Source organism: Budorcas taxicolor, chromosome 18 (assembly GCF_023091745.1).
Source record: "Budorcas taxicolor isolate Tak-1 chromosome 18, Takin1.1, whole genome shotgun sequence".
Lineage (NCBI taxonomy): Eukaryota > Metazoa > Chordata > Mammalia > Artiodactyla > Bovidae > Budorcas > Budorcas taxicolor.
The window spans coordinates 35,642,496-35,714,584 of NC_068927.1; the positions used below are offsets into that span (position 1 = coordinate 35,642,496).

The 72,089-nt window shown below is 49.9% G+C and overlaps 1 protein-coding gene across 1 annotated transcript; it reads left to right on the top strand.

Annotated features, from left to right (window-relative positions):
- The first annotated feature begins 17,167 nt into the window (after positions 1–17,167).
- CDH5 (cadherin 5) lies at positions 17,168–57,158 on the top strand. The gene is made up of 12 exons (XM_052655805.1): positions 17,168–17,273; positions 29,309–29,535; positions 36,540–36,828; positions 39,423–39,539; positions 40,407–40,571; positions 41,375–41,562; positions 42,820–43,070; positions 47,008–47,150; positions 48,679–48,803; positions 49,162–49,270; positions 51,376–51,621; positions 53,715–57,158. The coding sequence occupies exons 2-12, from the start codon at positions 29,332–29,334 to the stop codon at positions 54,227–54,229; spliced, it is 2,352 nt and encodes a 783-aa protein (XP_052511765.1). The 5' UTR covers positions 17,168–17,273; positions 29,309–29,331; the 3' UTR covers positions 54,230–57,158.
- Positions 57,159–72,089: the final 14,931 nt, after the last annotated feature.

Below are 72,089 nucleotides of genomic sequence, written 5' to 3' on the forward strand. Positions count from 1 at the left end.
TGGAAACCCTGCTACCTTCCCGCAACGTGGGCATGATGACCCAGGGAACCAGAGCGGCCAACAGCAGAAGGTGGGGAGGCTGGAGTTATGTCCAACAGAGGTCGAGGACCCTCAGCTCTAAGACTAGGATTCTGGTGATTTGAGGGGCACCCCGGAAGGTGATGATGGATCACCCTGGGGCCGCAGTGGGGCTCAGAGCAGGACCCAAACATGGTAGGAGGAGGACGGGCCCAGGACTGGAGGGTGGAGGCCCCAAAGTTCCTTGGTGCATGCTCTGGAACAGTAACTCATGGCATGTGCACAGCACCTAACGTGGTAGCAACCACGGCCAACAGGTGTCAGCACGATGGCTGTCCCTGCACCTTACACGACACCTGACCAAGTATTCCTAGTTTTCCAGGTAAAATAATAATAATAAGGCACAGAGAGGTTAATTCACCTTCCCACGGTCACACAGCTTGGGGACCAAGATTCACACTTAAGTGGCTATATACCAAGGGCAAGAGGGCTGGCCCCTCCTTGTTCTGCTGGGCTTCTCTGAGAAACCAAGTCTTAGGGAGGCCCCCCAGGCCCTCCCTCACTTCCCCAAGTCCACTACACACATCAGGCCACCCTACCACTGACAAGGGTCCTAGACCAGGAACTGAAAGAGAGGCAGGCCAGGGAGGCAGGAATCGCCACCCAGAACCCCCAGCTGTCTGCACAGATTGCCTCACAGATAATTTACCCTAATGTTTATTGCTTTTCCACTTATTTATTAGCCAGGCTTCCTCAAAATTTATGCCAAATCCATGCTGTAGCAACAGCTCAGCTGCAAGGATTGATTTCTTTTACTTAAGATGAAACTAGTTTAGCTTGAGGCCCTGAGCAAAATCCTCATGCTTGCTGAAAAGGTGGTGCTTGGCAAGGGGATTCCTGGGAAGAATCCTAGAGTTGGAACCCCTCGGGGCAAGCTGCCATCCTTCCAGGCTCGCAGGTCCCAAGGCAGTGCCATCAACGCCACGGAGGACAAAAAAGAAGGGAAGATGCGTCACTGAAGCAGGCGCCACGACACACGCCACCTCCACAAAGGGCACGCCTCCTCCCCTCCAAATCCTAAAGACAGCCACGAAGGCACAGAAATGTTGAGAAAATTGCCCAAGCCACAGAGCGAGCTAGGTTTATTTACCTCTAAATACATGAGACTTCTCTGAACCTGGGGATGGGGACAGATTTTCCCCAAAGTAAATTCGCTGAGTTTCTGTAACCACATCATAAAATGAATTGTCATGAAGCAGAACACGTTTCCCCATGGGAACTCTGCAAGGTATTCAGCCTGGGATCCTGATCAATGGCTGGGCATCCAGTACATCATAAATATGACGAGCCCTGTATCATAAATATAAATGTACAATACTATAAATGTCTTAACAATCAGCCAAAACATAAACCCTAAATGGTCATGTAAAATTTGTCACAAGTCCAAGGGACTTGGGAATGACTACAGCATGCATATCTGTCATAGCAGAAACCCTGAAGTATTATAAATAATGCATACGTACAGTGGGGGAAAAACAGAGCACTCCCATACCATAAACTTGACTTTAAAGTAATGAGTTGCTATAGAAGAAGCACAGAACTGAAGGAGAAAGAGCGGCCTTAAACTTTATTTATCCTGGCTCCCATTTGATGCTGGGATCCTCACTACAACAGCATTGCCAGGGTCTTCCAGCCTCTGCTTGAACAGCCCCCGGGGACAGGGAGCTCACTACCTCCACTACCTCCTAATCAAGCGTAGGTTAAGCTTCCTGTCACTGTTCCCCAGCATCCTACAGCTGCCTGAAAGGAGTGAGCACAGCACTCTAGGCAGGGTGTGGCCAGCAAGCCTTGCGGGGAGAGCTTGTCTTTGGTCAATGGTCTGTCCCCAGCAAGCTGTGTGATCCTAGGTAAGCGACTTCACTTCTGTGAGCCTCCATTTCCCCATCTGTTGAATGGGCATTAATAATAGTACCTACATCATACCCTGCTGTAAAGGCCAAATAAGGTAATTCCTGTTAGCTAACGTTACTTTCGAGCAGGGAATATAAAACCACTCCAGTACTCTTGCTGCGGGAACCCTATGAACGTATGGACAGGGAAGCCCGGCTGTCCATGACAGGGAAGGGCTGCAGTCTGTGGGGTCGCCAAGAGTCGGACACCACTGGGTGACTGAACAGCAACAACGTGCTTCTATTACCCTAACTAATGACGAGCGTCCTCAGTGTCTCTCCTATGTGTCTCCCTTGTCTCTGGGCAGCCGCCCCGATTTGTATTTTTAAGCCCAGGTGCTGGGTCTCGAACTCTTCCTTGTAAGATCACATATTGTTACTTTGAACCATTTCTTTACCCTGCCAAGACATCTTGGATCCCAACTCTGTCACCCAAGGCATTCTCCATCCCATCAGGGTCTGAACAGCTCATCAACTTGATTAGCAGACAATCGGTGTCTTCTTCTCAGTTACTGATGAAAAATGCCGATGGAGATGGGCCTGAGGTGGAGCCCTGTGGCATACCACTGTAGATCTTTCTCTAGGTCAGTGTTTCCCAAATTGTGCTCCATAGAACCTTTCTCTTCCATGAGATGCAAATGTGTGTTTGGGAATAAAGGAGCCAAATGAGGTTGACACACACTGATAATAACGGCATTTGCACAAAAAAGCAAAGATACAATAACATCTAATGGTAAGCTTCCAGGCTAGATGGTTTACCTTCCAATAGTATGGGAGGTGGTTTTCAAATCCCTTTTGTCCACTAAAATTTAATTTTATAAAAGAATTTCAAGCTACATGTAAAGATGCTTCATGCTACTAATCATTTCAGACATGAAAATTAAAACCACAATGAAATATCTCACTTCATATTCATAAGGATGACTACTATTTAGAACACAACAGAAAGTTGTGTTCTACTAGACAGGAAGTAGAACAAGGTTGCCAGGGGCTGAGTGAGGAGGGAATGGGAGCAGCTGTTTAATGGGCATAGAGTTTTGTTTTGCAAGATGGGCAGATAGAGAAAAGTGGTGGTGATGGTTATACTTCATGCCACTGAACTCTACATTTTAAAATGGTTGAGATGGTAAATCTTCCGTTAAGTGAGTGCTTTCCCATGGCCAATCACTCCTTCCTTCCTCAGACACTTTGTTTTTTTCAGTGCCCCTGCCCTGGGTGAGAACCCCAGCCACATCAGCATTTGAGAGCTTCTTGTTTGCTTCTTTGGTTCTCTAGCAGCCAGCATTGTGGGCAGCAGCCATCAATTCTGACTCATCCCCGTGGGCTCCTGTTCAAACCCTGGGTGTCAGCTTCAAGAAGTGAAGTTAAAGTCCCTCAGTCGTGTCCAACTCTTTGGGACCCCATGGGCTATACAGTCCATGGAATTCTCCAGGCCAGAATACTGGAGTGGGTAGCCTTTCCCTCCTCCAGGGGATCTTCCCAACCCAGGGAGCGAACCAAGGTCTCCCAGATTGCAGGCGGATCCTTTACTAGCTGAGCCACAGGGCTGCCCCCAACTACAGCCACCTCAGATGCCCCAAACTAGGGCACTACGCCCTTCCCACCTCACCAGCCTCCCCTGGAGGCCCTCCCAGGACCGAGAATAGACCTGATGAGACCACAGCAGATTGAATACCCCAAATAGTCTATGCTTATCTCCTTGATGTCTGAGAGTCAGCACCTACCTGCCTCAGATCCGACCCACAGTGGCTGTTTGTTGAATGAATGAATGCCCCCACGGAGGCGAGCTGAGTTTTCCTGTACAAATGAGTATCCACCCTTTCGACTACTCTCTCCCTCCCTTTCCAGCTCAGCCTGGGACTGAGCCTCCCCAGTGTTAAAGGAAAAAATGTATTTCTAGAACTTGTTAAAGATGGCAAGGCAGGCTCTACTCAGGACCATCACCAAAGGTGTGGGGATCACTGCAATATGACTTGCAGGGAGGGAGACTGGCAAGTGGGAATTTATAACCAAGGATCAGGATGAGTGGGAGTCAGTGGAGAGAAAATTACTAAGACAAAACACCAAGGGTAGAGGGAACTCCAGTTAAACTGACTGAGCTCTTGGTGAATTATGAACTAACCAGGATTCTTGCTGAAGGCAGGCCAGGGAGCTCAGACATCACCTGGAGGGTACTACAGGATGAGGAACCTGATCAGATTTCAAGGTTCTAGTTAAACTGACTTGGTAGTTCAGTTCAGTTCAGCCACTCAGTCGTGTCCGACTCTTTGCAACCCCATGAATCACAGCACGCCAGGCCTCCCTGTCCATCACCAACTCCCGGAGTTCACTCAGACTCACGTCCATAGTCAGTGATACCATCCAGCCATCTCATCCTCTGTCGTCCCCTTCTCCTCCTGCCCCCAATCCTTCCCAGCATCAGAGTCTTTTCCAATGAGTCAACTCATCGCATGAGGTGGCTGAAGAGTTCTGACTAAAACTAGATTTTACAGGAAGTGCTCAGATGGGCCCAGGAGAAAGTTAGGAAACCTGACTCAAGTCTGATCAAGAGACTCTGTCTCAGTAACATGGAAACTTACATGACCATATGTTAAACAGATAGGCAATGGGAATTTGCTGCATGACTCAGGGAACTCAAACAGGGTCTCTATCAACCAAAAGGGGGGAGGGATGGGGAGGGAGATGGGAGAAAAGTTCAAGAGGGAGGGGACATATGTATACCTATGGCTGACTCATGGTGAAATTTGGCAGAAAACAACAAAATTCTGTAAAGCAATTATCCTTCAATTAAAAAATAATTTAATTTAGCAGGGGAAAAGACTATCTCTAGCCTCTCCTGGGGTTTGTGAATGAAATCTAATCAGCAGTGCTTACACATGAAACCTGCTATCAGGCCACTCTCTTTTTCACACACACACACACAAACCCCTTTGGAAATATAGGCCCACATCCCCTCAAAACTTCTGTCTAAGCAATGTGAATGGTCACCTCTCCACCCACGTGTGTCCCCTGAGAACAGTCACTGAAGTCCTGAAGATACGCGTCAGTTCTCACTAATGGCCACTAGATGGCGATATGGTGCAACTGTAGAAACAACACAGGCGCTCTATATGAAACAAAAAGTCGCCAAGAGCCAGACAGGACTGAAGCGACTGAGCACACAGAGGACAGGAGGAAGGAGAGGAAGTGAAAAGGTAGGGACTTTGAGCTCCAGCCCCGCTCCCGCGATGTGGCTACATAATCGTGAACATGGCCTTTGATCTCCCGAGCTTCTGCACCTATAAAATGGAGCCAGTGGTGGTAGCAGCCCCCAAGGCAGTGATTAGAGTCCAGGGGTGCACATTAGGGTCTCCTGGGGAGCTCTAAAACATAGTGAAGTCCAGCCCCCATCCTGATCAATTGAATCAGAGTGTCCCCAAACTAGCACTCAGGACAGAAACAAGACAGAAGCTCCCCAGGTAACTGCGGTGTGCAGCCTGCGGAGAAGCACAGCTCGAGGGTGGCAGTTCTCAAGCTTGAGTGCATCAGGATCACTTGACGCTCTTAAATAACACAGGTCGCAGGGCCCCACCCCCAGAGTCTCTGATCTAGCAAATCTGCCTGCGGCCAGAGAATCAGCTGATGCTGCGGGGCAGAGCCGAACTTTGTGAGAGCCTCTGCCGGGAAGAGAGAGTCAGCCACTGCATCGGCAGCACTGAGCAGCGCGCCTGGCACAAAGCAGGCCCTCGATGAGTGTCGGTTACTCTTCTCCTTAACCCACTGCCGTGCTCCAGGCTAGCTGTGGGCCACCCTGGCACCAATCTGGGCCCAGATTCCAAGCTGACATCCTGCCATCTACTCGCTCTATGCCCAGGAAGGAACTGAGCCTCAACTTCACATCTGTAAAATGGGAATAAAAGTTCCTGCCTTGCCAGGATGTGATGAGGAAAGAGAATACATCCGTGGCACACGAAATCTCAAGATGGTGGCTAATCTTCATGACCTTGGGTGAGGCAATGGTTTCTTCGGTTTGATGCCAAAAGCACAATAAATAAAAGGAGAATATATATATTAATATAAACTGGACTTCATGAAAACTAAAAGCTATTGTATTTCAAAGGACACTATTAAGAAAGTGAGGGACTTCCCTGATGATCCAGTGACTCCACACTCCCAACGCAAGGGACACAGGTTCAAACCCTGGTTGGGAAACTAAGATCCTGCATACGACACAGCACAGCCCTCCCCCCCACCCCCAAAAAAAAGAGTGTAAAAACAACCCGGAGAATGGGAGAATACGCTTGTCAACCACATATCTGATATGTGGGACATATTTGATAAGGAACTTACATTTGGACATACAAAAAACTTGCAACACAAAGAAAAAAAGGGCAAATAACCCAATTAAAAACCGGCAGATGATTTAAACCAACATTTGTCCAAAGAAAATACACAAATAGCCAATAAACATGAAAAGAGGCTCACAAATACTAGTCATTTAGGAAATACAAATCAAAACCAGAAGGAGACACCACTTCACACTCACTAAAATGACTAGACTCAAAAGGACAAATATTAACAAGTGTTGGTGAGCATGTGGTGAAATTAGAGCCCTTCTGCATTGCTGGTGGAAATGTGGAAGGGTAGACCTGCTCTGGAGAGCAGAGGGACAATTCCTCAAAGATTAAATCTAGAGTTACCATGTGTGTACACGTGTGCTTAGTTGCTCAGTCACGTCTGACTCTTTGTGACCTTCGGACTGTAGCCCACCAGGCTCCTCTAACCATGGGATTTTTCAGGCAGAAATACTGTAGTGGGTTGTCACTTGCTCTTCCAGGGTATGTTCGCAACCCAGGGATCAAATCCGTGTCTCCTGCATTGCAGGCGGATTCTTTACCTGCTGGGCCATCGCAGAAGACCAAAGTTACCATATGACCCAGAAACTCTATTCCCAAATACATACCCCATGAGAATTCAAAACATTTTCACACAAGGACGTAATCAAACTCACAAGCTATCGCACAGCAAAGAAAACTATAAACCAAAAAAGAGACAGCCCACAGACTGGGAGATCTGCAAACAATGCAACTACCAAGGGATTAATCTCCAAAATAAACAAACAGCGCATACAGCACAGTATCAAAACGCAAACAACCTAATAAGAACAATGGGCAGAAGACCTAAACAGACATTTCTCCAAAGAAGGCACACAGACGGCCCCAGGCACATGAAAAGATGTCCAACACCGCTGTTGGAGAAATACAGTCAAAACTACTACGAGGCGCCACCTCATACATGCCAGAATGGCGAGCATCGAAAAGTCGACGGTAATGCTGGAGAAAAGGGAATCCTGCTTTACTGTCGGAGAGAATTACTGCAAATTGGCACTATGGAAAACAGTAGGGAGGTTCCTCAAAAAACTAAAAGTAGAGTTATAATATCAGTTAGCAATCCCACACCTGGACATATATCCAGAAAAGATAAAACTTTCCATTCTAAAAGATATATGCACCTCTACGTTCAGAGCAGCACTATTAACAATAGCCCAGATGTGGGAGCAACCTAAGTGTCCATCAAGAGATGGACAAAGAAGATGTGGTATATATACACAATGGAATACGACTCAGCCATAAAAGAGAACGCCATCTACAGCAACATGAATGGCCCTAGAGACTGTCATATTGAGTCAGACAGAGAAGGACAAAACATTATTGCATTTATATGTGGAATCTAAAAAAAATGGTACAAATGAATTTATTTACAAAACAGAAACAGACTCAGAGATATAGAAGATAAATTTCTGGTTATCAAAGGGGAAGAGGGAGGATAAATTAGAAGTAAAAGATTAACAGGTTAAGTATCTATATGTGTGTGTGTGCTTAGTCGCTGAGTCATATCCGACTCTTTGTGACCTCATAGACAGTAGCCCGCCAGGTTTCTCTGCCCATGGGGATTCTCCAGGCAAGAATACTGGAGTGGGTTGCCATGCCCTCCTCCGGGGAGTCTTCCCAACCCGGTGGAAGGCAACAGGGATTAAACCCAGGTCTCCTGCATTGCTGGTGGATTCTTTACTGTCTGAGCCACCAGGGAAGCCCATGAACACTCAAGTGGGTAGCCTGTCCCTCCTCCAGGGGATCTTCCCGACCCAAGGATCAAACCAGGTCTCTTGCACTGCAGGCAGATTCTTTACCAGCTGAGCTACCAGGGAAGCCCATATCTGTGTGTGTATATATATATCCAAATCACTTTGCTATACACCTGAAACTTACACATTATTGTAAATCAACTGTACTTCATTGTTTTCAAATCTTTACACAAAAGCTTATGCACAAGTGTTCACAGAAGTCTTATTCATAGTGCCCAAAAAAGCAAAAACAACCCAAATGTCCATCAACTGATGAATGGATAAACAAATGCGGATATCTACATACTGGAATATTACTCAGTCATAAAAAAATAACAAAGTACTGATACATACTACAACATGGATGAACACTAAAAACATGAAGCTACGTGAAAGAATTCAGCCATGAAAAGACCACGTGTCGTGCAATTCCATTTACATAGCATGTCCAGGAAGGGCAAGCCCACAGAGATAGAAACTAGATTCTTGGGCTAGGGGAAAGGGGAACTGGGAGTGACTGCTAATGGGGTACTGGATTTCCTCTGGGGTGATGCAAATGTTCTCGGAATAGATAATGGTGACTGATAACACAACTTTGTGAATATATCAATACTAAAAAAAAGAACCCCCACTGAATGAAGGTTCTTATATATATCAAGTGTCCTAGAAAAACACCAACAAATCTAAACCATCAGAATCCAAATCAAACAGGTGTCTGAGGAGAGGAGACAAGCAGGGAGTGTGAAAGGGCCTAAGACAAGCTTCAGGAGCGATAAACATGCTCAATACTCTGACTGTGGGGCTGTTTCCACCATCGCATACATATGTCAAATACTGCCAGACTGTATACCTAAAATGTATGCAATTTACTGTGCATTAATTGCTCCTCAATAAAACTTTTAAAAAATAAACAAAGCTCAATAAAGCTGTTTTGATTTTTCAAAGAAAAGGAAATTCTATTCTTTATTGTTGTTTGTCATGGAGAAGATGAAGTTCGGATTGAGTTTCAGGGGCCTGGAAGATCTAGAGGTGCTTTGGGAGGTGGAATTCCACAGGCCTGGCACGTGCCAAGGTCTTGTGGCCTGACAGAGCACTGTGCTTGTAGAGGGCCAGAGCTGCAGGGTGAGGAGCAGGGCAGGAGGGGGCAGCAGGGCCTTAAATACCAGGCTGAGGAGCTTGGACCTGGTCCCAAAGAGCAGAAGCTGGTGGTCATCAGCAGGAACCAGCACCAAACAGCAGACTTGTGGGAACGGAGGTGCGATGTGGCAAGGCTGTGTGGCCCTCCCCGTCACAGTGAGGGACGGCCCTCCCCCATCACAGTGAGGGACGGCCAGTGCGACCGGCCCAGAGCCGAGCCCGGAAGCGCTGGCCTGCGCGGTGGGCAGCGGCAGCAGACAACCCCCACCCAGCCTCCCCTGTCACCAGGAGTCTGAACCCCTCCCCAAACCGCACCACCCTGACTCCAGTCTTCCTTCTCTCCAGCCATATGTTTCCTGTGAGTGACCCCGGCCGGGACTCACAAGCGGAAGGAAACTTTTCCAGAAGTACAAATAGACTGGGAGGAGCTGTTCTCAGAGGTGGTTCCTCAGCCCAGGGCAGGGGAACCCCTGACGATGGCCAGATACTCAGACACAGGGGGCTACAGAAACAGCCTGAGCCTTTGAAGTCATCCACACAGACCAACAGATCCCCAGTTTGCTCCTCTCCACTGGCAGGATTGCCACAGCACCGCCCTGCCTTTCCCGCCAGCATCCTCGTTAGAATTGTATGTAAACTGAGCACTACCAGGCTCAGAGATACCCCTGTGGGGGCCAGCTTGAGCCCAGGAGCCGGGGAGGGTTGCTTTGGGCTGGTAGAGCTTTTCTTGGTTCTCTCCTGGTTCAGTGGCATGGCAGGTGGGTGAGGCTGTGGGACCCCCAAGACACCCACCAGCTGCCTCAGTTTCACCCAATCTGCCTTGAGCTCTTCCTGGCAGGCTCCTTCCCCAGGGCCAGCCCAGACGCCTCATCCCCTGGCTGGACTGGGGCCACAAGGGCCGCCTCAAGCCACAAGCGGTGGGGTCTGGAGATGGCTGAGGGGCCTAGAGACGGGCCAGGCCAGCGCAGGCAGGAGGCAGACATCCCAGGCTGGCTGGGTTCTGGTCCTGCCACCACACTGCCTGAGACTGTGGCCTGAGCCGGGTCTGTTTACCCCATCAAGAGGCAGCCCCTGACCCACCTTCCTGCCCCACAGAAGGCAAATCCTCTGACCCATTGTTCTCCCGGACAGTTGATGGAGGGCGCAAGGAATGTGGGGCCCAGAGGCAGGAAGTCCTGGCTTCCGCGTGGGCGAGCTCTCTGCCAGACTCAGACCTGCCCTCCAATCAAGGAGGAAGGGCCCTTGGTCCCATCCTGCCACTCCCAGCTCGCTGGGCCACCCTGGAGCAAAGCCTTGAGCTCTCTGGGCCTCTGCAGGAGACAAGGGTGCAGAAGGCTTGGTCAACAGGGTCATAGAAGCAGCTGATTTCCAGTTAACAGAGGAGGAAGGGGCTGGCCCCAGGAATGGCCCTCCTTTGGCCCAGCTGTACCCCTTGGCCCACTTGTGCACATAAACACACATGTCACATTGATGTGGATGCCTAACACTGTCCACAGGAGCTCTGGCATGCACACATGTAGCCACACAGCTGCCAAACCAATGCTGTGCACATGCGCACACCCTCACCCATGCGCACACCCTCACCCATGCGCATGTGCAGTTCACCATCAACCTCTCTGCAGCATCACTGTCATACTAACACTTATTGAACACCTACTGTATGCCAGAGGCAGCTTTACTCAAATCTTCTTAATGACTCCTTCCAGCAACCCCACAAGGAAGGCATGTGGTCGCTCCCATTTTACAGAAGGGGAAACTGAGGCACCGAAGGCTTGCCCAGGATCAGTGGGACAGTAAGTAGCAGGTATGCCTGGGACATGACCACAGGCATCACTCTGAACCCTCACGTTGAGGGGGGCTGCTGCTCCTGGGTACCCTTCAGCCCCAAGTGTGAACACAGCTTCCTAACAGCCTGCCCGGATATGGTGGAAGAAAAGTGAGAAACAGCTGGGAAAGTGCTGTGCGGATACCCATTGTTCTCACTGTCGGGAATTCAGTGCCTGCTCCAGTGGTCCCTTCCTAGCCAAGGAAAGGCCTCACTTGGTCCAGCTCTAGCGACTGTACACATAGCGGCCACGGCTCATGGCTCACCAGCCAGGCCACAGACCTTCAGACTGGATGGGCGATTTGCCTGGCACTCAGTTTCTCAGAGGCCCTGCCTGAGGTCCCCCATGCAGCTCGTGAGGCTTCGGCCGCCTGGCTTCACCCCAGGCAGTCCTTGAATCCCCCTCCCAACAGTTCAACCCTTCCCCCTGGGGAATGGCTTCTCCTTCCCAAACAGGCAGGAGACACCGGTTGGATTCCTGGGTCAGAAAGATCCTCTGGAGAAGTGATAGGCTACCCACTCCAGTATTCCTGGGCTTCCCTGGTGGCTCAGAGGGCAAAGAATCTGCCTGCAATGTGGAAGACCTGGGTTCAGTCCATGGGTTAGGAAGAACCCCTGGAGAAGGGAATGGCTACCCAGTCCTGTATTCTGGCCTAGAGAATCCCATGGACTATACAGTCCATGGGGTCACAGAGTTGGACATAACTGAGCAACTTTCACTTTTCACTTCCCAAACAGGCCTCCCTGCTTGGACCTTGCCCTTCTCTGTGGCTGCTCAGTCTTTCCTCTTGCCTGCCCCTCCTTTCAGAGCAGCCTGGGCACCCTGTCCTCTGGCAGCTCCCCAGGCTACCTCCTCCAGGCACCCCCAGCATGGGGCACACACCTCTGTCACCAACCTGACCCCACCCAGTGCTGCTCACTCTGGCCTGACACGTCAAAAGCAGGGAACCCAGCCTGGGTGACGTCTGCATCCTCACCCCCTCACCCCTGGTCCCCCACCCCCGGCTTACAGCAAGGCAAAGCCTGCATATCATTAAGTGTATTTTTAAAATAATATATAAGCACAAAACATTGTCAAACAATGACATGTTGCCCAGATGCAGAGTGAACACTCAACTGGGAACCAGAAGACGAGGGCTGGAATCCTGGCCCTGCTACTCAGGAGCTGTGTGACCTTGAGCAAGTTACTCAGCCTCTCTGTGGCTCGGCTCCCTCCTCAGGGAAAGAGGAATATGAATAGTATCTACACTTCTCAGGGTTGTAGTGAGGAATCATTATGTAAGAGGGGAGGAGCCTGGCAGGCTTTGGAACTGAATGAATGGGGTGCAGGCGGGATGGGAGCTTCCACATGGAAAGACACTTTCCAGAATGGGAATCTGGAAGGGCTGGGTGGAGGGGTGGTGCGCTGGAGCTGGGAGTGCAGGAGGATTGGGCTGGCGGAGGTAGGAAGGAAGAGCACCCTGGGTGCAAGGACAGCACAGGGAAAGGCCTGGAGGCAGGCAGGCGGCTGCAGCAGCCCAGCCTGAGCTGCCCTGGGATGTCCAGTGGAGCTCAGCACACTCACGGGAGCCCTGGCTTCTGGTGGGCAGCACACTGGGTTAGTACTCAGCGCTGTCAGAGGGACGGAGTCACATGACCTTTCAAGGTCACCCCAAGTATTAAAAATAAGGCACAGAGCCTGGGACAGGGAAGACATGTACTGGGTTGCTGGCTGTAACCCAGGCCACCCAGTCTCAGCATCTATCCAGGGACCGTCTCTTCCACTTCCGAGGTCCTCACCTGCAGCTGGCACAGAGCTGGGCACCCAGCAGGCTGAGAGGCCGCCTGGCTGACTGTGCCCTACGTGCTAGAAGGTACCGTGGACCCCAGGTACACAGGCCCCACGCCCGTGTCTGCCTCCACGCGCCAGGGACTCATGCCCACACTCGTCCATGCATTCTTTCATTCAATGACCCAGCTCTGTGCCCACCCTGAACTCTGCTCTGAGCACCAAGGTCAGCCTAGCCCAGTCCCTGCTGGAAGTGGCTCTCCCTGCTCCTTGTGGAGCCACAGCTGAGGGTGAGACCCCTCCCCTGTTCCTGAGCCCCTGCAGCCTACCCTATGCTGACCCTTTGTTTCTGTGAAGGTTGTGTTCACTCCCCTTTCCACAGCCAGGGTGCCAAAGGCCATAATGCTTTCCTTTCATCCAAACCTCTCAGCAGGCGGCTCACATTGCACCCTGCGCTCCATTCTGGTTAACACAGCCCCCTCCCGTCCACTCCACCCCGCCCCATCGGGCAGCCTGGGAGCCCCATGAACTCAACTGTCCCCTCTGACTGCCCCCTCAGCCCAGAGAAAGTCTGAGCCTCGGGTCCCCACACTCTTCATCAGCCACAGATTTCAAGCAATTATCTAGAGAAAAAAGGAAGGGATTGAAAAATATTTCAGCAGACAAATCAAGCTACAGACAGAATCTTGGCATACATCCCAGGAACTTTCTCTCAAGAGCATGCTAACTTCATCCCTCCCTCATGCTCTGTGATTACGCGCACTGTGCTCACACGCTCACTCAGGGCTTTGCCTACTGGTCCGGGGCCACCACGCACTCCCAAAGGCCCTGAAGAAGTCACAGGTCTGATCCGCAGCGGGCTGACTGCCCTTCCACGAGTCCACAGTTTCAACTCCATGTGAGCAAAGTGCTCACCCTGTGCTGGGCGCCCACCAGGAACTGACAGGCACAGGAGACACCATCACAGTGCAGGGGGGCGGGAGGGGCAGATGGGCGGGGCAGCGGGCGGTGAAGGCGGGCCATGTAAAAGGTCTCGGGAGCCCAGAGGAGGCAGAGGAGAGAGGAGAGGGCAGAGGAGACAGCTCCAGACGGAGCAGGGGGTTGGATGTGGCTGGGGGGGTCGTCCATAGGCAGGCAGGTGAGGAGGCAGTCCAATGAGCAGATCTGAGCATGGGCAAAGGCCCAGTGGTCTGGCTTCCCTGTCCCTTCCTTGGGTCTCCCACACTGTGGGGAAGAACGAACAGGACTGCCTCTTGATAAGCCCCTTTAGTGCACCAGACCCAGACGGGCAGGAAAGCTTGGTGGGCGAGGAGACAGCCTCTGGAAAGACAGGCTTGGCTGGGAATTTCCCATGTGCCACTAACGGGCTCTGTGATCCTGGGAGCACTCAGTTCCCAGGCTCTGTTTCTCCATCTGTGTAGTGGGAATAACAATAGAAGCCCCCCACCTGCCCCCTCCCCAGCCCCCGCCCCCCCTCCACCGCTGCAATCCTCGCAGTTGTCCTGAGGATGAAGAGGGAACTCTACGGAGGGAGAGCTCCTAGGGCATGGCCCTCCAGTGTGAGTGTGCAAACCCAGGGCCTGGAAGCCACGAACGCGTAGGTCTCGGGGTTCCATCGGCAGCCATTCTGCCTCCACTGCCCTGGGGTGGGGCCCAGAAGCAGGTGCATTTTCAGTACATGCTTTTCCGGTGATTCTGAGACAGGTGGCCACACTCGGAGAAATATCTGTTCAACGAATGTGTGCTATTACCATCATTTATTTTCATTGTCTCATCTGCTGCTCAGACAGCCCTGCAAAGTCTGAACTGGTAACTCAGATCACAGGTAAGGAAAGAGATTCAGAGAGGCAAGTCTGCTGGCCCAGGTCACACAGCCAGCAAGGGGCCCGCTCAGGATCTGAACCAGGTCTGTGTGCCCCCAAGCCTGAAACTCTCACAGCAGGATGTCACGGGGCCACCTCCCTGGTCAGCATTTGTCCTGGCAGAGGCAGGGGGCGGGGGGGTGTCCCCAGCCCAGCCACACCACCTCCATTGTTGCTTCCCTCCCCAGATACTAATCAGGCCTCGCAGACCATCTTGTTTCCTGCAGGTCGACTGGCTGCCTCCTTTGTCCTGATGGTACCTTCCTGGCCTGTGCCTTCCCGTCACCTCCTCTGCCTCCAGAGGGGATTGGAATCGGGGTTTGGCAGTGGCAGAAATCAGGCAGAAGATCCTCAGAGGCACCGGCCTCCCTCCCATGGCCTGGACCACCTCTGTGTGGAGGCCCCAGGCCCGCCCTGGGGGCATATGCCCGGTCAGCCCTTCCCTTGTTTACAGACAGCAGGAACAGTGGGCTTCAGGGCAGAGTCAACATCCCCATGGACTGAGAGTACAAGGGGTCCTGGTGGGTGGAGTCAGGACAGACACCATCTCCATCTGCCCCCAGGGTCGAGTCTGAGACCCAGCAGGAAGTGGACACCAGGACCTGGCCCGACCTCACAGGCACGTCGACCACAAGGGCAGGCAGCAGGCACGGGCGGGGGTGAGGAGCACTCGGGCTGGGGCACCAGGGGCGGAGCCCTGGCCGGCCCTGGCTCCTCTATGGCCACCCCACCCCCAGCAGGAGAAGGCAGAGTTAATCCTGTTGGAAAAGGAAGTGCAGAGCCTTTGTCTGTGATCCCACAAACAGGGAGCGAATGGGCTGCATCCTCGCACAGAGGCCTGCCTCGGACCAGCCTCTCTCCAGCAACGTCTGCCTTCCTTTCCCTGCTGCTGAAGTCCCCTCAGCGCACAAACAGGCCAGCAGAGCTTTAAAACCAAACCTAAAAGCCCCTCATCTCTCTGTGCCATTCACTGCAAGTCTCAGGGAAGGAGCGGTGACCACACGTCCCCACTTCCTGGTCCCCCACACCAGTCCCCTCGGTCCATCATGCCTACTCCTTTCCCTGGGCCTGCTCTGGTCACATCCATCAATGACCTCAAATGTCCAGTGGTCAAGTCTCAGGCCTCACCTTTCCCAGGCTGACCCAGCCGACACCATCCTTCTTCCCTCCTGGCTTCGGACACACCTCTTGGCTTCCCTCCTCCTTCCCTGGGCTCTCTCCTAACGAACCTACAGATCTCAGAGGCCGCGGCCTCCCTCCCTGTAAGCTCGTCCACCACCTCGGCCTCCGGTGCCAGCCATAATAAGCTCAGGGCTTCCAGACCTCTCTTCAGGGCGGACTGCGTCCACCTGTATCCAACTACTCACCTCTCTCTCCAACTGCCAATCTGACCTGGGCACTTGTGGGTCTAAAAGCCATCTCAAACAGGCCTGGAACAGAGAAATCTTTATCTCCCCCTCCCCTATCTCCATACCAGTGGCCGCTGACTTAGTGCCCCTGGGCAAAGCTCTCTCCCTCTGAGGTCTCATGTTTGTCCAGCTGTATAAGGGATCCCGTGCGGGACTTCCCAGCCATTCATCCATCCATGGAAAAATAGGGGCAAGTATTCACAGATTCCCACTACCTGCCCTGGGAAATTCTGAAGTCAGCTACACTGGCGTAGGGCCCCGGTCTCTGCAGTTGGTAAAATCTCCCCCTATGACTCTCATGACTGGCAGAATCTGAGCACCTCCTGCCCCCAGCTTCCTGGTTCTAATAGTCCCTGGTCCTGCCTTCAGCTTCCCTTGTCTTCCACATTATCTTGGACTCAACAGCCATGTGAGGCTGAATTTCTGATTATCCCCATTTTACAGCAGAGAAAACTGAGGCTGGGGTGGAGGTGCATGACTGGCCCATGGTCAGCTCAAAAGTGGAGTCAAGGAACTTGACTCCACTCGGTATTCCTAAACTCAAACAGGCTGGCACCTCACAGCTGGAAGCCAGGTCCACCCTCACCAGAAAAAGCCGATCCAGTGCACACAGACAAGGGTTGCGGTCTGTCTCCTTTCTCCCACCACCCCACGGCCCCACCTCTGGGGCTCCCCCCGGGCCTCCCTAGCACCTTTGCAGTCGGCCCTCACCCAACATGTCATGGGGTCACCTGGGAAAATCTGGTCTGTGTCCTGAGCTATAAAAGGCAGGTGATGGCACCAGCCCTTGGGGTTACAAGGAGCATGAATGAAGGCCCTTGGCAGGTGCTGGGCTCAAAGCCCCAGGGATGAGGCCTAGGGTTGGGGTCCGAGTTACATATCCGAGGCCAAATCTGAAACTAGGCCTCCGTGGGGGCAGCCCGCCTGGGCAGGCCCATTGCAGGGTTTGCCTCCCTGCAGCCAGCTCGGCCCTCACAAATGAACAATAACAGGAAACCATCCTGATGGGGGCGGGGAGTGGCGGGGGGGGACATGGGCTGGGGCCAGTTGGAAAACCTGCAGGGGCAGCGTCCAGGCCTCCCTCGCTGCTGGGTGGGGCTACCCTCCAGAGGCTGTCGGCTGAGCTCCACAGCGCTCCACGGTGCCCTCAGCCCCAGCCAGACAGCCAGACGGAACAGACACGCTGTGAGCCCACGGACACGGTGAGTGAGGGGCCTCGGCCTCCCCCCTGTAGAATGGTCATCAGCGACTCCCCCAGGAAGAGCCGCTCCTGAGGTGGCCTGCGTCTGCTGGTTAAGAGCGGGGCGGGGAAGGGGTGCCTGGTGGTGGGCACAGACGGATGTTCTCGGGGAGGGGAAGCTCGGCTCTCCCACAGGTAGACCCCCAGACTTGAGGGCCCAGAGGCATCCGTGGGTGCCGAGCTCTGATGCTCAGAGGACAGGATTCCACCTGAGTCTGCCGGCACACCAGAGGCAACAGGCTGGCACCCAGGCGGCGCCCCTACTCCCGTTGAGAGAGGGCTTATCCAGGCTGACATCCCCTCTCCTGAAGGCTCTGTGCTAGGAGTGGGTGAGGAGCCCTGAAAGGGGAGCTCAGAGCCTCGGCTCCCTCCCGGCCAGCCCCTGCCCCCATTTTCAGTACAGGCATGCTGAGGCTGGCTCTGGGTACTTGAGGCCCTGCCTGTGGAATCCTGTCTCCTCCCTCCCCAGACCGCAGGAGCTGTGGATTCTGCCCCCAACACCCAGGAACACCCAGGTACCCGTATATCGGTTGCCAAGAGACCTGGAAGCCCTCATATTTTAGAGAAGTTCTCCCAAAAGACTTGAAGGCAGGTGGTCTAGGGTGAGAGCCTGGCTTGGAGACCGTCTTCCTGGGTACAAGTCCCAGCTCGACCATACGCTTCTGTGATTTTGGTTAAGTTACTCAGCATCTCCCAAACTCAGTTTGCGTGTCGGAACAATGGAGATGGTGGTTCTTTCAGGAGAATTCATTGTAAGGGCTGGAGATGAGGGCCACAGAAGGCTCTGAGGCACTGGAGCCCATTACTGTATACCACACCAGCAAGCTGATGAGTTAGACACAGCCCTTCTCCATTTCTCAGTCAAGGCAACTGAGATATGAAGTGAGATCTCGTACCCCAAAGCCCAGGTTCTTCCCAAAACCACACAGCTTCTCACGTGCCAGCCTCCTCATCTATAAGCTGGAAGAAAGGGTCTTTTCATGAGTCAAGGGAGGTGATATATCCACTGGCACTGGGAATGAATTGTAGGAGAGGAGCTTTGAGAAATCACAGCTGAATTTACCTGCCACCTGGAACTGACCGTGGCTAGAATGTCATTAAGGTTATGACCCCTGGGGTTGGTCAGTCCCCAGCAGGTGAGGGATGCGTCAGCTCATCTTCCAGCGGACACTCTGGGCAGCGACTCCGCACCAAGCACTATGTCTTTTCCCCACCCCCCACCCCATGGATGTTTCTGTCATGGGTTGGGGGCAGATAGGATCCTAACAGGAGATGAAGGGCATTCCAGGGGAGGCAGGGAGCCTGGGCAGCTTGATGGACCTGGACAAGCCAATGTGGCCAGAAGGTTTTAGAGTAGGGAGTGGTGGGAGGGCAAACGATGCTGAGGACCAGGGGTAAGTACCAGGACTGAGAGCCCTGGTTCACCTTCAGGCATTGGAGAGCAGTAGGACCCTCCCGACTGACCTGAGTCCAGCCACGTGTGGGTCCCAGCCTGGAGGGCAGCAGGAGATCAAGGGAACCAGGAGCTGCTGTGCCCCCAGGCAGCCCCGCTAATTCTGGCTTACCCCGCTAATTACCCCACTAATTGTGGTGAGGGGGTAGGCGAGGCGCCCACTGGCCTGGCAGGGGTTAAGCTGCCCGCCCCACAGTCTGGACCTGAGCGATTGTACTGCTGAACAAGGGCCGGACACGGGGGCAGGAAGCCGGAGGGGCCATGCTTTTCTTCTCCCAAAGCTGGATGACTCACAGCTCTGCTGCTACCCCGAGGACACACAATGGACACAATGGCCACTAGCTCAGGGAAAAAAAATCTTTGAGCCCCCTTGCCGATGGAATCCATCCCTGCTACTTCCATCACCTCTCTGCACCTCCGTGGTGTCTGTGAAGCTACTAAAAGAATTGCCAGTTGAGAGACAGAACCACAGAGGCTGAGAGAAACTGAGCAGCCAGTCCAAGGTCACACGATTACTGTGAAGTGAAAGCAGGATATGAATGAGGCCAGCCCCTTCTGACCCCATTGCCCTGCCACACTCCATAGGGAAGCCTGGAGGGGGAGAAGCCGGGGTGGGGATTGAACCGGACAGTTCAAACCACAGAATCAGGCACCAGACTGAGCCAGGAGCCCAGCGATCCTGGAAGGAGAATGTTCTAGGAGACAAGTGCTGCCCTGAGTAACCGGCTTCTTGCTGGAGAGATACTGGCAAACCCATCCTAATCCAGCTCCAAGCTGATGTTGGGTGGAGAAATCACAGAAGAGTTCCTGGAGGAAGAGCAGGAGCCCCAGAAGGTGCTGGAAGGTCTTGGGTGTGCTCTCTGAGCTTCGGTCTTCTCATTTCTCTAGGGCTGCATGGTCCCTAAGCTCACATGAGGACCACTAGGCCAAGCACCGCAGCATAAAGGTCAGATTCTGGCAGGTGCCGACACTGGGAGGAGGGGGCAGTAGGGCCCACAGCGCTGGGCCAGGAAGGCGGCGAATGAGATTCCCTTGCACAGGCAAACAGAAAGGAGCAGCAGATGAGCCCAGGGCAGAACCAGGAAATGAGGTCAGGCGTGAAGGCCCAGGGCAGAGCCAGGATATGAGGTCACACCCACAGCTGCCAGGCCAGGCTGAGTGGGTAAGGTGAGAGTTGGGACACCCACACACTAAGCACCTACTGTGTGCTGAGCTCGGCACCCGTGATCTCATCAACTCTCCATCAGAGATGAGGAGGCTAGAGTTCAGAGAAGACAAGGAGTGGGCCTAAGGCTACAGAACCCAGGAGCAAAGAGGCAAGTGTGTAATGCTTGTTGCCCCCACTGACTGCCTCAGAGCCCCAGGCAAAGTCAGAAATCCCAGAGGAGGCTGGAAAAGGCTCTCCCAAGGGTGGGTTTTCTCTCCTTGAAGCTTGGAGCTGCCCCTTTAGGATATATCGGGGTGACCCAGAGACCCTAGCATGCATTTGTTTCAAACCACAAACTAGTCCTGATGAACTGGTAGTCTGTGGCAACCCACTCCAGTACTCTTGCCTGGAAAATCCCATGGGCGGAGGAACCAGGTAGGCTGCAGTCCACGGGGTCGCGAAGAGTCGGACACGACTGAGCGACTTCCCTTTCACTTTTCACTTTCATGCATTGGAGAAGGAAATGGCAACCCACTCCAGTGTTCTTGCCTGGAGAAACCCAGGGACGGGGGAGCCTGGTGGGCTGCCGTCTATGGGGTCGCACAGAGTCGGACATGACTGAAGCGACTTAGCAGCAGCAGCTCAAAGATTGTACTGAGGATTCAGGAGCTGAGTTCGAGTTCAGCAGGAATGAACACTGTGATTTATCACCGATGTCTGCCATGAGTATGAAAAAGGCTGAGTGGCAACCCAGGACTTCTGTTTTGTCAGTCCTGCCTTCAGAGTGCCCTGCACACGGGTATATGGTCATCAGAACCCATCAGAAGGATAATCTGATTGTCCTCAAAGGGCTCTGTGTCTGACAAAGTGGTGGGCTATCAGAGATGCTATTTGGGGACAGGGAGGAGCTTCTCTGAGTTGTTTCAACTATTGTACCTGCTCTGAGCACCCAAGGTGTTATCTGCAGATGCGCAGATCTGTTTGAAATTCTGTGAGGGAGGAGGGAAGGAGACCAAGGCGGGCTTACAGTCAGTGATGGGGACACTGGCTCCTCAAGGTCCTCTGGGCCTCGAGTTCACACAGCTGGATGCTGGGATGAAGGGGACACTGGCCCAGGCCCTGCCTGATCAGAGACACTCGGGAGTCCGTCAAAAGATGTCGTGGAGGACACGAACTGGGGCTTGAAAAGAAGCAGAGCGTTCACCCTGGGGCCACAGCAAGGAAAGGCATTCCGGGCAGAGGGAACAGCCTGGGCAAAAAGCCTGTTAAAGAGAGGAAGAGCACTGTGTACTGCAGAAACATCCAGTCCTCCTCTTGGCTGGGAGGGGCGGGAGGGGAAGGAGAGGACAGCCAGAGGGTGGGCAGGGATGCTCAGGAGCAGGGCCTCGTCCTGTAGGCGGTGGGGAGCCAGGGAGGAGCAGTCAGCAGGGCAGCGGCGTGGGCAGCTCTGAGGGGAGCTGAGACAGGCGGCTGTTGGCAGAATCCCGATGGGAGGGGATCAGGTCTGGTACCCTCAGGAGCCGGTCATGGGGCTGAACAGAGCCCCAGTTCAGGATGAAGCCCCAAGGGGCCAGCTCACAGCTGCCCAGCCCCACCCCCAACACTTCCCATCCCTGTGGCTCCCGGGGCCTCACCCTTCATCCTCCCAGTGTGGGTGACTGCCAAGGCCCAGCTGTAAATGCTGGGGCTCAAGGAGACAATTTGGGAATCCCTGAATGAGTTTGGGGATCACTGGCTCCGCCCTAGACTGAGGCTTGAGGTGGTGAGAGGGCAGTGGGGAGGGTGGTCCAGGGCCACACAGGGAGCAGGGGCTCCAGCGCCCCACCCTGCAAGCTCTGGGCCTCTCCTCCCACCTCCCAGCCCCTCACCCTTGACCCAGGGTCCCTGGGCAGGAGCCCATAGCCTGCAGGAGGCTGGGCTAGGGTGGAGTGTCCACTGCACCCTCTGAGGCTTTGCCTGCGGCTGGGCTCTGCTGTCAGGTCTTGTCCCAGCTCACAGCAGGTGTGAGGACAGGAGAAGGGCCAGCCCCACAGAGAGAAGACTCTTCGGGGGACACAAGTGTGTGCTTGCGTAGGCAGCACATATCTGTGTCCGTGTGGCCTGAGGATGCCGTGTGTGTTATCCTTGACCTGGTGTCTTTCTCTACCCCACACCCAAGGGCCCTGCGGTCTGCTCAATAACCCCCTAAACCCAGACCCAACCCCTGAAACCTAAGGCTTGAACAGGTCAGGGCAGAACTAGCCCAGGCCTTGGCCAGGCTATCTGCTGAGCAGCTCCCAGCTGGTCCAGGCTTCCTAGGGTCCATTCAGCTATATAAAGCACAGCCTCTGCCCGCCCCATCTCCTCCTATATCCCCCCTTGTAAAGAGCACAGAGCTGAGCAGACCTCACAGCCCCTCCAAAGCCAAACCCTAGTGACAGATGGAGGCCACAAAGAGAAAGGGACCAAAAGGAGTTCTGCCTGCTGTCCCACAGCGGGTCAGAGAGAGGCGGGGTCTCTCCTGGGCTGAGACCCTCCGAGGAGTCAGGGGCGCCCACCTCCACCCTCTCACAGCCCCCTCTCCTCCTGCGTCACACCACACACCACAACCTGAAACTGGGTTTCTCATCACATGGTCAGTGTCTCTACATAAGGGTGCAGCCTGTGTTTGCTGTCCACATGTAGGTCAGTGCCTGGCATGTAGCAGATGCTTGAGAAACGTTTGCTGAATGACTGTATAACCCCTGGGCTCTACAGAGGGCTTCAGAGAGGTGGTGACATGTGACCCACATCCAGGCAGAGGCAAGAGAACATCGAGGGCAAAGGCTGGAGACTGTGACTAAGCCTGAGGGGCGTCACTGTCCTCCAGGCTGGGGCTACTCTTGGAGGCTCACCAAGCACCCTCAAGACCCAGACAGGGAACTGGAGAGGGGCAGAGGCACCCCGCCACCCCGCCACCCCCGAGCCCAACCTGCACCAACACGGCTCAGCCCTCAGAGCCACACCTCTGTCCTCAGGCCGAGACATCCAGGTTCTGAGCTCAGTGGCCCCACACACTGTGGACACACACCCAGACCTGGGAATTCTCCAAGGCCGTGACCTCCCACCCGCGCATGCCTGAGCCCAGCTGGCCCCCACGTGCTCCAGGGTTCCCCTACCCCTTCTCCTGGGCTCCATATACCCGCTACCAGGGGGCCCCCTGGACCTTCCCAGACTGACTGAGGGCCCTGTCTTCGCCCATCAGTCCATTGGAAGCTGCCCCTAAAGCCTCTGTCAGAGCTCCAGGGATGAAGCATCGTCACAGATCCTGGATTAACAGGGAGAGGCCGGCCCCTGACCCCTGGGTGCCCAGCAGGCACCTCTGAGTAGCCGAGCAAATCCCCCATCCCCAAGGCTGTTGTCAGGCAAGCTCCCTGGCTGCTCGGTAGGCATTTCTCAGTACAGACATCACTTCCAAACTCCTCAGTCCCTCTGCATATCTGTGGTACCCAAACCCAGCCAGCAGCAGCCTGATCTCTCCAAAAACTTGTGAGAAACACCAAGAGACATGGCTTCTGCTTACAGGAAAGGAAAGGGCTAAAATAAGCCTGACCCCAGCTGTGCGCTGACCGCACCTCCAGAGGTACAGCCAAGGGCAATTTTGTTTCCAGCTGTGGGTCCAACAAATCCTGCCGGCTGACTTCCTCTCCAACTGTAGGACGAGGAGGAACAATTTCTTGACAAACCCTTCCCCTCAGGAACCCATTTAGGTAAATTTCTAACCGAAAAGACAAAAGACAGAAATACAGGGGCTTTTTAGAAGGAAAAGTCCCTCGGGGCCCTCTGAGACTGGGTGTAAGAGAAGCCCAGGATTTAGAAAAAAAGACAGATCTGCATGAGGGTTCCAGATGTATGACTTACAAGTTGTTATCTGAGCCTCACTTTCTGCCTCTGTGAAGTGGGGGTGATAATTCCTGCATGCTGGGGATAGTGTGAAGACATCTATGAAAGCCAGCATGGAGAACAGCTGCTTCTTATTATCACTATTGTTATTACTACTATTATGATGATGATGACTATTACATGATAGAGACAGAGTGCCATGAGGGAAAATCACTACTTGGGGTGAAAGGTAGCCTAAGTTCATATCTTGGCTCCACCGCTTGCTGCTGTGTGACCCAGGAGGACTGACTCCCTCTACCTCTCTGAGCTTACCTGCAAAACGGGATTACTGACAACTGTCTCACAGTTTGCAGGGTTTAAGTGAGACGAAGTTTCAGCATGCCACTGAGGAGGCATTCAGGAATGATGTCCCCGGCAAAAAGGGCAGACCTGGGCAAGCACACCAGGGTCCAGCAGGGGAGTGAGATGGGGCACGTGGTCCTCCTCTCCCAAAGGCCCCACCTCCAGAGTCCTGGCCCCTCACTCACTGCTCAGAGAGCTGAGCATGCAGAGCACAGCAAGGGACACTCCAGTGACATGAGGTGACTCTACAGGAGCAAGCACCAGTCCTGGGTGCCAAGGGATTTCTCTCCAGGGCTCACAGCAGAGAGAGATTCCTCTTCTAGACACACAATAGGATCCAAGGGGCTTTTCTGCACATTCAGAGGACATTCCGGGGCTGGGGGTCAGCCAAAGCCACCGAGAGGATGATGTCTCCCGTGAGCCACGCGGCCGTAGCCTGTGACTAGCGGCCTCTGCTGTACTGAAGGCCAATGTGGTTATTTGTTTGTTTGGCTGTTGCCTGCTGGTAGCCCCAGGACCACTGTCCTATCCAAGAGGCTGCAACAAAGAAAAAGCCGCATCCTCTTCACTGTATCAGATGGAGTCCCAGATGAAAACATCAGTTACCCCTGGCATTCCAAAGAAGAGATTTTATGAAGGAAAGATAGAGCTGTGAGCTTAATCATGGGAACAAATGGGATGTTGAGGCCTGTAGAAGCAGGAAGCAGGCCATCCCAGGACCAAGGGGACTAAGAAGAGGGGAGGGTGTTTCCAGAACCCAGTGAGGGACTGATGGGAGTAACACAGGCCAGCAGGATGGAGAGATGCAGCCACAGGAGGAAATAGGAACCAGAGCAGAGAGAAGTGGGGAAGAAGTTCCTGACTTCTCTCCTCCTATCCTCAAGACGCCCGCTGCAGACCCTACTGGCCAGATATCTGAAGCTCAAGCCAGAAAGCCCAGGGTCAGTCCCCTTGACACAGAGCAGAGGTCAGGGGAGGGACGGGGGGAGTGGATCCAGCAGGGTGGGAACATGCCCCCAGCCAAATGGCTGAGTAATAAGGAACAAAAGTGGCAAGCTGACTACTCAGTGGAGCAGAACAGAGCATCAGCAAGGATTCATATACATTTAGTTTCATTCTTACCTACTGTTTTTAAAAAATTCAGGCCTGAAAACAACCCTGAGAGGCAGACACTAGTGTTCCCATTGTACAGATAATGAGACTGAGGCTCAGAGAGGTGAAGTGTCATGTGTACGGTCATGCAATGACAAAGCAGCACAACTGACGTTCTCTGAACCATAGAGCCTGCAGTCACAACCATCACCCTGCTCCACGTCACCCCACAGAGGAGAGAGCCATGTGCCATGTGTGACTGGGCCTTGGGGAGCAGGAAGGATGGGCACAGGGCAGGTGGAAAGCTCTTCTCCAAGAAGGGAAGGAAGCTGTGATTTGAGCCCAGCAGTGGGAACTGGTCCCCAGCCCTGGGACCAACCCCAGGCGATGATGTCATGGAAGATGCCCACAGATGCGGGAGGTGCAAGGTGGAGACCAGAGATGGCTCCCCAGAGGAGTCTGGGCTCAAAATTCCGGATGAGAAGCGCACCAGACAGAGAAAAGAGGGAAGACCTGTGGGGCTGTCCTGGGCCACTTCTCCTCCCTGGTCTCCTTCACGTTCCAGCCTCCCAGTCTGAGCACCAGCCACACGACACGACCGTCTGCAGCTGCTCCAGCCCCGACTTCTCTCCCACTTCAGATCAGGTCTCTGGCGGCTCCCGGCCACAGCCACAGAGACGTCTCATAGCAACTCCAACCTGACACAGCCCACACAGACCTGGTGGCGCCACCACCCACCCATCCTCCAAATCTCAGCAAAAGCCCTGACCTGCAACTGCTCAGGCCAAAGACTGGGGGGCCGGCCTCGATTCCGCACGCCTTGGCCTGGGGCCCCGTATCTCTTCAAGCTCTGTTTCCATCATCACATCTCCTTTTTTCTCGTTCTGATCTTCCTGCCTCCATCTTCTTAAGGACGCTGTGATTGTACTGGGTCTATCCACATAATCCAGGATAACCTCCCTATCTCAAGACCCTTAACTTGACCCTATCTGCTACAAGTCCTCGGCCATGGAAGGCGGCTAGGGAGGGGGTACACGGACATCTTTGAGGAGCCATCATTCAGCCTACCACCCTGACCTGGTCCCCTCTCTGAAGCCCCACAGACTGCTCATTTCTCTCTGACCCAAACGCCTTCTCTTTTGTTTCTTCAGACAAATGAACCGTTTTCTTCTACCTCGGGGCCTTTGCACTTGCTGGTCCTTCTGCCAGGGATTCCCTCCCTTCCCCTGGTATTCCAAGGGCTGACACTCCAGTAGTCATCTCTTTTGAGAGGCCTTCCCTGGCCTTGGGAGTCTCAGCCAGCTGCCCTCTCGCCCTCTGCTGTGACCCTCAGCATAATTCCCTGAGGGCCTCTGATCAGCAGCCGATGCTTTTCCTCATGTCCTTATTTTCCTGGAGTTCCCCCGACAGCGCGCACTCCCCAAGGACACATCCTGTCTGTCCTGCTCACTGCTGCAACTAACGCCAAACACACAGTAGAGGCTCCATTCACGTTCGCTCAGGGCTCGGCCTCAGGAGTCAGTCCTGCCAGGGGCCTGAGAATTCTCTCTTCCCCTTTCTCAGTTTCACTTCTGTTTGCTTCACTTTTTTATTTTTTTTAAACTTTTGATTTTATATTGGAGTATGGCTGGTTAACAATGTTGTGATAGTTTCAAGTGGACAGCAGAGCGACTCAGCCATACATATACATGTATTCATTTTCCCCCAAACTCCCCTCCCATCCAGGCTGCCACCTAGCATTGAACAGAGTTCCCTGTGCTGTACAGCAGGGCCTTGTTGGTAACCCATCTTATTTATTTTTGATGTTATGTATTTATTAGGCTGTGCTGGGTCTTTGTCACTGCCCAGGTTTTTCTCCACTGCAGTGCACAGGCTTCTCACTGCGGCGGCTTCTCCTGTTGCTGAACACGGGCTCTGGGGCGCGGGCTTCAGCGGTTCTGCTTCCTGGGCTCTGGAGCACAGGCTCAGCAGTTGTGGCACATGGGCTTAGTTGCTCCGCCACATGTGGGATCCTCCCAGATCAGGGATTGAACCCATGTCTCCTGCCTTGGCAGGCTGATTCTTTACCACTGAGCCACCAGGAGAGCCCGGTAATCCATTTTAAACATAGCAATGTGTATATGTCAATCCCAAACTCCCTAACTATCCCTTCCCCTCACCCTTTCCTACTTTTTCATTCGTGAGTCACTTCTCACTTGAGGGATACAGAAAGCAGCAAGACATGCAGGTCATTTCCAGGCAAAGAAGGAAATGACCTCCCGGGCCTGAACCCCGTGAGGCTGGCCAGGGGTCACAGCTGCGCTGCCTCTGAGTTAGGACGGCTTCCTGGCAGGACTCTCAGCTCCTCGTGCCTTTGTTCACTGCCTTCCTCCTGCCCGGAGCAGCTGCCCTTTTCACAGCCCACCTCGAAGGGCATCGGGTCTCTTTCGGTTCAACCGCCTCATTTAGGACTGAGGAAATGGACCCGAAAGCCTTCCCAGGCACACGGCACTTGCTCTCCAGGCACTGCCCTACCCCAACCCTGCAAGCCCTCTTCCTCCTGGGCCGGCAGCAGGGGCCACAGGGATGCTGGGTGCTAAGATCAGCAGGCCCAGGAGCCAGTCTACAGACACCCTCAGCCCTCACTGAGGACAGTCTGGCGCCACCGTCTCAGAGAAAATGTTACTAGAGTTTAGAAACTTCCTGTGCTGTGCCCCTCCCTCCAGCCAAGGCGGGGGACGGCCAGGGTGGCAGCCTCCCACCCAGCACCCAGTGGGCCCCTCCTTCTCTTCAGATGGGAGCCCTGGTTCTCCCACACAGCACCCCTCTTCCTCTGAACCCTCCCAGGAGCCACAGGTCAGTGACATGGGGCCCAGCATGGGTATAGGCTGAGGGGTCAGGGCTGAGAGGGCACAGTGACACTCCTTGTGGGGCAGTGAGAAAATCCCCCTTCCTTCTGGAACTCAGGGTGAAGCCAGGCCCTCTCACTGCGTGACCCCAGATTCCCCACCAGGGTAATCCCACACCCCAAGGGTTGCCTTCAATGGGATCTTGTGCTTAAAAGGACCTCGTGCTGGGTTTCATGTTCTTCTGTCTCCGTCCCTCGATTCTTTATAACTTTTGTAAAAAGGACCCCATGTTTCCACTATGTACTGGACCCCACAAACTATGAAGCTGGTCCTGTGAGCCCAGCCTCTCAACACTCCCACCCCACCCCACCCCTGCTCTCGTGACAGCTCCTAAGCTGATCACCAACTGTGAGCTCGGGGTCTGGTGAGGGCCTGACCCTCTGGGTTAAGACATCCAGCTTTCTTAAGAGCCTTCTGAGCCTTCTGAAGACAGCATCAAAGTAGCGCTGCTACAGGGGTTCTTGGGCCAGCCAGGGGGCATATTTGCTCAGACAAGCCTTTAAATCCCATCCCACAGCAGGTGCTAGGACAAGAGAGGGCAGAAAGAAAAAGCAGAAACTCTGGGGCCAGGCCAATTCAGTTTGAGTTTGACTCTGCAGCTTAGAGTCTGGGTGAGCTGGGAAATGTTACTAAACCTCTCTTTTCCTCAGCTCATCTATAAAGTGAGGGCTACACACACCCACCTCCAGGGTTATTGGGAGGATTAAGTGAGATAACACATATAAAGTTGATATTTATTATTCTGGTGACATTTTTACTTTTTTACGACAGTTATTGATAAGTGTCGGCTGCTGAGGCCAGACAACGGTGCTCTAGCCTCAGGCCCACCATTTGCTCCAGCGTGAACGTCTCACGTCTGTGCCTCAGGTTTCCCACATGTAAAGCGAGGATAAGCTGGGCGTCCCCTGCACAAGGCTCTGGGAGCTCTCGCTCACGTCAGCATCACCCTCTCCTCCAGCAAATCTCTCCTACAGCTCTCCTTTGGGCTCCCCGTCACGCTTGCTTGCTTCCCCGCCAGCACATGCAAACCTTAAGAAGGAGTTGTTTCCACGTCCTTCATCCCCTCTTGGACTTGGAGCTTTGTGGGGGCAGGAACAGGCCCTGGTTCTGCTGGGCTGAGCAGAGAGTGGAGGATGAAGGGTTAAATGGGTCAGTGCTCCCTGGGAGATGCTCGCACCGCAAGTGGCCTGATGGTGTGTCCCCTCTTCCCTCAGAGCTGGGCCTCCCTCCTGGGAAGATGCAGGCACTTGTGATGCTGCTGGCCGCAGGGGGCACCTGCTACCTGGGCCTGCTGGCACCAGCTGCAGCGGCCGCCAACCCTGGCCGACCCAACGCCCTCGGCTCGCTGCCGGCTCACCGGCGCCAGAAGAGAGACTGGATCTGGAATCAGATGCACATTGACGAAGAGAGAAATGACTCGCTGCCCCATTACGTGGGCAAGGTAAGCCTCAGGACCCGGAGCAAGAGAGGGCTCAGCGGCAGGCGGCCCGCAGTGTTGGTGGTGATGGGCAAGACTCTGATGGGGGTGGTGGGGTGGCTGTAGGGTTAGAGATGATGGCTGTGAGGGTGATGGTCATAGTGGGAGAGACAGTGGAGGTGGCGGTGGCGGTGACTAGGAGAAAGCAGACAAGGAGAAAGTGGTGGTGGTGGTGACTGGGAAGGGGAAGGTGGTGGGGGCAATAATGACGATCTTGGAGGTGATGGTGGTGGTGGAAGTAATGCTGCGCACAAGGGTGCATTTTTCTCCCAGACTTTGGTCTGTGGCCTGAATATCACTGGCAGAAGGACCACCCCATGCACAGTTAAGGAGGCCAGTATAGTCTGAGGGTTCAGGACTTAGGGTGGGACCAGTCAGTTCAGTTCAGTTTAGTCGCTCAGTCGTGTCCGACTCTGCGACCCCATGAATGGCAGCACTCCAGGCCTCCCTGTCCATCACCATCTCCCGGAGTTCACTCAAACTCGTGTCCATTGAGTCGGTGATGCCATCCAGCCATCTCATCCTCGGTCGTCCCCTTCTCCTCCTGCCCCCAATCCCTCCCAGCATCAGGGTCTTTTCCAATGAGTCAACTCTTCGCATGAGGTGGCCAAAGTACTGGAGTTTCAGCTTTAGCATCATTCCTTCCAAAGAACACCCAGGGCTGATCTCCTTTAGAATGGACTGGTTGGATCTCCTTGCAGTCCAAGGGACTCTCAAGAGTCTTCTCCAAAACCCCAGTTCAAAAGCATCAATTCTTCGGCGCTCAGCTTTCTTCACAGTCCAACTCTCACATCCATACATGAGCACTGGAAAAACCATAGCCTTGACTAGATGGACCTTTGTTGGCAAAGTAATGTCTCTGCTTTTGAATATGCTGTCTAGCTTGGTCATAACTTTCCTTCCAAGGAGTAAGCGTCTTTTAATTTCATGGCTGCAAGCACCATCTGCAGTGATTTTGGAGCCCCCCAAAATAGAGTCTGACACTGTTTCCACTGTTTCCCCATCTATTTCCCATGAAGTGAAGGCTGCTGTAAATCTGCCCATCTGAGAGGTCTTCAGGTCCTGAGCAGATGTCTACAGAATTGTGCTGGTAACAAAGTTCATCATCCAGGCCACAGTTTGCCATCTCTAGTCAAGGCCTTTGGACTTCCTCAAAAACCCCTTTCTCTCAGACCACCCACTCAACCAGATTCTAAGACAGCCATAACAAGGTGCCTGACCCAAGCCTGCCCTCCAGGGCAGTGTCTATGACTCTAACCCTCATTTCATCCCTTTGCAAACACGTCCATCCTCAGTCACCTTCCTAGGGTTTGGAGCTACACTGAGTGACTAATGAATGATCTTCCTGTGTCAAAGGACTGCTGATGTCAAAATCACTCTATTGAAAGGAGAGGCTCTAGTGGTGGAATTTCACACATGACAACAGGAAAATGGGTTAGGCTTTCCAAGAGTTTTCATTGAGGAGGAAAACTCCATTCAAGTGCTTTAAAATCTCGCCATGTCAAATTCCTAGAAGCTAAACAGGGTCAGCTAAAGAACAATCAATGCCCTGGTGAGAGGAGGGGTGGTCCCAAGCACAGACTGGGCTCTAGAAGATAACTGGGGGCAAAGACAGACGTGGTGCCCACTATCACGGAGCTTGTGATCTAAAACAAGGGTTGACCACATGTCAACCAATGAAGTTAGGACACTCCTTCACACCACACTCAAAATGACTTATTACAGACTTAAATATAAGACATGACACCATAAAACTCAGAGAAGAGAACATAGGCAAAACATTCTCTGACACAAATCACACAAATGTTTTCTTAGGTCAGTCTCCCAAGGCAAAAGAAATAAAAGCAAAAATAAACAAAAGGGACCTAATCAAACTTACAAGCTTTTGCATAGCAAAGGAAACCATAAATAAACAAAAAGACAACATATAGACTGGGAGAAAATATCTGCAAAAGATGTGACAGACAGGGGCTTAATTTCCCAAATACATAAGCAGCTCATATAACGCAATATAAAACAAAAAAAGCCAATCAAAAAACAGGCAGATGACCTAAGTAGACACTTCTCCAAAGAAGACATACAGATAGCCAACAGGTACATGAAAAGATACTCAACATCGCTAATTATTAGAGAAATACAAATCAATACTACAATGAGGTACCACCTCACACCAGTCAGAATGGTCATCAGCAAAAAGTCTACAAACAATAAATGCTGGAGATGGTGGGGTGAAAAGTGAACCTTCCTATACTGTTTCTGGGAACGTAAAATGGTGCAACCAGTATGGAGAACAGCATGGAGGTTCCCTGAAAAGCTCAAAACAGAGTTACTGTATGAGCCAACAATCCCACTTTTGGGCATATATCCATAAAATATGACAACTCTATTTCAAAAAGATACATCCAACCCAAAGTTCACAGCAGCACTGTTTACAATAGCCAAGACATGGAAGCAACCTAACTGTCCATCAACGGATGGATAAAGATGTGGAGATATGCATATATATAGGGGTGTGTGTGTGTGTGTGTGTGTGTGTGTGTATGCCATACAAAGAATGAAACTATCTGCAGCAACATGGATAGACCCAGAGGTCAGCATACTAAGTGAAGTCAGACAGAGCAAGACAAATATCATATGATATCTCATATGTTAAATCTAAAAACATGATATAAATGAACTTAATTACAAAACAGAAACAAACTTATGATTACATAGAAAACAAACTTATGATTACCAAAGGGGAAAGGGGAGGAATAAATTAGGAGTTTGGGGTGAGCAGATACAAGCTATCATATATGAAACAGACAAACAAAAACATCCTACTGTACAGCACAAGGAACTATATTCAGTAGTTTGTAATAACCTATAATGGAAAAGAATTTCAAAAAGTGTGTGTGTGTGTGTGTGTATACATATATACATGTGTGTGTGTCACTGCTGTACACTAGAAACTAACACAACATTGTAAATCAGCTATATTTCAATTAAACAAATACATGCATAAATAGGGACTGAGAGAACTGCCCCACCACGCGGTTTTGAAAGTGAAGGTGTGGTTGCCTTCATGCTACAATGGCAGATTTGAGTAACTGTCCAAAGACCATATGACCCACAAAGTCAAAAATTTTTACTATCTGGCCCTTCACAGGACCAGTTTGCCCACCCTGGTCTAGAAGGGCAGCATGTATTAGACAAAGAGCCCCACACATGGCAGATGGGGGCTCCCCGTGATTATAGAGCAACAGGCCAGAAAGGACCCTTAAATGGGGGAGGGTTCAGTCTGGCCCTGGTACCAGAAACGCCACTGAAGGTGGCAGTGGGGGCCAGCTGGGGAATCTCCACTCACAGCCCTGCCCAAGGCCAGCTCCCTGGGCCCAGGCCTCCTCTGGCCACAAAGAATGGCTGGGAATTTTAGATCTTTCAGTCTGCCTTCAGAGGGGAAGAAGCTTGCCGCAGGGTCACACAGGGAAACCAAAAGAGCCCCAGGAAAGCGTAGGGCTCCTGACTCCCCACACTAGAGGAAAATGTCATCAGACCACCTACTCCTCTGCAGTGGGATGACTGGCCATGAATCAACTTCCAAAGAGAATGGCTGCCCCCAAGGAATACCACTGAGCTGAGTGAGGAACAGTCAGCAGAAAGCGGGGCTACGAGCAGCCCTAACAGACTCTGAACAGCTCGCCTGAGATTCTTTGCCCAACAGGAAGAGCGTCAGGCCTGCTAGTCACTTGCCACCAGCACGCACTTGGCACCTGGCATGGGGCAGGGGGTGGGGAGGGAGCCCCGTGCAATCCCCATTCTGAGAAGCAGCAAGGCTGCCTGGAAAAGGCAAGGACAGGGCTCCATGGCTCACCTCCTCACTCCAAAGACGTCATCTGAAGGAAGGAAGTCCCTGTTTATCAAGATCAGAGCCACAGAGCCTTTGTTTACAGCGCTGTTTGCTGGACAATGGGAATGAGACCTGAGCAGCCTTCTGAATCCACAAATATGGGTCAGCATAGCTTTTGGCATTGAGATGTTACATCCAAACACAGGGATAATTTAAAAAAGGGGAGGACCCCCCTAAAACCTATAACCTCAGTCTGTTTAATCATGAGCAAAACAGACTCTAGTAGGGGGGAATCTGACAAAACACCCGAGCAGCAGTCCTCAGAACTCTCAAGGTCATCAAAAACAAGGAGAGTATCATAGAGAAAACAAGCTTTTGTTACCAAAGAAGAAAGTGGGGTAGGTGTGGGGGAGATTCCTTAGGAGTTTGGAATTAATATCTACACACCAATATATATAAAACAGGTAAACAACAGAGACCCACTGGATAGCAACAGGGAACCATACTCAACCTCTTGTAAAAAACCTACAATGGTTTGAAAATAATCTGAAATAATCTGAAAAAGAACATGTATGTATGTACAACTGAATCACTTTGTTGTACACTTGAAACTAACACAATATTGTAAATTAACTATGCTTCAATTAAAAAAAAAAGGACAGTCTGAGAAACTATCCCAGCCTAGAGGAATTTAAAGAAATATAACAACCATTAATAGATGTAATGTGGTATCCTAGGTGGGATCGTAAAACAGAAAAGCACACTAGGTAAAAGCTAAGGAAATCTGCACAAACTACAGGCTTTAGTTAATAATAATATATAAACACTGGTCCATTAATTACAACAAACGTACCATACTAATGTAATTTGTTAACAACAGGGAAACTGGGAGCAGGACGGATGGGAACCCTCTGTACTATCATCTCAGTTTTTCTATAAATCTAGAACTGTTCTAATATATAAAGTCTACCTAAGAGAAGGTGGAGGGAAGGAAAACAGAAACCTTCACAGGATATCTTTTTTAACGCTATTGATTTGATAATATTGAGAAATTTTTACCAAAGTTGTTTAAGTATGAGTCAGATACAACTGTCAACTGGGAAAAAAAAAAAAAGCACAATCTAAAAGTTGAGAGTCCTGTTTTATTTGGTAGACATTCTGAGGAATTCAAGCCTGGGAGACAGGACTCTCACGTCCCTCTGAGGGACTTCTGCAAAGAGGCAAGGTGGGGAGCCAGGATATACAGGAGGTTTTGCAACAAATATCAGGTCGTTGGAACTTCAAAAGATTACTGTTAATTAAAGAAAAACAGACATCTCACAGAACTTAGCCCTTTTTCAGTGTATGAGAAGATGCCAAGGTCAGGGTTCACTGAAATCATTCCTTTGATGCACAGCTCAGCTCTCTGGGGTCAGTATCCTGTGCTTTCTCATCCTGAGTCTCCTCGGGTGCACCATCTGCTAGGAGGTGGGGCGGGGGTGCTGTAATATGATGGCTTGATGGCTGTAACATCCCTTGTTTACTAATATGGCAGCCAACATTTTTTCCATTGCCACAATCTTAGAATTTCAATGACTATCCAAGCAGATTCCTGCTCCCCTGGCTACCTTTCCCTACCTGGGTCCTAATGCACCCACGCAGCCAGGTGTGGAACGACCATCCTATCCTAGCCTGGAGTAACTCACAGGGCCCACACTGTCCCTCCTCCTTGATCCCCACTGTCCCTTGCCCAGGCCACAGGCTCCAGAGCAGGCGTACCACTTCCTGCCTCCAGTCCATCCACTCATCACATGTCCTGGCTGCTGGGTTTGGGGCCTCCCCACGAACCACTTGCCCCCTGCACACTGTGCTTAAAGATGTTTCACCACCTCTAGCTACAGCCTCACTTCTCCGTCTCTCCAGCCCCCAAAGGGGAGGAGCCTCACTCCCAGTTCCCCCTTCCTCACTCTGAGACTCTTCTCTAAAAGCCTTGTCATCCAGCTTCTCAGTCCACCTCCCTAATGCTGCTCTCCCCAAGGGCTCTGATGACTGCATCGTTGCTAAGCCTAAGGATGCTTTCCAGATGTCATGGGACTTGACCAGGCCCATCTTCATGCCACCTCTTCTGTTCTGAGACCCCTCTCTCTCTCCAGTCCTCCACCAGCCTTTCTGATGTAACACCTTCACTCAAGGCTCTCATTCCAACTGACCCTTAAATGCTGCCCATCCTCAAAATCTCCTCTGCAGCTTCAAATCAGGCTCTGAGAACAAGAGCACAGTCTGCGCTATCTCTGTGATCCCAGGCTGGCACTTCGTAGGGAGTTGATGATTTTGTTTTCTTTTATTAAACTGAACTTTGTTTTTTGAACATCCTAACCATCCATTAGAGAAGCACTCAACATATATCATTTGTTTATGCTCCTAAGAATTTCTGTTTCTAAGATTCTATAAATGAAATGTTCAGCAATTCTAACCTTCTAATATCCTTTAACATATGGCTCTAGCATGAGTAACAACTAGCATTTATTGACAGCCTGAGCAAATTCCTTTACACATGTTATTTGCCAAACCTTATTCCTAAGGACACTAACAACACGTGTTACAAAGGAAAAGGATTCAGTGGTCTAATGAGTATGGGAAATCCTGAGTTAAACAAAGCTTGCTGGAGTTCTTTTCTGCAGGACTAAATATTGAAAATATCCAAGAGGAGAACATTTTTTTTTTTTCAAGAAGAGAACATCTTATGTATCGCTCCAAATCTAAATGGCTGGGGCCCAGTGATGTGCTGATAAACAGTTGACAACTAGCTTTTGAAGGGAAAAGCCCTGTTTATAGCCTTTGCCAATTTCCTTGGGGTAAATACTTTCCCCGTATCTGTTTCAAGCTACCAGCTTAAAGGCAGAGCGGGAGAGAGATGTGCACCAACACACCGTCAGCCAGGATTTCCATGATTAGACAGGACCAACATAAAAACTCAAGAACATAGTGAAATGTGGTAAAATTATTAGGAAGCAATAAGTTTTGAGGTAATCACCTTCATTTTCAATACAATTCATTTAACTGTATGCTTATAGAAGTGATTTTCAACAGTCCCATAGACTCACACAGGCACACAGCCAGCACTTGCCGTCTCCAGCTCACGGTGCCTCGCCTCCTACAGATTAAATCGAGTGTGGACCGCAAGAAAACCGAGTACCAGCTCAGAGGAGAGTCTGCCGGCAAGGTCTTCCGGGTCGACAAGAACACAGGCGATGTGTACGCCTTAGAGAGGCTGGACAGGGAGAAGATCTCCGAGTACCACCTCACTGCCCTCGTGGTGGACAAGGACACCAAGAGGAACCTGGAGTCTCCTTCCAGCTTCACCATCAAAGTTCACGATGTCAACGATAACTGGCCTGTGTTCACCCACCGGGTGTTCAACGCCTCCGTGCCCGAGATGTCAGGGATAGGTATGTGCTTGGTCTTTCCCTCTCCCTCTCCCCTCACACATCCCTGATCCAGAGGCACCTCTCCCATCAGCAGCTGCACTGCCTGGATTCAGTGAGGTCCAAGCAGCGATGGGGAGGCATGCAGTGCCACTTGCCGGGACTTGAAAGGAACTCTGGTCCCAGACAGAGCCCTGATGGTCTCTCTCACACACACACACACCACACATACCACACACACACACACACACACACCACACACCACACACCATACATACACAGACACCACACACACACACACACACACACACCACACACATCACACACTACACACACACACACCACACACACACACCACACACACACACCACACACACACACACCATACACACACAGACACCACACACACACACCACACATATACACACCACACACACACACCACACACACACCACACACACACACCACACACACACACCATACACACACAGACACCACACACACACACACCCCCCATACCCCCCACACACACACCACACACACACCACACAGATACCACACACACACACACACACACACCACACACACACACATCACACACACACCCCATACCCCCACACACACACCACACACACACATCACACCACACACACACACACACCACACACACACCACACACACACCACACACACACACACACCATACACACACAGACACCACACACACACACCCCCCCATACCCCCCCCACACACACCACACACACACCACACAGATACCACACACACACACACACCACACACACACATCACACACACACACCACACACACACACACACCACACACATACACACCACACACACACACCATACACACACACCCCATACCCCCCACACACACACACCACACACACACACACACACCACACACACACCACACACACACCACACACATACCACACATACACACCACACATACACACACCATACACACACAGACACCACACACACACACACCCCATACCCCCCACACACACACACCACACACACACACACATCACACACACATACCACACCACACACACACACCACACACACACACACACCACACCACACACACACACACCCCATACCCCCACACACACACCACACACACACACACACACCCCATACCCCACACACACCACACACACACACACCACACACACACACACCACACACACACCCCATACCCCACACACACACACCACACACACACACACATCACACACACACCACACACACACACCACACACACACCACACACACACACACACCATACACACACAGACACCACACACACACACACCCCCCATACCCCCCCACACACACCACACACACACCACACAGATACCACACACACACACACACACCACACACACACATCACACACACACACCACACACACACACACACACCACACACACACACATCACACCACACACACACACACACACCACACAGACACCACACACACACCATACACACACGGACACCACATACACACACATCCCATACCACACACACACACACACATCACACACACACATACCACACCCCCCACACCCCCACACACACACCGCACACACACCGCACACACACCCGCACACACACACCACACACACACCACACACCACACACACACACACACCTGCACACACACACACTCCCACACACACACACACACCACACACACACCACAAACACACCACACACACACCACACACACACCATACACACACACACCCCACCCCACACCCCACCCCACACACACACACACACCACACACACACACACAAACACCAGACACACACACACCCCCACACCCCACACACACACACCTCACACACACACACACACCACACATACCCACACACACACCTTGTTACTCTTTGAAGCCAACCCCACCCACTGCTCTGACTCGCAGGGCTGGCATGCCGAGAACATAGACTTCACACATGAAGGAGGCCAACTCTGCCACCAAGATAAGGGGTTACCTTTAGGGTCCATTCAGGAGTTGCAGGGGAAGCGGTGGAGAGGGACACACCTCATCCCCAGGTATGTCACCAGCCTGGACCCTAGGCCCCCAGAGGAGACTATTTTTTCCTCAATTCTACTCCCAGCCTCCAGGGGATGCAAGAAAAGAGCTCCCATCCCCACCCCTTCGTCCAGGCTCTCTGGTTAGGGCTCAAGACCAGACCTTCTTGTTAAGCCTGGGGAGCCTGGAGTTCAAGGGGAAAGACATGCGACACCCAGTCTTTTGGGACCCTTCCTATTCTCTTGTTCCCATGCTTCCAGGAGCAAAAATAGAGCAGCTCTTCCTCTGTTTCTCTCCATGACTGCAGACACTCACCCCTCCCCTCATTTCCCCCATAAAAGAAAACCACTGCTCTCTTCACCCTTCATGTTTGACTGGCTGGGCCTCCGCCACTGTCAGCACTTCAGCGCCAGGCAGGCTCCTCAGAAAACAGGACCCGGGAGAGGGGGTTCAGGGGACAGCCTGAGCCCCATCTGCCCTCATCTGGGAATGGGGTGAGGGGCTGGTGGTCACAAGGCAGTAACCCTGGATTCTCTCCCGGCAGGGACCTCGGTCATCCAGGTAACAGCAGTGGATGCAGATGACCCCACAGTGGCAGACCACGCTTCTGTCGTGTACCAGCTCACAAAGGGAAAAGACAGTTTCGACATCCGTGGCCCTGGTCCGTGTGACTGACCCCCCTGGGCAGCACTGGCTTGGAGTGGGTGGAGGTGTAGGCACAGAGGGAAGCCCAGTCTGACAGGTGTCACCAAACACTGACTCGCACTGTCCTGTGGAGGCGGTCGGTACCACGCGTCAAGACAAGGGGGCTGGTGAGGGCAGGAGGAGGCAGACAGGTGCCCAGGATGTGAACTCAAGTCCAGGGGACAAAAATCCACCCAAGCAGTGACACGAGAGGCAGACGAGAAGGCTGGTTAGCAGCTCTGGCTATGGAACCACACAGATCTGGTTTCCAACCCCATCTCTGCTGCTCACCACTTCTAAAGACCTTGCGCAAATCAACCAACCTCTGAGCACTGGCGAGTCCTCATGGTGAAAATGGGGAAGGTTATATGCACGCACCCCATACAGGAGCTGTGAAGTCTGAATTAGATGACGTATAAAGAGCATGTGGCTCGTTGTCATTAGCCATCACATGTGACCTAAAAAAACTGTAAGGACTGAGTCTTTGGAGAAAGACAAAAGTCCAAGTGGTCAGGCCTGGGGCATGCCACCATTCAGAACAATGGCGAATACACAACCTATGCTGCACTGAGGCATAACCCATCACAGCACTTTGCTCACTCTGAGCCTAGATGTGGCCTCAGGCTCTTTCTCGGCCCACAGTGGACAAAAGTGTTTGTGTGGCTTTGGCCTGACAGTGCAGGGCGTGGAGATGGGTGGTGGATCTCCCCTGGCTCTTGGCCCTGGCTGCACAGGGACGTCACCCAGGAGCTCTGAAGTCAAGGCTCTCTGGGTAGCGTCTGGGCATTCATATTTTTTAAAAGTTCCTCAGGTGACATGGTTCCTGACAGGACACATTTTGCAGGACTCATTGTCACCATGAACAAACACCTGGACCGAGAGACGCAGGATAAGTACGAGGTTGTGGTGGAAGCAGAAGACGCCCAGGGCCGCCGGGGGGAGTCAGGCACAGCCACCGTGTTCATCACTCTGCAGGATGTCAACGACAACTTCCCCATCTTCACCCAGTGTGAGCCCCTCTCCCTGGGCCCTGGTGGGGGCGGTGCTCTCAGGGAGGAGCCTGGCATCCATCCATCTCTCCCTCCACCCCAGAGTGAGCCTACATCAGAGATGGCTTCCCGGCGCTCCCCGTCTCTGCACACACTCCCAAGGCTGCACACCTGGCCTGCCAGGGCACCCTCTTGAGCCAGCAGCAGATCACACTCTCTGTTGTGTCCCACATGCCCAGAGTCCCACTACCAGACAGGACCAGTTTCACCCAGTTTCCATGAGCTCGGGAAAACCCACGAGCTGGGGAGCCAGGGTTCAGCAGAGCGCCAGAGCCAGGGCTGGGCCCTGACCCACCCACAGACAGATTCTCCCCACAGGAAAATGTCCAACAAGAGCTCTTCACATGCGCTGGGTGGGCTGGGGAGGAAGGTCAGATAGGCTCATCACCTGCACCTCCAAGGCTGATGTCACTCAGAGGCTCAGCCACTGCAAGGACAGGCCAGTGTACCCTTTCACTATATATGGTGAAAGCTCCTCAAAGGCAGGGCTTCTCTCTCTTGGCAGTTGACAGATCCCCCAGCAAAGTGCCTGACATACAGGGGGTGCTTGATAACTACTTGTCAGATGGATGAAGGGATGAAAGGACAGATGAGTGGAACCTCTGTGCCTTGAGACCCAAAATTCCAGAGGAATTACTACTACTGCTGCTGCTACTTTATTGTGCCTGTTGCTTGTATCAGAACATACTGGGATAGTATATGCGACAATTACCTTGTCTATCTCATTAACCCCATGCCCTTTGGGGCGCCCCTTCTGCATCAGCCAGGTACACATTTTCTGTGCCAGAAGACATCCGTGTGGGCAGCCCCTTGGGCTCTCTGTTTGTTGAGGACCCAGATGAGCCCCAAAACCGGAAGACCAAGTACAGCTTCGTGCAGGGCGAGTACAGGGACACCTTCACCATCGAGACGGACCCCACGCACAACGAGGGCATCATCAAGCCCATAAAGGTTCGCAGGCCTGCGGCAGTGGCATCAGATGGGGGGCTGGGGGCTCCTGGCATGCTCAGGACTCAGCCAGGGGCTGCTCCTGGGTCAGAGGCCACCAAAGGTCCACGTTGGGGGCAGCGTGGAGCAGGCCATGTGCTCGTGGATCCTGTGACCCTGGAGCTGGGACGTGGAACCACAAGAGAAGGGTCAGTCCCTTGGGCTGGGCTACCCCAGAACCAGACCTTGAGGCAAGGACTTAGGTGTATACAGCTCATTTGGGGGGTGATCTCAGGAAGCCCCCAGGAGCAGTGAGATGTAAAAGGGAGGAGAGTTAAGACAGGCTCCTTAGTGAGCAGGTGATCACTATGGGTGAGTGGGAAACGGTCCCACTGGGGACATCTAGGCAACTATGTGGAACATGCTTCTGAGTCGCAGCAGTTGTGGGCTGCCTGAGGGCTCCTGGGGGCTCACTTCCTGGCACTTTCTGATCTGCCCTGGGCGCTGGAGAGGAGAGCCCTGGTAGAGTACAGGTGCTTGCAGCCAAAAGCTGTCAGTGTGTAAGGACACAGTGACCACCATGGGGATGGGGTGCCCACTGGCAGTGGCTGCTGCAGAGAGAGCAGTCAAACCAGCTGAATCTAGAAGAGGAGAGAAGGTCTGCCAGGGGCACAAACTGCCTCCAGAATGGCCATGCCGAGGACTAGGGGGCCCAGGCCAGGGATCTCCTCCTCAGAGGGGACACTCAAACCCGTGTACCTGAGCCAGACCACTCCTCCAGCAGACCTCTCTGGAGTCCTTCTCTGATCCAGCCCTGTGCTGGGAACTGGATATACCCAGGGGCGTCGAACAGCCCCCATGGTACCAAGGCTCTCGGCCAGTAGGGAGGACACACACACGCACCAAAGGGGACCCAGGCAGGAACAAAACTATTGTCAGGAGGGGCAGGAACAGGCTCAGAGAGCACATCTGGTTACGTTTGGACAGGCTCCTTGATGGGGTGAGGAGGAGTGTGGCAAGCAGGCAAGAGACTTGAGCAAAGGCACACAGAAAAGGCATGGCTTTGAGGAGCTGTGGGAAGAACCACTAGTCTGTGCTCCCCTTATAGCAAGAGTATGGCTGATCTGCTTGGTGTCCCCAGTTCTCAGAATAGAGCCAAGGTCAGGACGAAGCTGACGACAGCCAGGCCACAGGCCCCTCCCCTGTGCAACAGGTGTCGTCCCAGCACTACCGTGCAGGGCCTGGTTCAGAGCAGGAGCTCACCACACTTTCCTCCCACAGCCCCTGGACTATGAACGCATCCCGCAATACAGCTTCACCATCGAGGCCACGGACCCCACCATTGACCTCCGCTACCTGGGCAGCACCTCCCCCAAGAACATCGCCCGTGTCATTATCAACATCACAGACGTGGACGAGCCCCCCATCTTCCAGCAGCCTTTCTACCACTTCCAGCTGCAGGAGAACCAGAAGAAGCCTCTGATTGGCTCAGTGCTGGCCAAGGACCCTGACGCTGCTCAGCGGGACATCAGGTAAGGGGGTGGAGGTCGTGAGGACGGGGATGATCACGGCCACACCCTGGCACCGAGGCTCTTACATCAGCTGGGCTGAGCCCAGGATGCCAAGGGGGAAACTGGCTGCTCCCAGCATGGACACTGGGCTTGGGCCGGGGCAGGACAAGAAGCCCGAGCTCTTCCACTAACACACGTGGCCAGGTATAATCTTGTCCTGCCCAGGTACCCACCTAGCATGGTCCTGGCCATTACATCTGCCCACTGTCTGCTCTAGCTTGAAGGGGAGGTACAGGTTCCCACAGGTCCCATCTAGGGAGATCTGATGGTCAACAGCACAACCAACTTGACATATGTGAAATCCCTTCACTAAATATGTTTAATTCATGTGTCTTCCCAAAACCACAAAAGGGAAAAGTTTATTTCACACACTGAAACAACACAAAGACCTACAAAGAAGGCGTCAGTAACCCTGACTTCCAGACAACTCACGTTCATGGTGTGCTGTGATCCTACCACGCCTTTCTTCATGACCACACAAACACCTACAGACATTTATGGTGGATTTGTCATTTGTTTCAGGGATCTGATGGTTTTAAATTTTTTCTGGATCATAGTATGCCCATTTTAACTTCCCTAGTTTCTCAGGGGTAAAGAATCCGTCTCCTAATGCAGGAGACAGAAGTTCAAACCCTGGGTTGGGAAGATCCCCTGGAGAAGGAAACAGCAGCCCACTCCAGTATTCTTGCCTGGGGAATCCATGGACAGAGGAGTTTGGTGGGCTATAGTCCATAGTGCCAAGAGTTGGATGTGAATTAGCAACTAAACAACAGTCATGACCATTTCATCACTACTTGTTCCTCCATCTCAACTAGGCACCTCTACCCTCAGTGACAAAAGATATACTTCCAGCCCATGCTTTCTAGGGCCACATAACATTTGAGAGTATGAAGTTCACACAGTCTCGTTTTATTCCAGAGCTGGTACCCAACTGCGCCAGCAGCATTAATCAAATAAGTCATCATTTTCTACCTTTGTTACAGACTGAGTTCCTGTATATCCCTGAATCTATTTTTGAATCCTTTGTTCTGTAGCAAAGCCATTCTGTTTTATTGTAGCAGCTTTATACTAAAACTTGGTATGTATAAGGCAAGTCCCTCCCCCAAGTATTTTTTCACTTTATATAACTTTAATGCATTCTCAAACATCCGTTCTTTCTTGTGAACCATAAAACTCTTGAGTTTTATAAAAAGCATTAGCATTCTAATGAGAACTGTGTTTGCATATCAGTTTGGGGAGAGTTAACGCTCTATTAAGGACAAATGTGTCCCTCCTTTTTGACCACATCTCATAAGTCTGGGGACGACTGTTTTCATAGCCATTCTATTTTAAATAGTCTGTAATCATCATTTTTATTTCTTCACTGATCCAGTGGTTTATTTAAGAGACTTTTTTTTCATTTACAAGTGGTAGGGCGTGTTTTGGTTTTATCGCGTTCTATGGTGTAACACAACTGTCCTTTTGTCCACTTTCCTCTGTGATATCTAAGCTTTTGCTTTATGTATTTTAAATTTTTCTATTCCGTTAACAACGGTTTATAATTCTTTTACCTTCATTATGACTTGTCTCTTTCATCCTTATGGCACTACCCGGTTTGTCCTGCTTAAATATTCTGTCCTCCACTCCATGTTGCCTGATGCAGGGCTGGTCAGTCCAGCTTTCATGTCACTGATGTTCGCCTGAAATGTTCCGACCTTTGCTCTTTTCACAGGTAATTTTATTATTTATTTGGCTGTGCTGCGTGCTCGCTGCCGCACAGGCTTTTCTCTAGTTGCGGCAAGCAGGGGCTTCTCTCTGGCTGCTGTGTGTGGGCCTCTCAGTGCAGTGGTTTCCCTGGCTGCGTGCAGAGCACCAGCTCTAGAGCTTGCGGGGTCAGCAGTCACAGTTCGCAGGCCCTAGAGCACAGGCTCAGAGCTGTGGCACATGGGCTTAGCTGTTTTGCAGCATGTGGGGTCTTCCCAGACCAGGGATCAAACCCACATCTCTTACATTGGCAGGCAGATTCTCTACCACTGAGCCATCAAGCCCAATCTTTACTTTTAATATTTCTAGGTCATTCGGCATTTAAGCTGTCTCCTGAAACTGGAATGCAGATGGCTTTGCTTTCCAATCAAAACTGAGAGGTGTCATGTTTAACCTATTTACATTTTTCATCATAAATGATGCTGCTGCTGCTGCTAAGTCGCTTCAGTCGTGTCCGACTCTGTGCGACTCCATAGACGGCAGCCCACCAGGCTCCCCCGTCCCTGGGATTCTCCAGGCAAGAATACTGGAGTGGGTTGCTATTTCCAGATGAGTTTGATCTTATTTCTTTTAGCCTGTTTTACACTGGCTATTTCTCAAAACTAATGACTTTTTTCTCTTCCCCATCTTTGTTGTAAGTCTATTTTTTTCATATTTATTCTCCTAGGTATTTGGATGGAATATATGCATTTTTACTTCTGCCAGTGATATTTATTTCTGTCTGTAAAACTTAACCTGGTTTCCTGGACCAATATTTTCTACTTATAAATCTCTCTCTCATATACACACACCACCACCATCTCCACTGCTTTCCTATATATGATAAAGAAATCAACAATTTCCATTTAATTCCTCCCAAGCCAGATTTTTTACTTTGTTTTGAGACATTTCTTAGATGAAGTGAGTTTTCACAAAAAGTTTTTCAGGACCTATCTTGTGGGTGATATACTTCCTGAGTTCTTTCATATTTACAGATCAAAAATATTATCAATGTGTTCTAGCACTTAACATTGTGTGAATGTCTAGGATTAAGTCTGATTTCTCTTTCTTTATAAGGATGTATTTTTCCTGTGTGGACTCTCTTCATTTCTTTACATACCCCCGAAATTCCAATGTATCATCAGAATATAGCTAAATATTTATCTTTTTTCCACTATGCCTGATATCAATGACCTCTTTTAATATATAAACTTGGGTCTTTCTTCAGATGAAGACGGTTTCTTTTATTACATCGTTTGTTATTTCTTCTGTTCTCTTTGTTCTGGAGTTTTCTTTGGTATTCAGTTGAGTTCAGTTCAGTCGCTCAGTCGTGTCCGACTCTTTGCGACCCCATGAATCGCAGCACGCCAGGTCTCCCTGTCCATCACCAACTCCCGGAGTTCACTCGGACTCACATCCATCGAGTCAGTGATGCCATCCAGCCATCTCATCCTCTGTCCTCCCCTTCTCCTCTTGCCCACAATCCCTCCCAGCATCAGAGTCTTTTCCAATGAGTCAACTCTTCGCATGAGGTGGCCAAAGTACTGGAGTTTCAACTTCAGCATCATTCCCTCCAAAGAAATCCCAGGGCTGATCTCCTTCAGAATGGACTGGTTGGATCTCCTTGCAGTCCAAGGGACTCTCAAGAGTCTTCTCCAACACCACAGTTCAAAAGCATCAATTCTCCTGGGTATTAGAAAAAATGTATCTGGAACATTATGGATTTTTTTCATCTCTTCTTTTCATGCCTTTTTTTCTTAAGAACTTTTTAATTTTTACTTCACAAATTTAATTTCCTTTCTATCACTTCTTACCTCTTCTGGTTCCTTTTTTTATTTCTTCCTGGCTCTTACTCAACTGCCTTTTCATTAATCACAAAATCCAATTCAAGCTGAAGTAAAGCTGGCTACAGTGCCACCTGCCTCGACTCTGAAGATACTGCTGATGGAGTCCCAGGGTCCACCCTCATCCCAGTGATCACAACAGTGCCCAGATCAAAGAGATTATCTCACTACTCTGACTCTCTCTGTATGGTCAGGTGCAATGAGCAGTGAGAGAAGGGTGGGGGATGATGCAAGGGACAGATCCTAAAGGATCTGTCTGTCCTGGGCAGTCTGGACTCCACAAAGAACAATGGAAAGCCATGAAATCCCTGGAAACTCTTTCCCCTGGACAGGTACTCCATCCGCAGGACCAGTGACAAGGGCCAGTTCTTCGGAATAACCAAGAAAGGGGGTATTTACAACGACAAAGAACTGGACAGAGAAGTGTACCCTTGGTACAACCTGACAGTGGAGGCAAAAGAGGTGGATCCTAGTGGTGAGTGGCCCCTTTTGCCAGAGGACCTGGGCTCTTCTCTTTTCCTCATTCTTTTAAAATTGGCATAGGCTGTCATTTGAGGCCTCCAGAGGTACTAGAAGCACTGCTGATGCACCACTTGGCTGGGATGCTACAGTGCCTCCATCCCCAAGTGTAGATGGGCCAGCTGTATCCACGTCACCAGAGACTGTGTTACAAGGCAAAACGGCAGGCCCCAACCCCATACTGAGTCAGAATCTCATGCACACTACAATTTAAGAAGCACTGTTCCAAAACAGGCTGCCATATGTCCCTGTGATGGGCATCACATGAGTCACCTCTTAAACACAGAGCTTCTCAGATGCCTCTCTGGAGGTCCTAGTCCAGAGAGTCAGAAACAGCAGGGAATGTGCACTGAACAAGTGCCGTGTGATTTTTATTATCATGGACATTTGGGAAAGGCTGCTTTGGAGACTGTTTATGTGCCAGTTAGTGGGCTGAATTCAAAATCTGAAGCACTTGCCAACTCTAAGATTGTTAGAGTCTCCAGAAAGTAGGGTAACTGTTGCCAGAGGGAAAGGCAGGTGTTGGAGCTTTGCATTCTTATACTATATGAGAAAAACACAACTGCTCTCCAGGAGAAGGATCAACATTCCCCACCCTTCCCAGAGACCAATGGGGCCCAGAAAAAGGGTGACTTGGCCAAAGTCCCACTGGTAGCTACCCAGGAGGGTCCCTGCCTCCTGCAGGCAGCATGTCCCCCACATGGCAGCCAGGCCAACTTCAATAGATTTCTGAGTGTTTTCCAGATCAATCTTTGCCCCTTTCTTCCCCATCACTCGTACAATTTTTAAATCTTATAGTAATAGCTTACTGTGCATTTTAAAATACAAAAAAGAAGAAGCAAAGTATCCCCCCGCCATAACCCCACCATACAGCAATAATTACCGTTAGCACTCTAGTGTGTTTCCTCTGGTCTTTTTTCTATCTGTCATTTTATACAAGTGAAATCATAATACCCTGAATTTTTACTTAACCTTATTCCAGAATTATTTTCTCATGGTACTAAAATGTCTTTATTAAAAAGATTACAACTTTTAAAATGTAATTTACATGGGCATTGCAAACAGCCACATGGTCCATTCTTTTAAACTGGCCCGGTTTATTAAAGCAATTTCACACAGACTGTTTACCTTTTCAATTATTCCATAGTTAATTTATTTAAATTGGTTTGATTACTTAAATTACTGCATTGACTTAATAATTACTTAATTGATTTAATTAAAACCTTTAAAAATACATTTATGTTGTTTCTCTTTTTGATTCTTACAAGTAATTCTCTAGCAAATATCCTTATGCATGAGGCTTTACCCCGCTTCCTCTTCTGCTCCTTTCATCCAGAACACCATCCCTGGCCTTCCTTCTAAATGTCCACAGCCCCCTCTTCCAGAAAAAAGAGCACCCCTCCAGGACTCCCACCAATACCCCTTCTCATCTCAGGGCTGACGTCTGCTAAGTCCACTGTAGTGACAAGGCCTTTCTCCTGCAGGGACTCCCACGGGCAAAGAATCCATCGTGCAGGTCTACGTTGAAGTTATGGATGAGAATGACAACGCCCCAGAGTTCGCCAAGCCCTATGAGCCCAAAGTGTGTGAGAACGCCCCCCAGGGCAAGGTGAGTCTGGCTCAGGCGGGAGGGCGAGGCAGCGCCTGCCTGGGTCAGACCAAAGGGGCAGCACCTCCCGCTCACAGTCAGCAGGCGCTTCATGAGCTTAATGTAACCTGTACAACAGCCTTGAGGAAAGATGACATTCCCCCTACAGATAGTGAAACTGAGGCTCAGAGACAATGTGTAGTGAGCAGATTGGTGGGGAGGCGGGTGGTAGAAAGAGTGACTTTTTGGAGACGATTGAGATTAGTGTTACAGGTGAGAGGCAGCCACAGTCAGATCTAAATCCAAAGTCCCTCACCATCACTGAAACCCCAGCCAGCTCAACACCACCACTGACCATCCCCCATCTTCCACCCTCCAGCTGGTCGTGCAAATCTCAGCAACAGACAAGGATATAACACCACGAGATGTGAAGTTCAAGTTCTCCCTGAGCACTGAGGACAGCAACTTCACCCTCATTGATAATCACGGTGCGCCTTGAAGCAGTCAGCCTGGCTCTTGGAGTGGGCGGGGTTGGGGGGAGGTGGCGGTCAGGGATGGAGTTATTTGAGTCTTGAGATGCCAGGGTCAAGGACTAAGCCAATGAATCAGGTGCCCTCCCTGGGGCTATCAAGTTCCAAGATATTGTATACAATTCCCACCACATACCTTATTGATCCATGCAATCGTCAGAGCCACTCTGGCCACACTGCCAACTCCACATGGCCTTGCTTTTCCCTTAAGATGCCCAGGTCACTGAATAGGCACAGAATAGACATGGGGTGTAGAGAGCCTGGTTCACAAACTAAGGGACTCCTTCCCATGGGACCTCTGTGGTCAATACAACTGCAAATTACTCTATGACATGGAACCTTGAGGTTGCTCCCAAAAAGCCAAAATGCGACATTTGAAACCAAAATGCCAAGAATACAGTGTTTTGATTTGGCCACAATGATCACTTAACACCAGGTGTCCTCAGGACGGGATCTGGTCCACCAGTCACATCCCAGAGTCCTGCGATGTCAGCAGTGGCCAATCAGAGCTTCTGATGAGTATGTGCTCCCTGGAGTGATGAGGCTGAGTTGGCTGGATTCCAGCCAAAAACAGACAGGCTTCCATGCTCTCTGCACCTTCCTCAGAAAAAAAAAACCTAGAGAATCCCCCTTGGGTCTAAAGAGAGCAATCCTTTCTCCAGAATGGGGAGGAATCCCTGCCCATCCCTAACCGGCAACATGGTGATTGGTGAGGCTCCCACCATAGACACAGCCACTGCCACCTCTGAGGAAGGTCAGGGACTGGGATTCCTGAAAGTGAGGGGGAGACCCACGGGGCCAGTCACACACTCCTCCTTGAGGGATGGGGATGGTGGCCAGGACATGCTGACAGTCAGTGCCACACCATTCAACACTCCGCTGTCTTCGGTAGTAAATAATGTGGGGAAAATACCTGTCACAACCATCCCCAGTGCCCGCTTCAAACCTACCTCACAGGAGGTCAGCAATGGAGTAAAAAGCTTAACCCAAAGACCCCCCCCAATATGTGATCAGGAGATAAGCTCGTTGGCCTCAGACTCACTTATAACATGAATGTCCTGCTACAATATTAAATGAGTATAGCGAGAAATCTCTCATTTCTCTCATACAGTCTCAGTGGCCATACTGTTATTGTTTTCTATTACAATAGATATGGCTACTTAATAATGAAACATAATTGGCTTCCATTTAAAATCTATAAGACAGCCTCCTTTGCTTTTGGCTTCCTGAGTGTGCCAACCCCGCCCATGTAGCTACATAAAACCTGGAGTAGGGAGTCCCTGCAACTTTGACCATCACAACCTCCCAGAAGCCAGTAAAAGACACATTTTTCTGGCCTCTGCCCAGAGCCACTGAAACAGAAATTCAGGAAAGAAGAGGGGGGAAAAAAAGGAAGGAGGAGTAGAGGGGAGGTGGGTAGGGGTGGGGTCTGAAAAGCAACATGTTCAAAAATCTCCCTGGGGAATTCTGTACATGGACCGACTTGAGCTGAGAGGGAGAGCCAATATTTGGACCAAAGCACAGTCCCAATTCCAACCTGCCCAGGGAATCCTCAATTACACTGTAATCATTCCCTCAGTGCCCCAGGGACCTGTGCATTGTTCTTAATTTCTAATGCATTTTCAGGGACAGCAAAAACAGCCTTAGAAGTTAGCCTGATGCTAAGAGACTTTTTAAATTTTGTTTTCCCCCGATTGTTCATAAAAGCGTGAAACAATGCATTAATTAACTGAGAGTTCCCTCTTACTGAAGTAGGGTTAGGGGTCAGGTATTTCAGTTACCCATAGAAACAAAAAAGCAATGATTTTAAGTACTGGCCAAACCCTTCTTAGAGGCCAAATCGAAGCAGCTGCCCAAAACATTCCCTCTCTGGAGGAACAGACCTGCCCACAATGGCTAAAAGACGAGGCAGGGGTATAAAGGGCAGACACATGGCCCAGGCAGCATATGAGCTGGTACAGTTACAAGGGCTTCCTGGAAGAGGTGGGCACCACTGTCGGTGGTGACGAGAGAATGGGCACTCCAGACAGCAGCGCCTGACTCCGAGGACTTGGTGTTTCCAGATAACACAGCCAACATCATAGTCAAGTACGGGTATTTTGACCGGGAGCGCGCCAAGGTCCACCACCTGCCCGTGCTCATCTCAGACAACGGGAGGCCAAGCCTCACGGGCACCAGCATGCTGCACGTGACCGTGTGCAAGTGCAACGAGCATGGCGAGTTCACCCTGTGCGAGGAGGTGGCCGCCCAGGTGGGCATCAGCATCCAGGCGCTGGTGGCCATCTTCCTCTGCATCCTCACCATCACAGGTCAGTGCCCAGAAGGACGGGAGGGGATGGCAAGGGGACTGCAGGGGAGGAGGAGGCGGCCGGGAATCCAGGCCCAGCCCCGCTGCTTTCAGCCCAAAGTGCGGCCCCGTGCTGGGGTAAGGTCCACCTCCCTGGGTGCCGAAGGGTGGAAGTGGATGACAGGGGAGGAGGAGGCGCAGCTCAAGACCCCTTCCCCAGTTTAAAATACTTTATATAACATTCATTCATTCAACTGACATATTTTGAGCACTAACTGTGTGCCAGGCACTGTTCCAGGCACTTATTTATATAAAATCTCTTTTGAAAAAAAGAGGATCCAGTCTCTCTTTTGGAGAGAAATGGAAAGTATAAATTTTCTTGTTTAAATTATCACCAGGGGGCGCTTTCTTTCTTTTTTTAGGATTCCTCCAGCCTTGATCTCTCTTTTTCTTTTTTTTCCCCCTTGTTTGGGCCTCAGAAATTTTACAGGCATTTTAGACCTAGCCTCAGTGTAGGGTCTCCAGGAAGTAGACCCTGGGAAAAGGATTGGGGTATACATGATTTATTTGAGAAGTGGTCCCAGGAAGGCCCAGAAGGAAGAGTGGGAGTTTTGACAGGGAAAGGAGGCAGTTGGTAAAGGGCAAGTCGTCACACAAGTTGCCACCACGGGCCACTGGAGCTTCTCCTCCCCGGGGACTGGGCGGCAGCGCTCAGTCACGTTCATCCACCAACGCCCACCAGCAGATGGCCGGGGCTCCTCCTGCTCTTTACGTGGGGCAGGAGCCAGCCGTCCAGAGGAAGCCCATGGGTGGTCAGAGGTCACCCTGCGCACTACAGTGACAGGACCGGGGACACAGTGAGGCTCCAGGCCTTTCCTGCCAGTGGCTCCTCTGAGAGGCCCCCTGGCAGAGCCCCCCTGCTGTGGCCAAGAGTCCAGACTGAGATTCCCCTCTCAATACAAATCTGTAACAGTGATGATACTGGCATCCCCACCACTCATAGAATTGCACTTAACCTCGCACCTTATCAGATGTAAACGGCAGAGGAGTCATCACTTCCACTTTACAGACAAGGAAGCAGACTCAGAGGGCCACCCTGGCTTGCCTATTAACAGTCGGTTAAGTAACTCCAGGCTAGAAGGACAGAGTCTAGGGAAGTTCTGGGCCTGCTTCCAGGAGCTCTCTGCCCCACGTGGGCCACCCCTCCTAGGGCTGGCAACCCTTATGCAGTCACACCCCTCAGAGCTCTGGGCAGGGCCAACATCACACCACTGCCTGATCATGGGACTCTGGGCAAGGGACTCAGCTTCTCTGAGATCAGTCTACTTACGTAAAATACCGGGGTAAAATTACGGGATAATAATACCGGATGAGATGGTTGGATGGCACCATCGACTCGATGGACATGGGTTTGGGTGGACTCCCGGAGTTGGTGATAGACAGGGAGGCCTGGTGTGCTGCGGTTCATGGGGTCACAGAGTCGGACACGACTGAGCGACTGAACTGAACTGAGTAAAAGAACATGAAAACGTGCCACAACTATGCCAGAATGTACACAGTAGGTGTGCTCAAGAGTGGCTGCTGCTACCGCAATGGGAGCCATGTCCACCAGCACCGTCACGACCCACCATCGTCATCATGGCTCAGAATCTTTGCACCCCAAATTCCAACTCCATCTTTTCCCCTCTTCTGCCCCAACCTATGGCCTCCTGGCCTTTGCAGATGACAGAGAATTCATCACAGAGCTACGAGGTGGGAGGAATTGAGGATGCAGTTAGATGGGAAGGAGCGTGGCAGGAGAAAATGACCTTGAGAGAAGGCCCACTGCGTTCCTCTCCTCCCAACCCTACTGTGGCCAGTGACACCAACAAGGATCATGCCCTGGGGTGGGGCTGGGATGGACATGACTCTGGGCTGGGAGTGAGGGTGCTGAGGGTGGACCCACCATGAGACCAGATGGAACCAAAGCTTCTGTGTTGGCCCACGTGCCACCGGGAGCTGGGCTCACCCAGGGATGCCCAGGGAGGAGGGGAGGGAGCAGGTGGGCCTGGGGGAGGTGGAAGGGAGGGCATAAGCCTCCGCCCCGCCTGACCAGCTCTGGCTCACTGACCGCAGTGATCACCCTCCTCATCATTCTGCGGAGGCGGCTCCGGAAGCAGGCCCGCGCCCACGGCAAAAGCGTGCCAGAGATCCACGAGCAGCTGGTCACCTACGATGAGGAGGGCGGCGGCGAGATGGACACCACCAGCTACGACGTGTCAGTACTCAACTCAGTGCGCCACGGAGGGGCCAAGCCCCCGCGCCCGGCGCTGGACGCGCGGCCGTCCCTCTACGCTCAGGTGCAGAAGCCACCCCGGCAAGCGCCCGGAGCGCACGCGCCCGGGGAGATGGCCGCAATGATCGGGGTGAAGAAGGACGAGGCGGACCACGACGGCGGCGGCCCGCCCTATGACACGCTGCACATCTACGGCTACGAGGGCGCCGAGTCCATTGCCGAGTCCCTCAGCTCCCTGGGCACGGATTCATCGGACTCGGACATTGATTATGACTTTCTCAATGACTGGGGACCCAGGTTCAAGATGCTGGCCGAGCTGTATGGCTCAGACCCCCAGGAGGAGCTGGTGTATTAGGGGGGCACGGGCCTCTGGGCCTGGGAGCCAGACCACTTGCAGCTCAGGCTAGCTGGACACAAGGCACTGAGGCCTCCAACTGTAGCACTGTCCCAGCCTAACAGCCCTTCCTCGCAGATCACAGAGACTTCACCACCTTGGTTGGCAAAAGCCAAGTTCCTGAAATGTCCAGGAACATATTTCAGCCATGGCTACTCCCCAAATGCTGGGAAATCAAGGCTGGTATGCTGTCTGGGTTGAGACATCCATATAACCCTGTCACCTGGAATCACGGGTCCAACTCAAAGATTCTCTCTGGCTCTTCAAAACCATTTATGCTCAGTTGCTGCAGGAGTTGGGGTGGGGGTCTTCCCTTGAGGTCCCTGAACCCCTTGGGGAGGCTGGGGAGGCCCTGGTGCCTGTCAGCCTGGAGGCAAAAGGCTGGGCAGCATTACCGTGGGGCAAGACTCTCTGAAGCCCTGTCCTACCAGAAACTGGGACCACCCATCACGCTTGTCCCACCTCACCCTCCTCACACGCTCCCAAGTGCCCCTGCATTCCTCAGCCTCTCCCCGGGCCTGTCAAGAGAGGAAAGGCCCCTGGACATCTCCCAGCCTTGGGTCCCGAGGTGAACTCGCTGGCCCGCCGTGCCTGCAACTATGCTGTACTGTGTATTGAAAGTCCAGCCAAGGTCAGGGAAGTGGCTTGTTGAACTCTGAAGCAACTGTGAATTCTCCCTGGAGGAGCAGTGGGGAGCAAGTGTGACACCATATCATAGGGTGAGGGCCACCTTCACACCCACTCCCTCCGGAAGGGGCTGGGGGTCACTGTGACCCCAATTTGAGACATGACACCCCTCCAGTTTTGCCTGGGAAGCTGGGCAGGTGTTCCCAGAGCAAAAGACCCCTCCCCACCTCTCCTGGTCACTCGGTCATGCTCTTTTTTTCTTTCTTTCCATCTACTCTTGACCTCTTGGCATGGTGGCACTTCAGGTGTGACCCATGACTGCACAACAGAGCCGTGTCGTTTGTCTTCACGCCTCACTGCTGCCACATCTCAGGGAACCCCAGCAGGGCCCCCTCCCTGCAGAAGGCAAGGCCCCTGCTCAAGTCCTGTAGTCACCTGTGTCTCTTCCACTTTCAGCCACATATGGAACTTTCCACTGCAGACACGGCTTGGGGAAAGGGCATCACTCAACAGGAGAGGGGAGAGAAAAAAGGAGGCAAATTCTCCAATTCACCCTCTGTCATGGACCAAGGTTCCTGCTGTGGGCAAGGCCCCTCAATTCAGGGGATTGTAGATAACACTGACTTTTAATCTTTAACTAATAACTAGGTTTTTTATATTTTTTATACTAATAATACTTAACACATTTCTAGCTCTCACAGACATAAGAATAAGGGTATTTGCATAATTAGCAGGTTACTATTTAGGTTAACAATTTTATTTCGGGTATTTTAGTTGGATCAAGAAATTCCTGTAACCGTCTGTTTCTTATCATTGTAGTAATTGCTCTACTAATGACTATATATATACATATATACAGGCTACACTGGTGCATGGAACATGCTGTATTTTTTTAAATAACTAAATAAAGAAAAATCTTGAAATACGTCTCTTTCTAGAGCTAAGTGAGCTCATGAGAAATAGAAGCACATACATGCCACCACCAGCACCACCACCACCGTCAGAGGAACCCAGAGTGCAAGGTGACACTTGCGGTCAGGACTTCAGACACACACTGTAGGAAAGTGACTGCAGCAGAAATTAACAAGGGACACCTCGTCCATCCTGGTCTCCTCCCAGAGGCCCGTGCCTTCCCTCAGCCTGCACATGCCCCCCAGTCCCACCCTGACTCTACACAACAGGCAGGGCCTCTGGCAGCTGAGCTGCCGCACCTTTTCCAAGTGGCAAATGGACCAGGTGGGTGAGATAAATCAGCAGTGAGGGAGGAAATCAATCTCTAATTAGCTGGCTAACAACACTGACTGAGCAGCTGGCACTTCACCCGGGTGTGTGAACCCCAACATTGACGTCCTGCCTGGAAATCAAAAATGAGAATAGGAAGCAATCAAAAATGAGAATAGGAGGCCTCCCTGACAGACTTAGGGCTTGAATTGTGGAGGTGAGAGATGAAACTCACTTCAGCAAGGCCCCTGGCTCCTTTACCCGTGCCAGCAGCGTTTTCTGGGCAGTGTATCTCTCAGGGATGGCATTTTGCAATCTGTGCTCTGGATAAACACTACTTCTTGAAGCTCTCAGGGGGTCAGTATGTCTTAATTCCAATTTTGCTCTAATTTCCCTTTTGATTTCTTGATCCATCGGTTATTTGAAATGTATTGTTTAATTTCCAAATATTAGGGAATTTTCCAATGTCCTTCCATTATTGATTTCTAATTTCATTCCACTGTGGTCAGAGAATTTTTATGATTTAAATCCTTGTAAAGTTTATGATTTAAAACTAGTAAATTTATACTAGTTTTATACCCTAACATATAGTTTATCCTGGAGAATGTTCCGCGTGCTCTGGAGAGGGGTGTGTATGCTACTGCTGTGATGGAGTGTTCTATAGTGGTATGTTAGGGCTGTTCAAGTCTTTCGTTTCCGCACTGATCTTCTTGCTCGCTAGTATTTAGATTTTATTGAAAGTTTAGTGCTAAAATCTCCAACTAGTACTGTTGAATTGTATATGTCTCCCTTCAGTTCTGTCACTTTTGCTTCATGTATTTTGGGTCTCTGTTGTTAGAGGCACATAGGCTTATAACTGTTATATCTTCTTCTTGATGGGCTGACCCTTTTAGCATTATAAAATGTACCTCTTTGTATGTAGTCACAATTTTTATTTTAAAATCTGATTTGTCTGGTATTAGTACAGTCACTGCAGCTGTCTTTTGGTTACTGTTTACATGGTATATCTTTCCTATCCTTTCCTTTTCAACCTATTTGTGTCTTTTAATATAAAGTATCTTCTGTGAATAAAACATAGTTGGATCGTGGCAGTTTATCCATCCTACCAGTCTCTGAAATGTTGTCTTTTAATATAAAGTGTGTCTTCTGTGAACAAAACATAGTTGGATCATGGCAGTTTATCCATCCCTACCAGTCTGTGCTATTGAAGTATTTAATCCCTTTACATTTAATGTGATGACTAGCAAGGCGGGATTTATGTCTGCCATTTTCCTATTTGTTTTCTGTCTTGTCTTTTTTGTTCCTCTGTTACCCCGTTATTGCCTCTTTTATGTTAATCAGACATCCCTTAGTGTCCTATTTTAATTCGCCTGAGATTTCCTTCGCTGTATTTTTTGTTATTTTCTTAGTGGTTCTCCTAATGATTATACTTAAAATCTTAACTCTTAACTTAGAATAATCCAGGTAAAATTTGTACCAACTCGATTTAAGTTGTGTACAAAGCCTTGCCCCTACTATCTCCGCTTCCTCCCCGCCTCCTCTGTGGCATCACTGTTGCGCGGATTACAGTTATGCATCGTATGCCAACACAGCTGTGTATTTATTGCTTTCTGTAGTTGTCTCTTAAATCATATAGGAGGGGAAAAAAGAATTACAAGCTACATATATACTGTCTTTTGTATCTACCTATAGAGTGACTTTTATCACTGATCTTTATCTCTTCATGTGAATTCAAGTTACTGTCTACTGTCTATCGCTTCAGCCTGAATGAGCCCTGTAGTATTTTCTGTAGGGAGAGTCTTCTAGTGAGGAATCTCTCCATTTTATCTGGGAAGACTTGATTTCACATTTACTTTTTTTGTAGGGTAGTTTTGCTAGATACAGAATTAATAGTTGATATACCTTTTCTTTCAGCCCTTTGAATTTCATCCCATGGCCTTCTGACCTCGCTGGCTTCTGGTGAGAAGTTGACTGTTAATCTTATTGAGGAAAATTTTATGTGATAAATTATTTCTCTCTTGCTGCTATCAATAGTCCCTCAGTCTGTGATCTTCAATAGTCTTATTATGATGTGCCTAGGATAGGTTCTAGAGTTGATCTTACTTGGAATCCACTCAACTTCTTGAATGTATATATTAATATTTTTATCAAATTTGAGAAGTCTGGGGCCATGATTTTTTCAAATATTCTATCTTACTCTCTCCTCTCCTCTGTGTGTGTTAGTCGCTCAGTTGTATCCAACTCTTTGAGACGCCATGGATTGCAGCCCGCCAGACTCCTCTGTCCATGGAATTCTCCAGGCAAGAATACTGGAGTGGGTTGCCATTTCCTTCTCTAGCGGATTTCCCGACCCAGGTATCAAACCCAGGTCTCCTGCATTGCAGGTGGATGCTTTACCATCTGAGCTATTAGGGAAGCCCTCCTCTCCTCTGGGACTCCCATTATGCATTCGTTAATATACCTGCTAATTTCCTATGGATAACTAGATTTCTATTCACTTCTTTTTTCTTTCTGTTCCTCAAACTAGATTATCTCATTTTCAGTTCAGTTCAGTTAAGTTCAGTCGCTCAGTCGTGTCCAGCTCTTTGCAACCCCATGAATCGCAGCACGCCAGGCCTCCCTGTCCATCACCAACTCCTGGAGTTCACTCAGACTCACGTCCATCGAGTCCATGATGCCATCCAGCCATCTCATCCTCTGTCGTCCCCTTCTCCTCCTGCCCCCAATCCCTCCCAGCATCAGAGTCTTTTCCAATGAGTCAACTCTTTGCATCAGGTGGCCAAAGTATTGGAGTTTCAGCTTTAGCATCATTCCTTCCAAAGAAATCCCAGGGTTGATCTCCTTCAGAATGGACTGGTTGGATCTCCTTGCAGTCCAAGGAACTCTCAAGAGTCTTCTCCAACACCACAGTTCAAAAGCATCAATTCTTCAGCGCTCAGCCTTCTTCACAGTCCAACTCTCACATCTATACGTGACCACATGAAAAACCATAGCCTTGACTAGACGGACCTTAGTCGGCAAAGTAATGTCTTTGCTTTTCAATATACTATCTAGATTGGTCATAACTTTTCTTCCAAGGAGTAAGCATCTTTAAATTTCATGGCTGCAATTGCCATCTGCAGTGATTTTGGAGCCCCCAAAAATAAAGTCTGACACTGTTTCCACTGTTTCCCCATCTATTTCCCATGAAGTGATGGGACCAGATGCCATGATCTTCGTTTTCTGAATGTTGAGCTTTAAGCCAACTTTTTCACTCTCCTCTTTCACTTTCATCAAGAGGCTTTTTAGTTCCTCTTCACTTTCTGCCATAAGGGTGGTGTCATCTGCATGTCTGAGGTTATTGATATTTCTCCCGGCAATCTTGATTCCAGCTTGTGCTTCTTCCAGTCCAGCGTTTCTCATGATGTACTCTGCATATAAGTTAAATAAGCAGGGTGACAATATACAGCCTTGACGTACTCATTTTCCTATTTGGAACCAGTCTGTTGTTCCATGTCCAGGTCTAACTGTTGCTTCCTGACCTGCATACAGATTTCTCAAGAGGCAGGTTAGGTGGTCTGGTATTCCCATCTCTTTCAGAATTTTCCACAGTTTATTGTGATCCACACAGTCAAAGGCTTTGGCATAGTCAAGAAAGCAGAAATAGATGTTTTTCTGGAACTCTCTTGCTTTTTCCATGATCCAGCGGATGTTGGCAATTTGATCTCTGGTTCCTCTGCCTTTTCTAAAACCAGCCTGAACATCAGGGAGTTCACGGTTCACATATTGCTGAAGCCTGGCTTGGAGAATTTTGAGCATTACTTTACTAGCGTGTGAGATGAGTGCAACTGTGTGGTAGTTTGAGCATTCTTTTGTATTGCCTTTCTTTGGAACTGGAATGAAAACTGACCTTTTCCAGTCCTGTGGCCACTGCTGAGTTTTCCAAATTTGCTGGCATATTGAGTGAAGCACTTTCACAACATCATCTTTCAGGATTTGAAACAGCTCAACTGGAATTCCATCACATCCACTAGCTTTGTTCATAGTGATGCTTTCTAAGGCCGACTTGACTTCACTTTCCAAGATGTCTGGCTCTAGATTAGTGATCACATCATCATGATTATCTGGGTCATGAAGATCCTTTTTGTACAGTTCTTCTGTGTATTCTTGCCACCTCTTCTTAATATCTTCTGCTTCTGTTAGGTCCATACCATTTCTGTCCTTTATCGAGCCCATCTTTGCATGAAATGTTCCCTTGGTATCTCTAATTTTCTTGAAGAGATCTCTAGTCTTTCCCATTCTGTTGTTTTCCTCTATTTCTTTGCATTGATCTCTGAGGAAGGCTTTCTTATCTCTTCTTGCTATTCTTTGGAACTCTGCATTCAAATGCTTATATCTTTCCTTTCCTCCTTTGCTTTTCGCCTCTCTTCTTTTCACAGCTGTTTGTAAGGCCTCCCCCGACAGCCATTTTGCTTTTTTGCATTTCTTTTCCATGGGGATGGTCTGGATCCCTGTCTCCTGTACAATGTCACGAACCTCAGTCCATAGTTCATCAGGCACTCTATCTATCAGATCTAGGCCCTTAAATCTATTTCTCACTTCCACTGTATAATCATAAGGGATTTGATTTAGGTCATACCTGAATGGTCTAGCGGTTTTCCCTACTTTCTTCAATTTGAGTCTGAATTTGGCAATAAGGAGTTCATGAGCCACAGTCAGCTCCTGGTCTTGTTTTTGTTGACTGTATAAAGCTTCTCCATCTTTGGCTGCATAGAATATAATCAATCTGATTTCAGTGTTGACCATCTGGTGATGTCCATGTGTAGAGTCTTCTCTTGTGTTGTTGGAAGAGGGTGTTTGCTATGACCAGTGCATTTTCTTGGCAAAACTCTATTAGTCTTTGCCCTGCTTCATTCTGCATTCCAAGGCCAAATTTGCCTGTTACTCCAGGTGTTTCTTGATTTCCTACTTTTGCATTCCAGTCCCCTATAATGAAAAGGACATCTTTTTTGGGTGTTAGTTCTAAAAGGTCTTGTAGGTCTTCATAAAACCGCTCAACTTCAGCTTCTTCAGCATTACTGGTTGGGGCATAGACTTGGACAACTGTGATATTGAATGTTTTGTCTTGGAGACAAACAGAGATCATTCTGTCGTTTTTGAGACTGCATCCAAGTACTGCATTTTGGACTCTTTTGTTGACCATGATGGCTACTCCATTTCTTCTGAAGGATTCCTGCCCACAGTAGTAGATATAATGGTCATCTGAGTTAAATTCACCCATTCCAGTCCATTTTAGTTTGCTGATTCCTAGAATGTCAACGTTCACCCTTGCCATCTCTTGTTTGACCACTTCCAATTTGCCTTGATTCATGGACCTGACATTCCAGGTTCCTATGCAATATTGCTCTTTACAGCATCAGACCTTGCTTCTATCACCAGTCACATCCACAGCTGGGTGTTGCTTTTGCTTTGGCTCCATCCCTTCATTCTTTCTGGAGTTATTTCTCCACTGATCTCCAGTAGCATATTGGGCACCTAATGACCTGGGGAGTTCCTCTTTCGGTATCCTATCATTTTGCCTTTTCATACTGTTCATGGGGTTCTCAAGGCAAGAATACTGAAGTGGCCTGCCATTCCCTTCTCCAGTGGACCATGCTCTGTCAGACCTCTCCACCATGACCCGCCCATCTTGGGTTGCCCTGCAGGCATGGCTTGGTTTCATTGAGTTAGACAAGGCTGTGGTCCTAGTGTGATTAGATTGACTAGTTTTCTGTGAGTATGGTTTCAGTGTGTCTCATTTTACCTATCTTCAAGTTGGCTGACCGTTTCTTCAGCCAGCTCACATTTGCTCTTGAGCTTGTCAAGTGAATTATTATTTCACTTACTGTACTTTCAACTCCAGACTTTCTACTTGGTTCTTTTTAAAGCCTCTTTATTGACATCCCCTATTTGATGACACATCGGTCTCATACTTCTCTTTCTTTCTTTAGACATGGTTTCATTTAGTTCTTTGGACATATTTTAAATAACTGGCTTAAAGTATTTGTCTAATAAGACCAACATTTGGGTTTCTTTAGGGATAGTGTCTTGTTGATTGCTTGTTTTTCTGTCACTGGGCCAATTTTTCTTATTTCTTGGCATGTGTCATAATTTTTGTAGAAAATTAGATATTTAATACAATATGGCAACTGTGGAAACCAGAGTTTGTTGTTGCTAGGTTTTCTTGGTGCTACAGTTTGTTTATTGACTTTCGTTTGCTGTGTGTAGCTACTGAAGTCTCTCTTCGACTGTTGTTGTTCAGTTGGTAAGTCATGTCTGACTCTTTGTGACCCCATGGACTGCAGCACACCAGGCTTCCCTGTCGTCCACTACTACCCAGTCTGCTGAAATTCATGTCCATTCAGTTGGAGATGCCATCTAACCATCTCATCTTCTACTGCCCACTTCTTATGCCTTCAATCTCTCCAGTCATCAGAGTCTTTTCCAATGAGTTGGCTTTTCACATAAAGTGGCTAAAGTATTGGAGCTTCAGCTTCAGCAACAGCCCTTGAATATTCAGGATTGATCTCCTTTAGGTATGACTGGTCTGAGCTCCTTGAAGTAAGGGACTCTCAAGAGTCTTCTCCAGCACCAAAATTCAAAAGCATCAATTCTTTGGCACTCAGCCTTCTTTACGGTCCAACTCTCACATCCATATATGACTACTGGAAAAACCACAGCTTTGACAATACAGACCTTGTCAGCAAAGTGATGTCTCTGCTTTTTAACATGTTATCTAGGTTTGTCATCGCTTTCCTTCCAAGGGGCAAGTGTCTTTTAATTTCATGGCTGCAGTCACGGTCCACGTGCTACTCTCTTCGGTACTAGTCATTTAGTGACTGGACAGAGTCCCTTAAACGCCTGGAAGGAAGAAGTCTCTCAGCATTTGCCAAGGGGTTCTTTGTGTGTGTTGGGGAACTCCTTCAATGCTCAGGAAGACAGTTTACAAGTCTGTCTTAGCCTTTACTTTCTGTTGCACAGAGTTTCAAGATGAGCCAGAGGTGAGAGCTTAGGGCCTTTCCAGGTCTTCCCTGAGAATGTGCACAGCCCTACACATATGAGTGGCCTTTTAGATTCCTAGGAATATGCCAAAGTTTTTCAAAGCCCTCTGTGGACAGCTTATTCCTTAAGCTTTCCTTTAAAATTTTTGGTTGGCTTCTTGTTTGCCCTGCCTGTTATCACTGCCTAAGGTAACTGGGATGTTAAAAGACTCTTGCTGAACATTTTCAACAAATGTTCTCAGCAGAAAAAAAAAAAAAGAAATGCTTGTTTGCATTAAGCAAGCTTCAAGTTGGGTCAAATAAACACAACCTTTCAAGGGAGCTCACCTAAGGAAGCACCAGATAGATCAAAAGACGCCAGGTATCTAGGAACTGAGCTTTGGAGGAGTTTATATTCTGTTCTGCTCCTTCCAGTAGTTGCCAGGCAGCTGATTTTCACTACAACTGTGGAGCTATTGGGTTTCAAGGTGACTCCTGGGCTAGGGAGAAGTGGATGGGACTAAGGCAAGTTAAAACACTGCAAAGTTAACTCTTCTTACCACAATTTAGCCATTTTGTCGTTTTTGTCATTTTTTTTTTTGTTTCATTGTTGATGTTTGTTCTTGCTTGCCATGCCAAGCAGCTTGTGGGATCTTGGCTCACTGACCAGTTCTTGGCCCTTGGCAGTGAAAGTGCTGAGTCCTAACCACTCCTAACCACTGGACTGCCAGGGAATTCCCTTAGCTATTTGTTTTCGATGAATACTCCTTGGATTGTTTCAAGCCTTTGGGTAATTTCCAAAGTTCTGAAAAGGTTGATTTTGACCATTTTTTCCAGTGTTCTCATTGCTTTTATGGAAAAGAGGATTTCCTTATTCTGCCATTCCTGCTGATGTCACCCCCTCAGATTGGTTTTTGAGCTCTATTTTCCTGATTGAAGTGTCTGCCCTCTGAACTCATAGTTGTCCAACCCCTGAAGCCCATGAGATCTGTGTACTACTTTCTGCTCTAAGAAGTCTCCCAGTTCAGTTCAGTTCACTTAAGTTCAGTCGCTCAGTCGTGTCTGACTCTTTGTGACCCCATGAATCACAGCACGCCAGGCCTCCCTGTCCATCACCAACTCCTGGAGTTCACTCAGACTCACGTCCATCAAATCAGTGATGCCATCCAGCCATCTCATCCTCTATCGTCCCCTTTTCCTCCTGCCCCCAATCCCTCCCAGCATCAGAGTCTTTTCCAATGAGTCAACTCTTTGCATCAGGTGGCCAAAGTATTGGAGTTTCAGCTTTAGCATCATTCCTTCCAAAGAAATCCCAGGGCTGACTTCCTTTAGAATGGACTGGTTGGATCTCCTTGCAGTCCAAGGGACTCTCAAGAGTCTTCTCCAACACCACAGTTCAAAAGCATCAATTCTTTGGCGCTCAGCTTTCTTCACAGTCCAACTCTCACATCCATACATGACCACATGAAAAACCATAGCCTTGACTAGACAGACCTTTGTTGGCAAAGTAATGTCTCTGCTTTCAATATGCCATCTAGGTTGGTCATAACTTTCCTTCTAAGGAGTAAGCATCTTTTAATTTCATGGCTGCAGTCACCATCTGCAGTGATTTGGGAGCCCAAAATAATAAAGTTTGACAAGTCTCCCAGGCACTCCCAAATCAGGGAGTCCCTATCCCTCCAGCCTTCCAGAGGGGCCTGGCTCTGAGCACGATGCCACCCTGGCCACATTCTCTCTGACTCCTGTTTACCCTGAGGTGGCAGGAGTGATGCTCATGAAACCAGAGAGCTCATCTCTCAATTAGCAGCCTTTAGTGGATGCCATGAAAGGGCACGAACCCAGTGCTCCCTGGAATCTGCTTACCACACGGCATGCACCTGCTCCAGCCAACTCTGGGGGCCCCACCAGGCCAAAGTGGGCAGAAGCTAAAGAGGTTCTGAGCCCTTCCTCAAGTCAAATGAGGCCAGCATCACTTTCCTCATTTCACAGATGGCTAGAGTGAGACCCTGGAGAAGGGAATGGCAACCCACTCCCATATTCTTGCTTGGAGAATTCCATGGACAGTGGAGCCTGGCGGGCTACAGTCCATGAGGTCGCAAAGAGTCGGACATGACTGAGCATGCATGCATGCAAATGAGATCCAGAAAAGGATCTTTCCGGAACTCTTTCTGGGAAGGCCCTAGGCTCTCCCCTCTGGCCGACCTGAAGGCTCTGTGAAATAAAAAGTAGCCAGAGTCACACAGCAAGTTAAGAGAGAGTTGGGAGTAGCACATGCCTTTGACTCCCAGAAAAGTATGGCTCTGCAAGAGATTTCCCTGGATCTGGGGGCTTAGAGGCTGCAGGAAACTTCATCCATGCCCACTGTGCTAGTAATGGAGAAAGTGACCACTAGGGGGCGCAGGGCCTCAACACATGCTCAGGACTCTCCAGCATCCCTGAGATGGAACACCTGCGTATCCTAACATACACCTCTGGTTCTGAGGGGCCTGGACCTTGACAGAACCTAGATCAGACAGGGGGCTACAGGGTCCAGCCCCACAACTTGCCCTGCATCTCCCCTCATGCCAGTCTCCAATGGGAAAAGAAAGGCAAGTACTTGGTTCCCCACCTTCTCGAGTAGATGGGTTACCTGTGACCTCCAGTAGCTCTGATGACAAGGAGAATCTCAACTAGTGGAAGCAGCTGGCCCTGGATGTGCACCCTACCCTTCATGCACCAGGAGCCTCTCCCTCCACACTCAGCCCTGCAGCTCTGCTGCACCCCACTTTCGCCAAGTCAATCCTGGAGCATTGATTCTTAGGCCAGAAAGAGCAGCCATCCTTGAGCACCCTGGTTCCAGGCATCTCCCAGGTTAAGAATCCTTACCATAAATTCTACTGTCCTCAAAATGACAGGCTGAATCTCTGATCTTTACAACCAAAACCCCAGACCCCCCAACAATTCCCCTTCTAAGGACACAGACTAAGAGACAAGCACAGGGTATATCTGCCAGAGTGTTAAGTTCGTGTATATATAAAGTAAAAAATAGGAAACAACAGAAATGCCCAACAATAAAAGACTAATAAGGTAAATTATGGCAGATCCATAAAATAATACTGGGCAGCCATTAAATCATGTGACCTGGTCATCTTGAGCTAAATTCAAGGTCAAACCAAAAGGCTGAACCCAGTGCATTATTAACAGTCAGATCTCAACATTTTTACTTGCAGATATCCATATCCAGGTTTGGAAATTATGAATAATTTTTATTAATTCTGTGTTTTCTAACTTTCTTTAATTAGCATGCATTATGTTTATAAGTAGAAAAGAATGTTATTTTAATGGTAACTTGTAAACAGTTTCTTCTCATTGAAAAATAGTAAATTTGATAAGCAAAGTTTGTCCCCACATATCATTTAAAGTTTAATCTTAAAAAAAAGTTTTTTAGTTTACTATCTACTAATGCAACGGATAGCTTTTTAAAGTAATTGCTTCTGAACTCAGCAAAATGGTTGTTGCTGTTTTTAACCATTCCTTTCGGCAACCCACTCCAGTATTCTTGCCTGGAAAATCCCATGGGCGGAGGATCCTGGTAGGCTACAGTGCATGGGGTCGCAAAGAATCAGACACGACTGAGTGACTTCACAATCATTCCTTTGAACTTTGTCCTGTGGGACCTGCATCTTTGGAGCTGCATCTTTGGAGCCTTTGCAGCTGTTCAACCCCAAATTTCCAGCAACTTTCTGGATCTGAACTATTATAATCTGTGGGATGAAGAAAACATGGTTTTCTAGCCAAGTGACCCCACAGGATTCTGAAATGCGTAGAAAATCTTACATCACTCTTATACTACATTACTCAAAGACATAAGAGAATAGGCTGAGACCAATTTCCGCAGTCCATCCAAAGGCAATCTGGATATGTCTGGGAAAGCTGAGTGTCCACCAACTCTCAGAGACTTCACAGGACTTTGCAATATGCTTTTGTAGCATAAGGTGTAGGAAGTGCAGTTAACCTCTGATGCTCCTGAGTAACAGTTGCTGGTGGGATGTTTGATGATGTTACACAGGAAGTTGTGCAAGGTGGGGGTTGTTTTCACATGGGACTCTAAGCAGGAAATGAGTCCTCACATCAAAGAAAGCAAGCAAAACTCTACCTTTGAGCCTAGGAAACCAACCAGAAAAGGCTTTTCCTGACTGAGCACAGGGAGACCTACAGACACAAGGTGTTCAGCAAGAAACAGAAATGCCCTGCCTGGGGTAGCACATAAAAAGCCAACATTTCGCAGAGTGTGGAGAATAATGAAAAGTGATCTGGGGCATTTTTTAAAAAAACACACATGTGGTACAGCCATACAATTAAATACTACTTAGCAATAAAAAGGAAACACTGATACATGCAAAAACTTGAATGAATCTCAAGTGCACTATGCTAAGTAAAAGGAGGTAGACTTAAAAGGCTACGATGTGTGTGTGTGTGTGTGTGTGTGTGTGTGTGTGTGTGTGTGTGTCACTCAGTCCTGTGGGATTCCTTGTAACTCCATGGGCTGTAGCCCACCAGGCTCCTCTGTCCATGGCAACCCGTTCCAGTATTCTTGCCATGCCCTTCTCCAGCTACATACCACATGATTCCATTTATACAACATTGTGAAAAAGGCAAAACTATACCAGCAGAAAACAGATCAGAATTTCCAGGAGTTGTAGGGGAGAAATGGCTTAACAAAGAGAAGCTCCCCAAGAAAGACTTTTCATTATCTTAACTGTGGTAGTGGTTATACAAGTCTATGCATTTGTCAAAATCATAGAACATATACTCCAAAAAAGTAAGCATTAAATTTTTTCAATTATAAAAAAATGTTAATGGAGAAATATTTGATCAGGGTCTCACTCTATAAGCAATTAATTTATTGGTTACTTCACTGGTGCACAAGGCGCCACTGGAACACATACTCGTTCCTTCCTTCTCTCTGAACTATCTGTTGAACAATAACTCCCTCGATTCTAGTCCTGGCATCTCTTGAAGCCCTCTCCTCCTCTTCTCTACTGTTCCAACCTTAGTTGGAACCCACTTCATTCTCTGTACTATGGTACCCCCCACATTTCCCAGTTGTTCTTCCTATCTCAAGCCTAACCCCCTGCCAGCCACTCTCCTGCTAATACTGAAATGATTTTTCTAAAGTGCAGATGAGATCTTACACTTCTTTGCTGAACAGTCCTCAATAGAATTTTTCAAACCTGCCATGGCTCTCCACTGCCAGACATAAAAGTCCAAACCCTTCAGCCTGGTACTCAAGGCCGTGCATGATCTGGCTTCTCCTTAAAATTTATTTTCTTAGTTGGGCTCATATTGAACATTCCAGTCATATTAAGCTACCTTTCCTCAGACCATATGGTAGGTTGCCTTATTGGTCAAAATATGCACTGCCCTTCTCTGTGGGAGGTTTACCCATCCCTAACCCACTGATGTCAAACTTGGCCAGGTGATGCACTTTCCCAAATGAGAGTGGAAGAGACATTTGCCTCTTTGGAGCAGTTCATGGTTCTACCATCTCTCCTCGTTGGCCACCAGCAATGAACACATAACTTAAGTGAAAAATACACCTTAATGGACTTCCCTGGTGGTCCAATGGTTAAGATTCCCCCTGCCAATGCAGGGGACAGGGGTTCGATCCCTAGTCTGGGAAAATCCCACACGCCATGGAGCAACTCGGCCTGTGCACAACTATTGAAGCCCGTGCCTAGAGCCAGGGCTACACAATAATAGAAGCCACTTCAATGAGAAGCCTGCTCACCACAACCAAGAGCAGCCCGCACTCACCACAACTAGAGAAAGCCCAAGAGCAGGAAAGAAAACTCAGTGCTGCCAAAAATAAACAAGCAAACAAAAATTAATAAGTAAACCTTGACTGTCGTAAACCACTGAGATTAGAGGGTTGTCACCAAAGCGTGATTTAGCCTAAAGTAACTAAAACTCTCCATGTAAGGTCCATAATTGTTCACTTTGAAATCTCTATGCATAGTACAGACACATAGCTGGTATTCAATACATATTTGTTGAATGAATAAATATAATAAATGAATGAATAAACAGATGACCCCTGAGCCTTGGCACATGATACTCTCTCTACAAAGAGTGACCATCTCTGCTTCTTTATTGCTCAACCCCTTCTCCAATCAACCCTCAAAGATATCCTCCTCCAAGAAGGCTTCCCTACCATCCCTCTCTCCTCCCTAAAGCACTATGTGTATTTGTGCTCTCATAATAACTGTACAGCTCCCCACCCTGGCTGTGAGACCCTTAGGCAAGGCCAGATCTGCCTCCCCTCGGTGGCCCCGTTCCCAGAAAAGCCGGCCCAGAACAAATGGGTAGATGAATGAATGAAGGAGTGAAGGTGTGGGGAGTTTTCCATTTCTTCACTAGCCACAGGCTTTCTGCACTCCAGGCCCTTGCACGGGCTGTTCCCCTAGATGGAACATGAGTTCCTTCCCTGTTTGTCAGCCTAACTCTTCTAAATCCTTTAGCATCACCTGCCCCATCCACCTCACATCCTTGTCACAATTAAGTCACTCCCTCTCCCTTGTTCCCACAAACTTAATATATCCCTTCAACGGAGCCCTTGTCACATGGTGCTGAGGTCTTCTGTGGGCTTGCCTCCCTTCTTCCTCACCCCCTCCAGCACTCTGAGGGCAGGGCTTGAGTTGTATTCATCCCTAGGTCCTCATACTTAATGACAGCAATAACCAAAATAACAATAAAAACGAACCAGGCATTACGCTGTTCAAATAAATGGGTAGATGAACATTTGAGTGAATAAACTAAGTGACTGGATTCTAGGATGTTCTTCCAATCATTCCTCAAAAAGCTCAGGATTGACTGAAAGTGCTGTGATTGTGCTGGGGCTGAGCTGACTGACACTTTGGTACCACCGCTGCCATCTCTCCCAGGCCTCTGCCCTTGTCCCTAACTTCATGGGCCACACAGCCCATCACTGGTGAGTAGCAGGGGGGCTATAAGGCTCAGCACATGGTCCCCCTTACCTTATACACCAGCCAGTCCCTGAGCAGACTTGGCAAAGGTGTCCCAGAGAGCGTGACTCCAGGAAAGTGTGTGCACAGGTGTGCCAGTCCTGAAGCCTCCTCCTCTCACCTCTTGTCAACAAGGACGACTGGGCGAGGGGAGACGTGTGGAAAAGGAGGAGGAGCAAGGAGGAGTCTGTGCCACCCCGAGGTCAGTGTGCATGGTTACCTGTATAACTGACTGCAGATGTGACTGGGAACTCTGACTGTGGTGGAACCACCCAAGGTCAAGAAGCACTGGTCACCTGCACAGAATGGCTTCTTCCCCTGACTCCTGCTCCAGAGAATCCCAAGGGAATCAAGCAGAATGATAGGGAAAGGAAAAAGAAGCACTTATCCAGAACTCATCCTGACCACACACCTCCAGGAACTTCAATCACCTGGAAACCAACCAGAAGCAAAGAAAATGCTTCTGTGTAACTGATCGGTACTCCTCAGAGATGTCAAGTTCATAAAAGCAAGGAAAGAAATCAGGAATTGTTATAGACCGGAAGAGTCTGAGGAGACACAACTACAAGCAAGTTGGGATCCTGAAGCAGATATTGAAACAGAAAAGGAACATTAGGTGAGAACTAGAGAATGTCATATAGGATACAATAAAATATTGTACCCACATTACTTTCCTGGTTTTGATCATTGTACTATGGCTGTATAACTCGTTATCACTAGGGGAATCTGGGTGAAGGATATACATGAACTCTTTTGTTTGCAATTCTTCTGTAACTCTAAAATTATTTTTTAAATAAAAAAGAGCACACTTTGTTTGACTTCTAAAGGACTGCTATGCAGTCAGTAATGTCCTGGTAAGAATGCAGTCATTCTCACCAAACCTGGTTTGTGAATATAGCATATTAATTTAGCAATCAAGGGTACTGTTCTCTCAAGAAAGCTGCAGCTCTTCTGTGAAGCTTATAACTATCAAATGGAAGAAGGACGAAAGCTAGAAGAGATACCCTGAGAAGCGACAGGGAGGGAAAAGGATTAGAACAACACGCGAGCAGACGGGATGCTCCAGAGGCAGTCCCCTGTTCCAGCACAGTGGCAGGCATCTTTATGCTCCAACTCCACTGGTGCAGCAAAGGCTTATGGAGCCCCGGGCCAGATCCTGAGCTAGGGACACAGTACTGAGTAACTCTTGCTCTTCCCCTCCAAAGGCTCATAAACAGGGTGGCGTGTATGTACAAACACAAAAGAAAATCTTACGCAATTTCTATCACTTTGAAATGTGAAGTGTGTTGTGGGGCCCCAGATGAAGGAGATATTAATTCAACCTGAGGGAAAATAAAGCCAGAGAAGCCGCTGCAAAGGGGGCTTTCAGATGTTGGAGATGGGTGGAGCCCATGGGGTGAAGGGGAAAGTGACTGAAGTAGAACCTAGAGAGGCAGGCAGGGACCAGATCAGAAAGGATCTTGACTGTCCTTTCTAATGTAGACCTGGCCCTACAGCAATGGGAAACTACTGAAGGGCTTAAGGTAGGGTGTGGCTTGATCTAAGGAAGTGCCAACGCTGCAGTGAGGGGTGTCCTTTCTTCCAGACTGAGTTGAAAAAAGCTTATATTGAGGGCAGCATGTGCCCTGCTTATGCGATCCTTGTAGCACATTGTTCAGTTCAGTTCAGTCGCTCACTTGTGTCCAACTCTTTCCGACCCCATGGACTGTAGCAAACCAGGCCTCCCTGTCCATGACCAACTCCCAGAGTTCACCCAAACTCATGTCCACTGAGGTAGTGATGCCATCCAACCATCTCATCCTTTGTCATTCCCTTCTTCTCCCACCTTCAATCTTTCCCAGCATCAGGGTCTTTTCAAATGAGTCAGCTCTTCACATCAGGTGGCCAAAGTATTGGCGTTTCAGCTTCAGCATCAGTCCTTCCAATGAACACCCAGGGCTGATCTCCTTTAGAATGGACTAGTTGGATATC

Coding starts and splice junctions, on each gene's coding strand:
- CDH5 (XM_052655805.1), top strand. CDS start 29,332: ATGCAGGCACTTGTGATGCTGCTGGCCGCAGGGGGCACCTGCTACCTG. Junction 29,536..36,539: donor TGCCCCATTACGTGGGCAAG/GTAAGCCTCAGG, acceptor CGCCTCCTACAG/ATTAAATCGAGTGTGGACCG. Junction 39,540..40,406: donor TTTCGACATCCGTGGCCCTG/GTCCGTGTGACT, acceptor CACATTTTGCAG/GACTCATTGTCACCATGAAC.